The sequence below is a fragment of the Lactuca virosa genome, chromosome 9, assembly GCF_052849685.1.
Source record: "Lactuca virosa cultivar CGN04683 chromosome 9, Lactuca_virosa_CGN04683_v6, whole genome shotgun sequence".
NCBI lineage: Eukaryota > Viridiplantae > Streptophyta > Magnoliopsida > Asterales > Asteraceae > Lactuca > Lactuca virosa.
Window position 1 is genome coordinate 13545817 of NC_136434.1, and position 72089 is coordinate 13617905.

The 72089-nt window shown below is 39.5% G+C and overlaps 1 protein-coding gene across 1 annotated transcript in view; it reads left to right on the forward strand.

The window, feature by feature from the left end:
• The first annotated feature begins 71205 nt into the window (after window positions 1-71205).
• Window positions 71206-72089, forward strand: part of LOC145136958 (auxin-responsive protein IAA16-like) — a 1656-nt gene continuing 772 nt past the window's right edge. Inside the window, exons 1-3 of the mRNA XM_079071091.1 lie at window positions 71206-71534; window positions 71602-71837; window positions 71962-72089. The exon at window positions 71962-72089 is cut by the window's right edge and continues 8 nt beyond it. Coding sequence (XP_078927217.1) covers window positions 71281-71534; window positions 71602-71837; window positions 71962-72089 — 618 coding nt within the window. The 5' untranslated portion in view covers window positions 71206-71280. The remainder of the gene's footprint in view (window positions 71535-71601; window positions 71838-71961) is intronic.

Sequence of the window (72089 nt, forward strand, 5' to 3'; positions counted from 1 at the left end):
TCGGATTAACCTTTTGGTAGATTTCAGGCTTTCACGCCCTGTCTAACCCTTTTTGCCAATACCATAGAATAGAAATCATTCTCTTACGGAGACATGTTCTACATGGCCAGAGGCTACATACCAGTACCAATATGAATCTAAGTCCTTTCACTGATCACATGGTCAAAGGTATTACTTTGCTATTAAACGTAGCGAATAAAAATTAACACGGGAAAATACTCAGGAATATCATTCTACCGAAGCCAAAGTGATGCCTATGTCATACACTTCATGGTCAACGGTTCATACCAATACCCAAGTGATGCCTATGTCATACACTTCAAGTCAGAGGTACAACCTTGCTATAAAAATAGCGGAAACAACAACTCGAGATGATAACATGGAAAAGCACATAGCACATATAACACATAACATACAATTGTTCCTATATATTAAACTCACCGTGAAATAACCGGGGGGTCAAAATAGTAATTCGGGCAGCACTTCGGCTCTAAATATGACTTTCTTCGTTGAAAACCGGAAGTTTTCTTGAAAACCGGGCTCTGCGAAGGTAGAGCTTCAAAACCGAAAAGATAAATTTTTCGGGCTTCTCGGGAATCTCGGGGCGTGTTTCGGGCTTTGGAATAAGTACCGGGGCTTCGGGGGATGTCGGGATAGTAAAAATATTGAAAAAGGGTGAAAAAGTGCCAAAATTCTAAAAATACCCGGGAGGGTTCACATGGTTGCTATTTATAGGGGAGAAGGACCGAAGGCTCGGATCCGAGGCTGGGAAGCGAGAGGCTCGTATGCGAGGCTCGGACCAGCTGTCAGCAGGGCGAGGCTCGGTTCGGACAGATGCTTGCTTCGGATTGGGCCTCCTCCTCGGTCGAATCAGGAGGCTACACGCGGGTCAGATCACGTGGGTGCATGCGAGGATCACGTGGCTTCTTCGGACACCTGTGCGACACACGTCGCTTCTCGGACATGCCACGCAGCAGCTTCGGACACGTGGCCAGCTCCGAGCGAGGGTGACGTGGCAATCACTATTCATGCGATTTTTCTCGAAAATTGTGCCAAATCTTGTAAAATCCATAACTTTCTCATACGGGCTCCGTTTTTTACGTTCGTTATATGCACGCGTAGAGAAAATTATGCTCTACAACTTTCGTTTAGACTTCATCGGAAAATTTTGACTTTATTTTTATATTATTATTTTTAACATACCGGGACTGGTAAATCCGTTAAAAATTCATAACTTCTTCATCCGACGTCCGTTTTCGTCGGACTTTTTACCGTTGTACTACTAATGACAAGACCTTCGATTCTCGTTTAGGTTGTGTCGGCTAAAAATCACTCGATCTAAAATTCGAGTTTTTAGCTGTCTACTGTTAAGCTGAAACTTGTAAAAATCATAACTTCCTCATACGAAGTCAAATTTTGGCGTTCTTTTTATCGAAATTATCGGTTAAAAGAATAGTACGACTTTCATTTAGATCACTAAGCCTAAAAAGTAGTTTATCAAAAACTCACTTTTTACGTCATTCGGCATCGTGCCGGTTTTATCGCGGATCTTCGATTGGTCATAACTTCTTCGTTATAACTCGGATTTCGATGAGGTTTTCGCCTACATGTTTCTAACGAGATTATCTACAACTTTCAATAATAAAATTTTACTTATTCCAAATTTTATATTTTCGCTAAATTTCATTATTTAGCTTTTAATTGGAATCTCATAAGTCTTCCAATATTTTATGAGTGATTCTAAACATAGTTTTACTTTATTTCTAGTAAAAACTATCTGTTAGAACCCAACACTCAATTTCACATATTTTTCAAATTACATAACACGATTTCAAAACGTGTATGTTACAAATACCTCCTCCTTTTGAGGATTTCGTCCCCGAAATCACAACGATTTAGACAAATGAGGATATTTCGCTCTTATCTCATTCTTATTTTCCCTAAGTATAATTTGAATCTTATCAGTGGTGTCTTGAATCATTTCAGGACCACCAAGGATTTTCTGTCCTACATTATGCCAACATAATGGTGTTCACATTTACTACCGAACTCTAAGACACATGTACGAAGCATATCTTCTACTGCTTGGATTGTTCTCTCCGTCTAACCATCTGTCTGGGGATGGTAAGCTGCGTTGGGAGCAACTCAAGATCCCAATTCACTTTTCATACTCGCCCAAAAGTGAGAAGTGAAGCGAGTATCACGATTGGAAATAATCTTTAGTGGCACACCATGTCTCGTCACAATTTCGTCTATGTAAACTTATGCGTATTTCTCCATTAGAATCGTTGTACATATGGCGAGAAAATATGCACTCTTATTCAGCCGGTCGATAATTATCCAAAGGCTATCATTCACAGTTTTCTTCTCCTCTTTCAAGGTATTAACTGTATAAGCCGGATAAGTAGAATATCCCTTCGATATAATTACGAGTTTTTAAGAAAGAAATTTATTATTTTTATGGTAGATACAAATAGAATCCTTCCTTTCGATAGGGATGCATATCATCTCTTCGTAGCACAAGAGTTCTGCGTAGTTCTTTGACAATCGATTCATGTCGAGAATAATATCAAAGATAGGAATTAGGTTAGCAGGAAGATTATAACTTTCAATTCTTATAGCACTATCTCTATAGACTTTATCAGCAAGTAATGATATATTTCATATGTTATCTATATGAAATGATTGGACAATTGCATAATATGCAATTTGAAAAGAATGAGCGAATTTATAAGGCACGAAAGAATCTGAGGCATCACAATCAAATAAGGTGTGCGCAGATCTAAAGTTTACGAGAAAATTACTAGTCACCACATTCGAGTCCTAACTTACTTCCTCTGTGGTAATCTAAAATGTACGATATTTAACTTTTGGTTTGCCAAGCGATTGTCAAACTCTTCAAACTTCTTAATTACTAGTGGTGCTCAAACCTGCACCCGCTCATCATTCTCTATTGGGCTTTCGATCCTAATCTTTGAGTTAAAACTCAATTCTCATTGCAGTCTCCTGAACCTTCTTGGTTTATAGAATAAACCCAAGATAAGGTCTTTACTTTTGCTATAACAGCAACTCGAATGGTTTTATTCTAATGACATTTGTATTTATAACACACAAGATACATAACGAACCAAACTCTTGTATTAGAATCAGATCGAATAAATCAAGCTGATGGAATAAAGAAAACAAAAAGAGTTTGATCAACACGTGGATGCTTCGGAATAGAAAGAATAGCACCACGTATCTCTAATTCGTGCTTTCGGGCATATACATCTTTTAGCTTTTGACACCTCTTCCTTTTTAGTTGGAGTAATCTTTGATTGTTGAACGGATACTTGACTCCCCGCCATTTGACTAGTAAGAGTAGGGCGGAAACATTTCTTGTGGCCAATAACACCACATAGCAAGTCACATCTCTGGCTAATGATTGCTCAATCCTTTAATGAAGATCGTTATATTTCTATCGACTACCTCGACCATTTACTTCTTCAGTATTCCTACTGAAGTTTCGTCACTATACAAGACATGGTTCTCTGAACCAATCAACTCCTTTTGCGGATTTATACTAATCAGACTCCACTCTTTATGACAGTAAGATTCGAATGATAATTATCTTCTTAGCCATTACCGAAATGAAGGTAACGACACACATGAATAAAACGGAATCATTTACTAGCTTCTTGGTAACCTTGTGACTTTACCTGATCCAAGTGTGAGTCCTGTGCTTCCAGTAGTATAGACCTCTACTACTATTCACACCTACTCATACTCGTCCCAAGTATTGTCTCGCAGTTCCCAAGTCACCATTCAAAAGTTGTCACAAAGCAACTTTTCACACCTGAGTGTGTTCAAACAAATACATACAACAATTTCTCCTAGACTCAACTAGGGTTTTCGCGTTTCTATCAAACATAACTTGGATTACTTAAATTCACCTTATTAAATTCTTCTCATGCATATGCTTGATTTAATATATCCTAATACCTTTCCATAGGTCGATAGAAATTTTACTTCCATGTCTTCATATAAATTCTTTCTCGGGTAGTGTCTACTCTGCAAGACATACTACACCCAAAATTTCCTCTAGAAGTGTAAAGACAAATAGTTTCCAACTACTTACATCATCTTCTAACTCATGCAAACCATCATGCATATTTGTTGGTTTCATTATCCTTTCATGACATCGTCATTCCTGTATCTGAGTAAGTCTTCTTCTCATGGTTGTATCTTTTAAGTCTACTTCATAGGAGTCTATCCTAAGAAGTCTGCATTATAGCTGCATCTCAGCAAGCTCTACTAGCTTCAACTTGGTTCTCTATCATTCCTAACTACAACATTTCTTCTCATACAATAATATGAGTGTATATCTTCTTCAACTAAGTATTCTACCTTACTCTAACAAGTAAGCCACTCAGCCTTTTCACAACCAAATAACCTATTTCACTATCCCAATCTTGTATGTTAAAGTCGGCTTAACACACAATGGAACTTCCATAAGGATGTGATAGAAGTCAATCATCACTTAGTATTATTAAATACTAAGTCTAAGTATCCTGTATAGGGTTACTACTCGAACTACATACTTCATCACAAAGTCTTGGCCTAATAAGTCTAAAAACTTCATTAGCCTTTCCTTTGATCTTCATTTAATTCTTCTAAATCTTGTACTACATTAATTTCAATACTGTTGAAGTATTTATCACCATCCTCGGTTCTTCCGACTCTATAAACTATCACTGCTTTAATCTGGACAGCGGTGGAACAACTTCATTGGTTATGTCAAAACATTTATCTCATCTAAATGTATTTCAAAAGCACATCTTTCTTCCAAAGATGTTATTATATTATCTTACATATTTTAAATGTATAATACCACACTGTTGGTATTAATACACTATTTACGATAACACTTCGATCGTTTACCAATAAACTTATCAATGTCAACTATCATAAGTATGTTTATCACTTCGAAAAGTTTAATGTAAATTATATTACGAAAATTCTTAGAATTTTGAACATAAAATTTTCTAAACCAAGGTCGGCAACAGACCTTAAACTTTCTCAAATAATAGTAATATAGGTATGAAACCTAAAGCATGCTATATTTAGTTATCATTTAGCACTTAATAGAATATAAGGCATATCACCTCTTAATATTCTAGTGCTTACCCCATTAGGTATTCAACCTAAAGTATACTAGATACATATTGTATCATCACGTAACAATTCATGTCTAAATCTAGAAATTCTCAAAATTCCAGTTTACATAAACTAATTCTCTAAAATTCTTGGAGTAACTTAATATCTTAGAATACTAGGGTTTATCACTACCCAATACCCCACTTAAGTGTTTCCTATGGTTTGTATCCATATATTTACAATGATTCAGTTCATATATTTAACTTCCAATAGTTTAAGTCTAAATACCAATCCATGGAATTTAGTTCACTTAAACCACTGCTCTGATACCATGATTGAAAGGACCCCTTTCTATACTTTCATATTTCTGAAAGACCCAAACTTTCATACTTGACAATATAGTTATTCCAAAACATGCTACATGCATATTTATAAAATAATATTTTTACATTGATAAAGTCATTACAAAAGATTGGATACAAACCGACTATGTTTTAAGATTCTACATAACTACCCAGGATATTGTAAATCTATACAAACCTAAACCAAAACACAAAAATAATATTACAACTATTCTAAGTCTTCCAACTATACTGGGTGCTTATTGCCTGCATTATGTTAAAACATTGGGAGGGGTAAGCGATAACGCTTAGTGAGTTCAATAATAGATACAATATAACGTTATGCCATATATATATATATATATATATATATATATATATATATATATATATATATATACCAATATGGCAGAAGCAAATAGGAGCAAGGAACAACAAAGGCATAATGTGATAAGCTTTCCCTAACAATCATTGATTTGATTCAAAGATATACAATCATTGAGACATAACAATTTCCATACTTGATATACATCAATAACGCTTTGGCCCAAATGGCACAGAAGACATACAACTTCGGATTAACCTTTTGGTAGATTTCAGGCTTTCACGCCCTGTCTAACCCTTTTTGCCAATACCATAGAATAGAAATCATTCTCTTACGGAGACATGTTCTACATGGCCAGAGGCTACATACCAGTACCAATATGAATCTAAGTCCTTTCACTGATCACATGGTCAAAGGTATTACTTTGCTATTAAACGTAGCGAATAAAAATTAACACGGGAAAATACTCAGGAATATCATTCTACCGAAGCCAAAGTGATGCCTATGTCATACACTTCATGGTCAACGGTTCATACCAATACCCAAGTGATGCCTATGTCATACACTTCAAGTCAGAGGTACAGCCTTGCTATAAAAATAGCGGAAACAACAACTCGAGATGATAACATGGAAAAGCACATAGCACATATAACACATAACATACAATTGTGCCTATATATTAAACTCACCGTGAAATAACCGGGGGTCAAAATAGTAATTCGGGCAGCACTTCGGCTCTAAATATGACTTTCTTCGTTGAAAACCGGGAGTTTTCTTGAAAGCCGGGCTCTGCGAAGGTAGAGCTTCAAAACCGAAAAGATAAATTTTTCGGGCTTCTAGGGAATCTCGGGGCGTGTTTCGGGCTTTGGAATAAGTACCGGGGCTTCGGGGGATGTCGGGATAGTAAAAATACTGAAAAAGGGTGAAAAAGTGCCAAAATTCTAAAAATACCCGGGAGGGTTCGCATGGTTGCTATTTATAGGGGAGGAGGACCGAAGGTGTCACACCCCGAAACCGATGGCGGAAGCGTTCCGGGGCGAAGGACGTCATGTATAGCATCACAACCAATGAATAACAGCAATCATAGCAACACAACCATTACAGTGAATACTTAAGTAAAAATGTTTACATCAGTTTAAAACGTTGTTTGAATTACATTCAATAGCTTTGTATAGTATAAACTTAAAACTCTTATTACTCCCGTTCCTCAAAAATCCAGCAAGTACCTGTCTACTGATTTCCTGAGAATACAAGCAGTTTGAAAATATCAGCATAAAGCTGGTGAGTTCATAAGCGGTAATATGTAATGAAAACTTGTTGATGAGTTAGTCAAAAAGTTGAAAAGTTTCAAGAAAATCCGATATTTTCTTTAGTGAAAACGTAGTGTTATAAGTCTTGTAATGAACCATGAATGTCTTGTATGTTTCCAAGAAAATCCGATATTTTCTTTAGTGAGTAAGTAGCGTTATCGATTCTGTATAAAACCATGAATATTCGTCACTGAAAACAGTAGTGATATGCGAAAATACTACCTCATGCGACTAGCTAGAGCTAATCATGAAGTATAGGTATTTGTGTGTGAAACCAATGCATAATCGGTTCTGTTTGAAAACCCTGACTTCAGCCAGTATACGTAGTGTGTTAGTTCTATTTAATATAAATAAAACCGTTGAAGAGTGTCAGGTTTGTAAACTAAAGGTGATTTATACATAATGTGAGTCGTATAACCATGCTTGATATGACTAGAGACCTTTCCAACGTTCTTCAGGCGTCGAGTTAAATGACATATGTACATCTCAAGCGTGCCCGCCTAACTGTAGCTAGCAATCCAGATGTGGGATTGTCAGTCCCGAATAGATCTATTCACAAATCTCACGCTCTCCCTCCAGGAGACTCTGGTTATACAGTGGTAGGCTTTATCCCTGTACACCTAAGGGTACAGTAGTGAAGTAGTGTCTCACAGTATCGTACAATCTAGTTTACATGTAGTGTAGTAGCGTTCTACCGTAGTGAAAATCCGTATGTATACCGTATATAGTGATAATTACAGTTATGAAAAACCATGATAAAGTGGTGATGTAACTGTAAACTATTTCTGTCTTAGTGCATATGTTTAGTAGTGAAAGTTTCTGTACTCGTTATGTTTAGAAAATCCCAAACTATACCGATTATAGTTTGCATGAATAGTGAATAGCGAATCCGGAAAACTATGCAATTTTAGTGAAAACGTCCCTTATGCTCAACACAGTACAAAAGGGTTAAAGTATGAGAATTGCATGAGTTTTGAAAACATTTATGTTTAGCTTGTATTCCCCCCCCCCCCCTGAAAACATTAAAAATACGGAAAATGTAGGGGTATGAACTCACAGTTCTTGTTGTGAAATCGTTGACTGAAATGAAGATCCTTGAGTTGTTGCACGTGACACTTAACGAAATCATATTATCAAATAAATACATATATGTATCTACATTAGCGATTTCGATAGATAAAGTGTCATAAGAACACTTGTATTCGGTTGAGGAATGTTACCGGGACTTGATCGAATCGAAGAAAATGAGTTTTCAGCCAAAAGCACCACCAAAAAGGTGTTTACGGTCGAAGAGGGGTTTACGGTTCCTGAAGGCTCGGTGAGTTTACGGCCGTAAACTCAAGATCAGAGTTTACGGTTCTTGAAGGCTTGGACCGTAAACTCAAGAACAGAGTTTAAGGTTCCTGAAGGCTTGGACCATAACTCAAGAACAGAGTTTACGGTTCTTGAAGGCTTGGACCGTAAACTCAAGAACAGAGTTTACGGTTCTTGAAGGCTTGGACCGTAAACTCAAGAATAGAGTTTACGGTTCTTGAAGGCTTGGACCGTAAACTCAAGAACAGAGTTTACGGTTTCTGAAGGTGGATCGTAAACTCAAAAACACTGGTGTTGGTTACTGATTTCGAAGAGATGAGCGTTTCCAGACGTTCCAAAGTGACTCCAAACATGGTTTCTCGATGATTTCCGAAATTTGAAGGCGTTTTGAGTGTTTACGGTTAAGGTTCTTAGAGAGAGAAGGAGAGAGTTTTTGGCCATAAATGTTAAAATGAAGGGGGATGTCTCATATTTATAGGGGTGAGGTGGGGGGTCCACTCGTTACTGACCGTAAACAGGTTTACGGTCGTAAGCGAGTTTACGGTCGTAAACGAGTTTACGGCCGTAAACACGTTTACGGTCATAATCTCATTTAGACCGCAATGCTTGATTTTTCGAAATAATCGGGTTTCCGTGCGATTTTTGGTTCCGACTCGTAAATAATTTAATTAAATATAACTAGATTATTTTCTAAACCAAAAAGTTTGACGGAAAAGTTAATGAATTCGAAATTTTATTAACGGAAATCACGAAACGGAAACGGGAAAAGTTTCGGGTTGTCACATCATCCCCCGGTTAGAGGGAATTTCGTCCCGAAATTCGAACCTAGAAATACAAATCATGGATTAGGAAAGAGATGCGGATAATTCTGTTTCATCTGATCTTCGCGCTCCCAAGTGAATTCAGGTCCCCGCTTGGCATTCCAACGAACCTTCACTATCGGGATGCGACTTTGTTTCGTTCGTTTGATCTCTCTGTCCATGATTTCGACCGGTTCTTCCACGAAGTTAAGGTTCTCGTTGATTTCAATATCGTCGAGAGGAATCACAAGTGTCTCATCGGACAGCCACTTCTTTAGGTTCGATACGTGGAAAACAGGATGGATGTTGCTGAGCTCTCGGGGTAACTGAAGTTTGTATGCCACGGGACCGATCCTAGCAAGGATTTCGAACGGTCCAATGTACCTTGGGTTTAGCTTTCCACGCTTCCCAAAACGTATCATGCCTTTCCAGGGTGAGACCTTCAGAAGGACGCGGTCACCAACCTGGAACTCCAAGGGTTTTCGTCTCTTATCGGCGTAGCTCTTTTGTCTATCTCGTGAGGCTTTCAGTCGTTCTCGGATTTGCATAACCTTTTTAGTTGTCTCTCGGATAATTTCAGGACCAGTGAGAGTACTGTCGGGGACTTGACCCTTGGCTAGCTGCGTGTCACCCACCTCAGCCCAGCACAGAGGGGATCTGCACTTACGGCCATAGAGGGCTTCAAACGACGCAGCCTTGATGCTGGTATGGTAGCTGTTGTTGTAGGAAAATTCAACCAAAGGAAGATGAGTGTCCCATGACGCGCCGAAATCGATGACGCAGGCTCTCAACATGTCTTCCAATGTCTGAATTGTTCTCTCACTTTGTCCATCAGTCTGCGGATGATAAGCCGTGCTCATATCCAACTTAGTTCCAAGAGCTTTCTGTAGTGACTGCCAGAACCTCGATGTAAACCTGCTATCTCGATCGGAGATAATGGATGCAGGTACACCATGAAGGCGAACTATCTCTTGAAGGTAGATCCGTGTGAGTCTCTCCATCGTGAACCTTTCTTTGATTGGTAGGAAGTGGGCGGACTTCGTTAACCGATCGACAATTACCCATATGACATCGTGCCCACTTGGAGATCTGGGTAACTTGGTGATAAAATCCATGGTTATCCTTTCCCACTTCCACTCAGGTATTTCCGGCTGTTGAAGTAGACCTGAGGGCTTCTGATATTCGACCTTCACCTTGGTGCAAGTCAGGCACTTGCCCACGAAGGTAGCAATCTCTGCTTTCATGTTTGGCCACCAATAGAGCTGTTTGAGATCCAAATACATCTTATCCGAACCTGGGTGAACGGAGTATTTCGTCTTGTGAGCCTCATTCATGACAACCTCTCTGTACCCGCCGAACTTTGGGGTCCAGATCCGGTTCATGAAATTGTACACTCCGTCTCCCTTAACCTCTAAGTTTTTGTCCATTCCTCGCAATGCTTCATCCGCCACTTTCTCTGGTTTCAAGGCTTCCAGCTGAGCCTCCTTGATTTGTGCGGATATGTGGGAATGGATAGTCATGGTCAGTGCCTTCACTCTACGACCTGAGTACTCTTTTCGGCTGAGGACATCTGCCACCACATTGGCCTTGCCGGGATGGTAGCGGATTTCGCACTCGTAATCACTGAGTAGCTCAACCCATCGCCGTTGCCTCATGTTTAGCTCCTTCTGGTCGAAGATATGCTGCAAGCTTTTATGGTTAGTGAAGATAGTGCACTTGGTTCCATAGAGATAATGTCTCCAGATCTTTAACGCAAAGACCATTGCTCCCAACTCTAAATCGTGAGTTGTGTAATTGACCTCGTGCGTTTTCAACTGTCTCGAGGCATAGGCGATGACATTTCTTCTCTGCATGAGCACACACCCTAGGCCCTGATTGGACGCATCACAATAGACCACGAAGTCTTCCGTCCCTTCGGGTAGAGACAAGATAGGTGCGCTGCACAGGGCCTGCTTCAATGTTTGAAATGAAGTGTCTTGCTGGACTCCCTAGCTAAAGGTTACACCTTTCTGTGTTAGGGTAGTTAGAGGCTTAGCAATTCTGGAGAAGTTTTGGATGAACCTGCGATAATAGCCCGCGAGACCCAAGAATTGTCGGATTTCTGTGGGTGTCTTTGGTGCAGACCAATTCTCTATCGCTTTGATCTTGGAAGGGTCCACGTGTATGCCTTCTTTGCTAATCACGTGACCAAGGAAATTCACCTTCCTGATCCAGAACTCACACTTTGAAAATTTTGCATATAGCTTCTCCGCCCGTAATGTTTCCAGCACCTGCCTCAAGTGCTGTTTATGATCGTTCTCACTCCGTGAATAGACAAGTATATCGTCGATGAACATGATCACGAACTTGTCCAGGAAAGGGCGGCACACTCGATTCATCAGGTCCATGAATACTGCCGGTGCGTTGGTCAGACCAAAGGGCATTACTACAAATTCGTAGTGTCCATAGCGAGTTCGGAATGCTGTCTTGGGCACATCATTCTCGTGGACTTGCAACTGATGGTACCCTAATCTTAGATCGATATTTGAGAAATAACTGGCTCCCTGAAGTTGGTCGAAGAGATCGTCGATTCTAGGTAAGGGATATCGGTTCTTGATGGTCAGCTTGTTCAGTTCTCGGTAGTCAATGCACATCCGAAAGGATCCATCTTTCTTTTTCACGAATAAGATCGGAGCTCCCCAAGGTGAGGAACTCGGCCTTATAAACCCCTTGTTGATCAGCTCATTGAGCTGGCTGGATAATTCTTGCATCTCCGCTGGCGCTAAACGGTAGGGAGACTTAGCTACAGGAGTAGCTCCGGGGATTAAGTCGATACGAAACTCGACTTGACGTTCGGGAGGAATTCCTGGGAGATCTTCAGGGAAGACATCAGGAAAGTTGCAGACTTCGGGGATGCTCTCGAGGTCTTTAACTTTTTGTGTCTCATTAACGATGTGAGCTAGAAACGCATGGCATTCCTTCCGCAGGTAATTCTGAGCTTTGATTCACGAGATGATACGAAGGTTCGAGCTAAGCTTATCTCCGTAAATCATGAGGGTTTCACCAGAGGGAAGATTGAGACGGATAGCTTTCTCGAAACAAAGAATATCAGCACGATTGGAGCTCAACCAGTCCATGCCGATGATGACATCAAAGCTCTTGATGGGTACCGGCATAAGATCGATGGGAAAGGAGTGATTGTCTAGGGTAAGAGTACAGCCTAAGAATATGTCGTTCGTGCTCTCTTTCTCTCCATTGGCCATCTCGACGGTGAACGTTTCGGTTAAAGGTTGGGATTGACATTTGATTAGATGTTTGAATGCATGACTAACAAAACTCCTCTCCGCACCAGAATCGAAAAGAATACATGCATAAGAGTTGTCAAGGAGGAACGTACCCGTAACAACGGTAGGATCAGCGACCGCTTCATTCTGGCCCATCGCCAAAACTCTCCCTGTATTGCCACCAGTCGTTTCCTTGGGGCAGTTTCTCCTGAAATGCCCAACCTCTCCACATCCATAACAAGCTTGACCATCACCTGCTCCCGTAGTCTGGTTGGTTGGTTGGGCTGGCACCTTGCAGTATCGAGCTGTGTGACCCTTCTTCCCACATCTGTTGCAACTCAACTCACGACAGGGTCCGTGATGATGGAAGTTACACTTGTTGCACAGGGGTAGTCTTCCAGCATAACCACCGGTAGGAGATTGGGTGGTTGGAACAGCAGTGGGAGCAGCAGCAGGAGCAGTAACAACATGAACTGCCACTGTTTGTTGTTTCTTGGAGGGTTCCTGCGAAGACTGACCCTTTCTTTTGTTACCAAACTTCTTCTTCTTCCCACCACTTTCCTTTTGTGGCTCGGAAACAACTGCCACCTCATCAAGATCGATTCCATGATCGATAAGAGTCTGTGTCAGATCCTTGGCGCTTTCAAAAGTAATCGGTCTAGCAGCCAAGACATTCCCTTTGGTTGGTTGTGTCAGTCCCCAGATGTACCTTTCGATTTTCTTGCTTTCCGGGGTGACCATTCCCCGACAGAGGAGAGCCAGATTACAGAATCTAGCGGTGTAGGCAGCGATGTCAGAACCCTTCATCTTCAAGTTCCAGAGTTCGTGCTCCAACTTTTGCACTTCGCCCCTCGGGCAGTACTCCGCGAGCATGAGCTCCTTCAGTCTTTCCCAACCCATGGCATTAGCCACTGGTAGGGTTAGGGTTTTGACTCGACCATTCCACCAGCTAAAGGCTCTGTCGGTGAAGGTGCAGGCGGCGAACTTCACCTTGTTTGCTTCAGAACAAACGCAAATTTCGAAAATGGATTCGATCTTCTCGAACCATCGAGTTAGGGCGATTACACCTCCATTTCCGTCGAAGGACTTGGGTTTTGCAGTCATGAAGTCCTTGTAGGAACACTCTTTTTGATGTCCCTGACTTCCATCTTGTCTCTGGGGGTCGGTTCCACCTCCAGTCCCACCAGCGTTCACTTGTGCCATTGCTGCAGTCACGGCGGCTGTAACGGCTGCCTAGAACATGACAGGGTCGAACTGAGGAGGTGGTAGTGGTGGCGGAGTGTCGTCGTTCCTTCTGATGGGTCTTGGTCGAGGAGGCATCTTGTTCTAGAAACAATCAGGAAGAAGAGGATGGTAAGTCCTCGAGATATAAAAACAAAATATATCTCATCCTGATAATGAAAGTATTCTACCGAGCGATAAACACAGAAAGGTTACTAATACAAGTAAGTTATCGCTTAAGGAAGAAGAGGTAGCAACACGTAGAGTGAATCTGTATACTGAGTTTGGCTCTAGCGAAAATACTCCTATAGTATTTTATGTGAGATGATTTTGGTAAGTTTTAGACCTGCTGTAGCACCACAGTCACTCCCAAACACATGTTGGTCATGTCTCGACTGAATATAGTTGATCAGGCTATATTCACCCTAGACATGATTACATAACTGCCCAGGTTTAACCGCAGCGTTCCAGCATCCAAATACTTTTGTTTTCTTCTACTAGCGACACGAATTTTGTTATGTATGCATGCTCGTATACTTTTATAAAAATACTTTATATTTTGAAAGTATACTTTTAGTGTAGAGCACTTAGGCCCCTTAGTGTTTATAGTTGTATACCACGTAAGGTTCGGTATACTAGTTCGCTATAAACAAGGGCTCTGATACCAATCTGTCACACCCCGAAACCGATGGCGGAAGCGTTCCGGGGCGGAGGACGTCATGTATAGCATCACAACCAATGAATAACAGCAATCATAGCAACACAACCATTACAGTGAATACTTAAGTAAAAATGTTTACATCAGTTTAAAACGTTGTTTGAATTACATTCAATAGCTTTGTATAGTATAAACTTAAAACTCTTATTACTCCCGTTCCTCAAAAATCCAGCAAGTACCTGTCTACTGATTTCCTGAGAATACAAGCAGTTTGAAAATATCAGCATAAAGCTGGTGAGTTCATAAGCGGTAATATGTAATGAAAACTTGTTGATGAGTTAGTCAAAAAGTTGAAAAGTTTCAAGAAAATCCGATATTTTCTTTAGTGAAAACGTAGTGTTATAAGTCTTGTAATGAACCATGAATGTCTTGTATGTTTCCAAGAAAATCCGATATTTTCTTTAGTGAGTAAGTAGCGTTATCGATTCTGTATAAAACCATGAATGTTCGTCACTGAAAACAGTAGTGATATGCGAAAATACTACCTCATGCGACTAGCTAGAGCTAATCATGAAGTATAGGTATTTGTGTGTGAAACCAATGCATAATCGGTTCTGTTTGAAAACCCTGACTTCAGCCAGTATACGTAGTGTGTTAGTTCTATTTAATATAAATAAAACCGTTGAAGAGTGTCAGGTTTGTAAACTAAAGGTGATTTATACATAATGTGAGTCGTATAACCATGCTTGATATGACTAGAGACCTCTCCAACGTTCTTCAGGCGTCGAGTTAAATGACATATGTACATCTCAAGCGTGCCCGCCTAACTGTAGCTAGCAATCCAGATGTGGGATTGTCAGTCCCAAATAGATGTATTCACAAATCTCACGCTCTCCCTCCAGGAGACTCTGGTTATACAGTGGTAGGATTTATCCCTGTACACCTAAGGGTACAGTAGTGAAGTAGTGCCTCACAGTATCGTACAATCTAGTTTACATGTAGTGTAGTAGCGTTCTACCGTAGTGAAAATCCGTATGTATACCGTATATAGTGATAATTACAGTTATGAAAAACCATGATAAAGTGGTGATGTAACTGTAAACTATTTCTGTCTTAGTGCATATGTTTAGTAGTGAAAGTTTCTGTACTCGTTATGTTTAGAAAATCCCAAACTATACCGATTATAGTTTGCATGAATAGTGAATAGCGAATCCGGAAAACTATGCAATTTTAGTGAAAACGTCCCTTATGCTCAACACAGTACAAAAGGGTTAAAGTATGAGAATTGCATGAGTTTTGAAAACATTTATGTTTAGCTTGTATTCCCCCCCCTGAAAACATTAAAAATACAGAAAATGTAGGGGTATGAACTCACAGTTCTTGTTGTGAAATCGTTGACTGAAATGAAGATCCTTGAGTTGTTGCACGTGACACTTAACGAAATCATATTATCAAATAAATACATATATGTATCTACATTAGCGATTTCGATAGATAAAGTGTCATAAGAACACTTGTATTCGGTTGAGGAATGTTACCGGTACTTGATCGAATCGAAGAAAATGAGTTTTCAGCCAAAAGCACCACCAAAAAGGTGTTTACGGTCGAAGAGGGGTTTACGGTTCCTGAAGGCTCGGTGAGTTTACGGCCGTAAACTCAAGATTAGAGTTTACGGTTCTTGAAGGCTTGGACCGTAAACTCAAGAACAGAGTTTACGGTTCTTGAAGGCTTGGACCATAACTCAAGAACAGAGTTTACGGTTCTTGAAGGCTTGGACCGTAAACTCAAGAACAGAGTTTACGGTTCTTGAAGGCTTGGACCGTAAACTCAAGAACAGAGTTTACGGTTCTTGAAGGCTTGGACCGTAAACTCAAGAACAGAGTTTACGGTTTCTGAAGGCGGACCGTAAACTCAAAAACACTGGTGCTGGTTACTGATTTCGAAGAGATGAGCGTTTCCAGACGTTCCAAAGTGACTCCAAACGTGATTTCTCGATGATTTCCGAAATTTGAAGGCGTTTTGAGTGTTTACGGTTAAGGTTCTTAGAGAGAGAAGGAGAGAGTTTTTGGCCAGAAATGTTCAAATGAAGGGGGAGGTCTCATATTTATAGGGGTGAGGTGGGGGGGTCCACTAGTTACTGACCGTAAACGAGTTTACGGCCGTAAACACGTTTACGGTCGTAATCTCATTTAGACCGCAATGCTTGATTTTTCGAAATAATCGGGTTTCCGTGCGATTTTTGGTTCCGACTCGTAAATAATTTAATTAAATATAATTAGATTATTTTCTAAACCAAAAAGTTTGACGGCAAAGTTAATGAATTCGAAATTTTATTAACGGAAATCACGAAACGGAAACGAGAAAAGTTTCGGGTTGTCACAGAAGGCTCGGATCCGAGGCTGGGAAGCGAGAGGCTCGTATGCGAGGCTCGGACCAGCTGTCAGCAGGGCGAGGCTCGGTTCGGACAGATGCTCGCTTCGGATTGGGCCTCCTCCTCGGTCGAATCAGGAGGCTACACGCGGGTCGGATCACGTGGGTGCATGCGAGGATCACGTGGCTTCTTCGGACACCAGTGCGACACGCGTCGCTTCTCGGACATGCCACGCAGCAGCTTCGGACACGTGGCCAGCTCCGAGCGAGGGTGACGTGGCAATCACTATTCATGCGATTTTTCTCGAAAATTGTGCCAAATCTTGTAAAATCCATAACTTTCTCATACGGGCTCCGTTTTTGACGTTCTTTATATGCACGCGTAGAGAAAATTATGCTCTACAACTTTCGTTTAGACTTCGTTAGAAAATTTTGACTTTATTTTTATATTATTATTTTTAACAGACCGGGACTGGTAAATCCGTTAAAAATTCATAACTTCTTCATCCGACGTCCGTTTTCGTTGGACTTTTTACCGTTGTACTACTAATGACGAGACCTTCGATTCTTGTTTAGGTTGTGTCGGCTAAAAATCACTCGATCTAAAATTCGAATTTTTAGCTGTCTACTGGTAAGCTGAAACTTGTAAAAATCATAACTTCCTCATACGAAGTCAGATTTTGGCGTTTTTTTTATCGAAATTCTCGGTTAAACGAATACTACGACTTTCATTTAGATCACTAAGGCTAAAAAGTAGTTTATCAAAAACTCACTTTTTACGTCATTCGGCACCGTGCCGGTTTTATCGCGCATCTTCGATTGGTCATAACTTCTTCGTTATAACTCGGATTTCGATGAGGTTTTCGCCTACATGTTTCTAACGAGATTATCTACAACTTTCAATAATAAAATTTTACTTATTTCAAATTTTATATTTTCGCTAAATTTCATTATTTAGTTTTTAATTGGAATCTCATAAGTCTTCCAATATTTTGTGAGTGATTCTAAACATAGTTTTACTTTATTTCTAGTAAAAACTATCTCATAAATCTTCCAATACGAAGGATTGAATGCAAGTTATTTGAATTTGAAATTTGAAATAAATTAAAATTAAAAGAAAAAAATAAAAAACAAACATACGAAAAAATAAATAAATTAAAATTATGTGTTTAATTGTTAGATTCATATACTAAACGAGTTAATTATAACAAAATGTTAAATACAAAAGTTTAAACCTTAAATTTATTTGAAATTGAATTGAAATTTCGAATTTGAAATTAATATAATTATTATGGTACATTTAATTTATGGAAGTTAAATTAATGATATATTGAAAAATGAAAAATGAAGTAATTGACAAATGGAAAATAAATATCATAAAATTATGACAAAATGACATGTGACCAATTGAATGAAAGAGTGACAAATGAATTTTTATTTATTAGTATAGAATTAAATGAGGACGGATATTTTAGCAATTAAAAAAAAATGTCTTGGTGATACTATGTTCACGTTGTTGTATTTTTAACCTTGTTATTTTTTGCATTCAAATATAATAAAAATAAAAATATACATTTTGTTGGATTTAATTTTTTTTTAAACAAATTAAAAAAATCAAATATCTAGTTTCAAAAATTCGGTTCTAAATTCTAATCCGTACATACCGGGTCCACTTTTCTTGGGTCAAACCCGGATAAATCTGGGCCGCATTATCTATCTAAAAACCAGAAAACCCGGGATCGGGTTTTTAATATCATATCGGACATGATCCGATATTTGTGCACGTCTACGGCTCTACTAGATACCTATACTTGACTACTTCTAGTCTTCTATATTGAGGATTGGAGAGAATGGTCATAGTGTGGGCCATAGTGGGCCAATTGTTTTGCAAACGCATATGAGTCTTTCAACTTAAAAGCCCATCTCATTTAATTTCGCATGGACCACAAAAGACTACAAGTCTACAACCCCCTGCACAAATTTTGAAAATTTAGGGATAAACTTGTCTTTTACATACCACATGTCCAATAATGTTGTTGTACCTCTTGGAACATTACATGTACGTTTTGGTCCCTACCCCATTTCCTATGATAAATCAATCCTAGAACTATCAAACTATTTAATTTTTTTTACATGTTTTCTATGGTCTGTAAAATTCTTCTAAACATCAACTAAATAAACAATATTGAAATTATTTGTTAGAAGTGGCCAAATGAATGCATGAAGTGTATTGTGTAATAGATCAAAAATGTCATTTTTGGAATTTAACTCATGATATTTTAATCGGTTTTCTTCAATCCATTTTGACTAATTGCAGACAAAACAAATCGGATTGGCTTATTCATAAGTAAAGGAGACGAAGTGATTGGACATCTTATTTCCTATAATTAACTGCATTAGCAAACATACAAGATATTTAAAGAAATTACATATATTCAGAATTTCCATTTTGAATTTTCACAAAAAAAAGTCTAGTGTCAAAATTCCTCAATTCAGATTTTAATTAATATTCATATGAAAACGGCCGACCAAAATAGTTACATGCCAACATTAAGGTGTTGTTTGTTTTGGAAGTGGTTAAATGTCTTTTGTCTTTTTTCAAGTTTGCGTAAGAAGACGTGCACTTGCGAAACGTCTACCAGCCAGAAGGGAAAAGTGCTCAAAAAATATTTTTGTAGAAAAACAAACGAGGCCTAAGAATAGTCACTTTGAATTTTCGTGAAACCTTTTTTCGATAATCATAAAAGTGTTAAAACGAAAGACATTTTTCTTTATTATTTTGGATAACGCAAAACTTTTTCTAGGCTGAGTGGTTTTGTAGAACTTGTTTATTTTGTGTTGCCAAAAAATGTTAGATGTTAAGTAAGAGCGGTAGAAGATAGAAAAATAATAATAATAAGGAAAATGAATTAGGTTTTATTAAAATTTAAAAAATAAAAAAAAATACAGCTATATCACAAAAACTAAAATAATAAATAACTTAGTAAACCCATGCCGACAAAATATGGCAACTCAATATTTATAACCGATCAACATTCTTATTAGTCAATTTTTGATATAAATGAAATTAATATATAAAGAACAAATTCGATCAACCTTCTTATTAGTCATTTTTTGATATAAATGAAATTAATAGATAAAGAACAAATTGACTAGCTTATTGGCTAACAAGGTGTTTAACATGGTGTTTGTAAGGAGATCCCAAATTCTATCTTAGACATATACTAACTCGTTTTAGAAAAGAAAAAGATAAATTTCAATAATATAACATTAGAAAATGTATACATTTTAAAGAAAATATTTTTTATAGCTTGCAAAACTAATTATTGTAAATAAAAAAATTCATGATTTTTGTAATGAAAGAAGAAATTACTTATATGTAACTGCTTATATAAAATATATTCATAAAATAGATTCATAATATTATCTGTTTGTAAAGAAAAAAGAACTTACTTCTATTTAACTGTTTATATAAAATAGATTCATAATATGTTATTGTTTTTTGGAATACTTAAGAGATTCATCCCTTGACGGTCTTTAGAGTCATATTATGTTCACTTAATTGTACTTGTAATTGATATTTAACATCACCTAAAAAAGATTATGTAACCAATCTGTAAAAAGCAAGACATTGTTTTATAACGAATATTTAAAATAGATATAAAATTAAGTTTTGTCGGGTCTATTTTAAACGGATAAAAAGACTTAAATAATAATGTTGGTGCATTTAAAAGAAGGTAGATGGGTACACACGTGCAAGTCATTGAATGATGAAGGTGAAATGTGGGCCAATAACCACACGTGGACTGGGTCATGTACTTGGCCTTTTTTTGGGTTATGTGAACTGGGCCATATCTACATTCGCTTATGTCTCATTTTTAGGTAACAGGTCAGATCCATGCCATCGCTCATGCACCTTCTATTTCAATTAATACACACACAAAAAACGTACAAGTATCGATGCACACAGTACACTCTGCTACGGTCAAACATGGTCCCCTCGGTCTATCTATATTCATGGCTTGTACCCTGTTCACATGTAGTGTACAGTTCTTTCTTTGATGAAATATTTAATATTGAAAAATTTTGGTTCCTAAAATCCAATAAAAAGGGATAAACACAAAATGAACATTTTGTATCACATTTAATGTTTTAAACTTTTTATCAAAGTTGAATGTTCATGATTTGTATCATAAATATTATTTAAATGTAATGAGATGAACTTGTCGACTAATATAATCTTAATAAATATTAAATAAGTAAGGGTGGTACGAAGTACACACTTGTTTGACTTTATTTTGATTTGAAAATACATTGGTATTTAGGGGCAAAGACCCTGAACCACGGGGTCCAGGGCAGCTCCCCTGATAGCGGGGTCCAAGGGACATCACTCTTGAAAAATACATTAAAATCCAAAATTGTGGTTTTAAACTCGATTTTTTGAACCTAATTATAGACCCGGTTTTATAACAATTGAATATGGTTTTGTAATTGCATAAGACAGTTTTTGACAGTTTCAAACCTTAGGTTATCTTCCCGTTTTGGTAATTCTCGTGGTAATTCTCGAATCTGGTACAAGATAACTCTTTATACTCTTTATTCAATAACACTGAGTTTTATCCGATTGAGATTTCAAAATGTATCATCGAAATATTTTAATCTCAAAGTGTATTACGATTCTCAGTGAATCCAAGCAATCAAAACACCAATATTTTTAACATTTTAGAAAAAAGTCGAAATTACAGTCTTTTATCAAACCATGTCATCCTAAACTGACAAAGATAAATAAGTTACAAGCTCCTTAAGACCATCTCCAACCCATCTCCATTTTTCCCCCATAAATGGAGTAAATAGTGTTTCATCTCCAACCCTACTCCATTTTCTACCCTATTTTTTACCCAAAAAGTATATTCCTAGAATATTCTATTTTTATAACTTATATATATTGTCAAATACACCCCTCTACTAATTAAACTCTATATTTATGATTAATTAATATAAATTAGTATATAAGACCATCTCCAACCCTACTCCATTTTTTACCCCATTTTTTACCCCAAAAAGTATATTCCTAGAATATTCTATTTTTATAACTTATATATATTGTCAGATACACCCCTCTACTAATTAAACTCTATATTTATGATTAATTAATATAAATTAGTATATAACATGATATTATAAATATTAAATATTGCATTTAAATTATAATTAGTAGATAAAATAAATTAGAAATGTATAAAATAAAAATAAGAGGGACTAAAATTGACAACCAAACTTCACCTCCATTTTTGGAGATATGAATAGTATTCCCCCATATATGGGGGAATACTATTCATATCTCCAAAAATTGAGGTGAAAATAGGGTAGGGTTGGAGAAGAATGAGGGAAGAAATGGAGTTTGGGGGTGGGTTGGAGATGCCCTAACATGATATTATAAATATTAAATATTGCATTTAAATTATAATTAGTAGATAAAATAAATTAGAAATGTATAAAATAAAAATAAGAGGAACTAAAATTGACAACCAAACTTCAACTCCATTTTTGAAGATATGAATAGTATTCCCCCATATATGGGGGAATACTATTCATATCTCCAAAAATGGAGGTGAAAATGGGGTAGGGTTGGAGAAGAATGAGGGAAGAAATGGAGTTTGGGGTGGGTTGGAGATGCCCTAAGTACTAACAAATTCTATTATTTTTCCGAAGACAATGAATGTGTTTGATCTCCAACCCACTCCCCAATCCCCGATGTTGGCCTAAATCATATAAACATTTATAGTCGTCGAGAATTTCTATCCATGATATCCATCCACATGATAGACTCACTCCTATGCAAACTTGTAAAAGAAGTCAACAATAGGACATCAAAAATAGAAAGTTATTGTATGCTGGGAAAATATTATAAAAAAGAAAAGAAAATGAATTCCAATTTTATTCAAAAGAAGGATTAAAGTTGCAAAAGAATAGATATCCAATATGGACACTTCTTCTCTTCTTTAAAAGTTCTATCAACTTGAAAAGAAAATTCAAAATACACAAGGATTTATTGATGGTAAAATCCGCTTTATCTTTATCACAACAATAACAATACTAACATTAGTATGACCTAAAATCTCGTAGCAACTGGTTAATGGAGGTAAATGTAATTGACATTGCCTCCGTCATGTAGATAAAGTAGCCGTTTTCACACGTGACATTTGATATATGGACTACAAGTACCTATAATTTGGAGAAATTATGAAAATAGTAAGTCTATGAAACCACTAAACAAATTAATGTAAAAAGTAGGTATATACAATGCATCATAAGATCAATATGGAAAAAGAAGCACAAACTGGATACCAAATAAATATGGAAAATTGTAGGTAAATATGAAATGCTAAACGAAGACAAAACATATACGGAATATAACAATGAACAAGTACCTACATTACCCAAGTCTCCTAATTTCTAACTTCTAAATTTCCACTAAGGATGACAATTCTCGACATGATATGAAACACAACAAGGAATATACAAGCAATTAAACAAATTTGGGCTGACCTTAAACGAGCTTAGGTCATTAACGGGTTGACCATAGTAACCCATATAATAAATGATATGTGTTCGAGTTGCTAGGCTAGTTTTTTGGGTCAACTCGTAAACAATTTAATTATATAAGTCAAAAAAACTAAAAATACTTATTTTTTTAATTGGTGATGTGCCGATGCCCTAACTCAGTAAACAAAAAAGTTCAGTTGTAACATCCCAAAAATACAACCCAAAAATTTTTGTTTGAAAACTTTACTAAACCATAATATCAATATTAAAAGATAAAACCATGAATCATGTATCTCAAAATGTCATAATAAATTTATCAAATCAAAACTAGTGTCAAGATCATATCAAAATATCAGAGTCTAACTCCTAGGCTAAAACTGTGGTGTGTGCCATGCCATCATCCCGAGCCCTTCCCTTTGCTAGCTGAAGTACCTGAAACCAAAACTGAAACTGTAAGCACGAAGCTTACTGAGCTCCCCCAAACTACCACATACCATCCAATAACATATAAAGCACATACTGGGCCTCGCCCACTGCATCGGACCGAAGTCCGGAACTGACTAGGGCCTTGCCCACTGCATCGGACCAAAGTCCGGAACTGACTAGGGCCTTGCCCACTGCATCGGACCGAAGTCCGGAACTACTAGGGCCTTGCCCACTGCATCGGACCGAAGTCCAGAACTGCATCGGACCGAAGTCCGGAACTGACTGAACATAACATAACATAATCATAACATATAATATGAACACATATACTGCGTACTGCATCAGATCATAGTCCGGAACACATAACACATACCATGCCTGTATCACAAAGACACCAAGCATACGGAACTACTGCATCGGACTGTAGTCCGGAACTACTGCTAACTAAACGGGCCGGCATTGTGGCCGTAGACCCGTTCCTACTGGAAGGAAACTCACCTCCTAAGGCTGGCTGCTGAAATGCTGCTCGGGAACTGTCTGACTGCTGCTCCGGTAACTCCCCGGCTACAATTCCCAAAAGACACTTAATCAGACACTGATAACTAATCTTAGGGTAAAATGACTATTTTACCCCTGGTCAAAGTCAACAATCCGTTGACCTGACTCGCCGAGTTGGGCCGCCAAATCGTCGAGTTCATATCTTTCCTTCTACTCCCCTTCCCGACTCTACTCGTCAAGTTTAGCGAAGACTCGATGAGTTCTGCTTCTATAATAACATCAAGTCAACCTTTATCTGACTCGCCGAGTTGTATGAACAACTCGTCGAGTCCTCCTTCATCATATGAACACGTCCAGTCTGCGACTCGCCGAGTTGTATGAACAACTCGTCGAGTCTGTTCTTACGGGTAAGGAGATTGCCTTGGACTCGCCGAGTCAGGGCGTAGACTCGCCGAGTCCCTCTACACTCAGATCCATGTCTTAACTCACTAAGTCTTTACTCCGCTCACTAACGGACTCGCTATTACTGAATCAGGGAATCTAAGACTCACGGCCGGACTCGCCGAGTCCTTTGCATGCAGTTTCTATTCAGTCGGTTCTAATCAGTTTCAGTGCATCCAATTCATAGATCTGGGATTCTGGGACAATCTGAACACGTAAAGTTGCGAACTTTACGTGTATCTATGATGCAATGAAGCAATAACACTCAAGCTTGGCTATAATGGGGGTTACTTGTCTAGAACATGGCCATGGCTGCCAAAAGGTGGCCTTCTTGAGCTCCTGGAACTCAAGAGAGGCTAGATCCGAGATATGGCTTGATTACAAGGCTCCCTCATCTCTTCCTCGGGCTCCCATGTCCACTCTGAACCCTTGCGATGATGCCACTGCACCTTCACCAAATATACTCTCTTGTTCCTCAGCTCTTTCACCTTGCGATCTAGATTCACCACTGGTCTCTCGATATAGTTCAGGCTATCATCAACCTGAATGTCCTCTAGGGGTACCACTGCTGAATCATCCACTAAGCACTTCCGTAACTGAGAAACATGGAACGTGATGTGGATCTGGCTGAGCTCTGCTGGAAGGTCTAACCGATAAGCAACCCGACCCACCCGGGCCAAAACCCTAAACGGACCAATGAATCTGGGGCCCAGCTTGCCCCTCTTCCGAAATCGGATAACACCCTTCCAGGGTGACACCTTCAGGAGGACCATATCGCCCACGTGAAACTCCAAGTCCGAACACCGCTTGTCGGCGTAACTCTTATGTCGGCTCTGAGCAGTTTGGAGTCTGCTCCGGACTTGCTGAATCTGCTCCGTAGTCTTGAGTACCACCTATATACTCCCCATGACTCGCTGACCAACCTCACCCCAACAGATTAGGGTCCTACATTTCCTCCCGTAGAGTATCTCGAAGGGAGGCCGGTCTATACTGGAGTGATAGCTGTTGTTATACGAAAATTCCGCTAACGGAAGATACGTATCCCAACTGCCACCAAAATCTAACACACATGCCCGAAGCATGTCCTCGAGAGTCTGGATCGTCCTCTCACTCTGTCCGTCCGTCTGAGGGTGGAAAGCGGTGCTGAAAAGGAGACGAGTACCCATCTCGTCGTGAAACCGCTTCCAAAACCTGGAAGTAAAACGGACGTCTCTGTCTGATACCACTGAGACAGGCACTCCATGACGTGGCACCACCTCTCACACATAAATCTCAGCCAGTTTTTCGGCTGAGATGCTCTCCTGGATCGGTACGAAATGCGCACTCTTGGTCAACCGATCCACGATGACCCAAATCGAATCTAGCCCACGTGCGGTCCTGGGAAGCTTAGTAATGAAATCCATGGTGATATCCTCCCATTTCCACACGGGAATGTCCAGCGGATGCATCTTTCCATGGGGCCTCTGGTGCTCTGTCTTGACCTTCCTGCAGGTTAGGCATCTCTCCACATACCAAGCTACGTCCCGCTTCATGCAGGGCCACCAATAATCGGGTCAAAGATCTCTGTACATCTTCGTCGCCCCTGGGTGGATGGAGAACCGAGACTTGTGGGCCTCGTCCATCAACACCTGCCGTACTCCTCCCCAGTATGGCACCCAAACTCTCCCATGAAGGGTCAACAATCCTCGACTGTCATAATCGAAAGAAGCTACTAGGCCCACGATCCTCTCGCACTTCTGTCTTTCCTCTTTTAGGCCCTCAACCTGTGCCTCTCTAATCTGCTCCAATAATGGAGTAATCACTGTCATCCTCAGACATATATCTCTGATCGGGACCGTCATCGCCTTACGGCTCAAGGCGTCGGCCATTACGTTGGCCTTACCCAGATGATAAAGGATCTCACAATCATAGTCCTTCACCACATCTAACCACCGACGCTGCCTCATGTTTAGATTCGGCTGATCCATAAGGTACCTCAGACTCTTGTGATCCGTGTAAATGGTACAACGGACCCCATAGAGGTAATGTCTCCAAATCTTGAGGGCGAACACCACTGGCCCCAGCTCTAAATCGTGTGTCGGATAGTTAGCCTCTTGAGGCTTCAACTGTCTAGAGGCATACACTATCACATTCCCTCGCTGCATCAACACTGCTCCCATACCTGTGATCGAAGCGTCACACTAGACTAAGAAGTCATCCACTCCCTCTGGCAAGGTAAGAATCGGTGCCTCGCACAATCTCTGCCTGAGGGTCTCAAATGCTGCCTGCTGCTCAGGCCCCCAGCGAAATGCCACCGACTTCCTGGTCAGTCGAGTGAGCGGAACTGCTATCTTGGAGAAATCCTGGATGAATCTCCTGTAGTACCCTGCCAAACCTAGGAAGCTTCGAATCTCAGATGGAGACCTCGGGACCTCCCACTGCATCACAACCTCTATCTTGGCCGGATCTACTAGTATACCCTTCTGGTTGACGAGATGTCCAAGGAACTGCACTTCGCGCAACCAGAACTCACACTTGGAGAACTTTGCGAAAAGTTTCTCCCTCCTCAGTGTCTCTAGCACCTCCCTCAGGTGCTCCTCGTGCTGCTCCCGAGTCTTGGAATAGACCAAGATATCGTCAATGAACACTATCACAGACCGATCTAACATCGGTCTGCATACGCGGTTCATGAGATCCATGAACGCGGCTGGTGCGTTGGTGAGCCCAAATGGCATCACCACGAACTCATAATGACCATAGCGGGTCCTAAAAGCGGTCTTCTGCACGTCCTCACCTCTGACCCGCATCTGATGATAGCCGGAGCGCAAATCAATCTTGGAGAACCAAGATGCTCCCTGGAGCTGATCAAACAAGTCATCTATCCTCGGGAGTGGGTAACGGTTCTTCACCGTTACCTTATTCAGCTCCCAGTAATCAATACACATACGGTGCGACCCGTCCTTCTTCTTCACAAACAGGATCGGGGCTCCCCATGGCGAACTGCTCGGTCTGATAAAACCCTTGTCTAGTAGCTCCTGCAGCTGCGTAGACAACTCCTGCATCTCGGGAGGAGCCAATCGGTATGGTGCCTTGGCTATTGGAGCCACACCATGAACCAGGTTAACCCTGAACTCAACCTGTCTCTCAGGAGGTATCCCAGGCAAATCCTCTGGGAATACATTCGGGTACTCGCGTACTACCGGTACAGCGTCAACTGTCGCCTTGCCCTTCTCCCGGGCATCTAAAACATAGGCGACGTACCCCACGCAACCCTGCTGAAAGTAGTGCCTCGCTCTCGCTGCTGAACACAAAATCAGTCCGCGCTGTGGCCTCTCACCCTGAATCACTAACTCTCCCCCACTAGGAGTACGGACCCTCACTAACTGTAGTTCACAATTAATCACTGCCCCATTGGGGCTCAACCAATCCATACCCACTATGACCTTATTCCCTCGCAGGGGAATAGGAACCAGATCTACTGAAAACTGATCATCAAATAACCGCAGCGAACACCCCCTATGTACCCTCGCGACCCTGACGGTCCTGTCATCAGCTATCTCAACCTCAAGTGGACGGTCCAGCTCCCCCGGAGCTCTGCTAAACCGCTTGCTAAGTGCAAGCGAGACAAACGATCGGGTGGCCCCCGAATCAAACAATACTGTAGCTGAAATGTCATTCACTAAGAACGACCTTGAATACAAACACATAATCATGAGAAATAATCAATATTAAATACAGAGATAAGAGGAAAATACATACCCGTCACCAAATCAGGAGTCGCTCGCGCCTCCTCTGCTGTCATCTGGAAAGCTCTACTCTTCGCCACTGACGCCTCAGTCCGACCCTGACGGCCGTCTGTAATCCTCAAAGTAGCAGGGGCAGGTGCTGCCACCTTCCCTGCTGCTGATAAACTCGGGCACTGGGACTTTTTATGTCCCCTCTGATTGCAATGGAAGCAAATCAGACCAGCTGCTGTGGTAGTGGTAGTGGCTGTACAATCTCTACTCATATGCCCGGTCCGACCGCACTTGTAGCAGCCGGAGATCCCTGCCTTGCACGCCCCATCGTGCAATCTCCCACACTTGTCACACCTGCTGTGGCTCTGCTGTCCTCTGGATCTGTGATCCTTGGGCTTTTTACCCAAACTCCCTGTGCCAGATGCCGCCTCTGGCTTCCTCTTCTTCTCCATCTCCAAATCTATCTCTCTCTCACGAGCCCTCGCAATCATGTCATCCAACGTTTTACAGCTGGATCGGCTCACAAACTGTCTGATATCACTCCTCAACATCTCATGATAACAAGCCTTCTTCATCTCCTCATCAGCCGTATACTGAGGAACGAGAAGAGCCCTCTCCCTGAACTTGGCGGTAATCTCCGCCACAGTCTCAGTAGTCTGAGTAAGATCCTGAAACTCCCTCGCTAACTGCTGCACCTCGATAACCGGTGCAAACTCGGCTCTGAACCTGGTAGTGAAATCGGTCCAGGTCATCGCTTCGAGAGCTGCGTTATCTCCCATGACATGTCCGATCTCCTCCCACCAATCTCGTGCCCTGTCCTTCAGGAGACAGGATGCTAGTCTGACCTTGTCCCCCTCGGGACATCTGGTGGTGTGGAATGCATTAGCGACATCCGCCAACCACTTGGTACTCGCAATGGGATCCCGCGCCCCATGGTAGTCAGGAGCTCCACATGCTCTGAACTCCCTGAAAGTGAGGGTGCGCGACCCCATCATGGCCGCCACCTCAGCACAGAATGTACTCAACTTCTCGTCCATCAGCTCCAAAATACCCTCCTTGATCGAACCGAAGATCATAGGAGTCTGCTCGAGTATGATGCGAGTAACCTCTGAGGAGAGAAACTCCCTAGTCTGCTCATCCACATGCTCGGCCCCCGAGCCTGATCCCGATCCCTCGCCGGCACCTGAACTGTCGACTGCTGGTCTAGGGCGTAAAACCACCATTCTGAAAACATATAATGACAATGTCAGGAATACATATATATCTCGAGGGATCGCTACTACAACAAGTTTCCTGGTCTCATCTCAGCCTTCCTTGATTCGAGTACGGATCCTCTGCTTTCAGTAGTACGGGCCCATACTACCTTCCACATCTATCCGTACTTTCCTCAAGAACTGCCTTGACTCCACCAAGTCCCTTTTTCTACCACTGTTCTCTGCTACACTCATCCTAGGCTTACCCTAGGGTAATCACCAACCCACTCTCCACTATCAGCTGCACAAGAAATCCCGGCTACCTCCCCTTAACTAGCTCGTGAATACTATTACATATCACTAAGACTAGATAATTCTTTGAATGAGAGATCCTACCCTACAACGGTTGGACTCAGACAAGAGCTGTGCCATAGAGCTAGACCTAACCTTCTGAAATTATTTATTCCTCACAATATGTAACGTAACATATTCATTTACTAATTAGTGAAAGATAACTAAGACTCCTAAAAGCACAAAGCAAACAACATTCGAGCATCGAGTACACATAATCAAGCATATTCTACTCTGACTATCATACTGACAGTTCTGTACTAGCATGCAGTTTTAATAGAGCTGAAACACATATAACAGGCACATAAGGCATCCTTCCTAGATCCTTAGTCCTAATCTAGCATGCTGTTCTAATAAAGCTGATAATCATAACATAGCATAAACTCGTATGGATAATTTGGGAGTACTTACTTGAGCTCGGCTGATTGCATGCACCACACCCTTTTTCTTTTTGAAGTTCTTTTCTTTCTAAAAACTCCTTTTGCTTTTCTAAAACTCTTTTCTTTTGAAAACTTTATACCACTTCCTTAGTTTGAGTTCAGACACACCCGAAAGTGTGCCCGAGTCCCTCAAACCAAAGCTCTGATACCAACTTGTAACATCCCAAAAATACAACCCAAAAATTTTTGTTTGAAAACTTTACTAAACCATAATATCAATATTAAAAGATAAAACCATGAATCATGTATCTCAAAATTTCATAATAAATTCATCAAATCAAAACTAGTGTCAAGATCATATCAAAATATCAGAGTCTAACTCCCAGGCTAAAACTGTGGTGTGTGCCATGCCATCATCCCGAGCCCTTCCCTTTGCTAGCTGAAGTACCTGAAACCAAAACTGAAACTGTAAGCACGAAGCTTAGTGAGCTCCCCCAAACTACCACATACCATCCAATAACATATAAAGCACATACTGGGCCTCGCCCACTGCATCGGACCGAAGTCCGGAACTGACTAGGGCCTTGCCCACTGCATCGGACCGAAGTCCGGAACTGACTAGGGTCTTGCCCACTGCATCGGACCGAAGTCCGGAACTACTAGGGCCTTGCCCACTGCATCAGACCGAAGTCCATAACTACTAGGGCCTTGCCCACTGCATCGGACCGAAGTCCAGAACTGCATCGGACCGAAGTCCGGAACTAACTGAACATAGCATAACATAATCATAGCATATAATATGAACACATATACTGCGTACTGCATCGGATCATAGTCCGGAACACATAACACATACCATGCCTGTATCACAAAGCCACCAAGCATACTGAACTACTGCATCAGACTGTAGTCCGGAACTACTGCTAACTAAACGGGCCGACATTGTGGCCGTAGACCCGTTCCTACTGGAAGGAAACTCACCTCCTAAGGCTGGCTGCTGAAATGCTGCTCGGGAACTGTCTGACTGTTGCTCCGGTAACTCCCCGGCTATAATTCCCAAAAGACACTTAATCAGACACTGATAACTAATCTTAGGGTAAAATGACTATTTTACCCCCTGGTCAAAGTCAACAATCCGTTAACCTGACTCGCCGAGTTGGGCCGCCAACTCGTCAAGTCCCTATCTTTCCTTCTACTCCCCTTCCCGAATCTACTCGTCGAGTTTAGAGAAGACTCGACGAGTTCTCCTTCTATAATAATATCAAGTCAACCTTTATCTGACTCGCCGAGTTGTATGAACAACTCGTCGAGTCCTCCTTCATCATATGAACACGTCCAGTCTGTGACTCGCCGAGTTGTATGAACAACTCGTCGCGTCTGTTCTTATGGGTAAGGAGATTGCCTTGGACTCACCGAGTCAGGGCGTAGACTCGTCGAGTCCCTCTACACTCAGATCAATGTCTTAACTCACTGAGTCTTTACTCCACTTACTAACGGACTCGCTACTACTGAATCAGGGAATCTAAGACTCACGACCGGACTCGCCGAGTCCGAAGAACGACTCGCCGAGTCCTTTGCATGCAGTTTCTATTTAGTCGGTTCTAATCAGTTTCAGTGCATCCAATTCATAGATCTGGGCTTCTGGGACAATCTGAACACGTAAAGTTGGTAACTTTACGTGTATCTATCATGCAATGAAGCAATAACACTCAAACTTGGCTATAATGGGGGTTACTTGTCTAGAACAAGGCCATGGCTGCCAAAAGGTGGCCTTCTTGAGCTCCTGGAACTCAAGAGAGGCTAGATCCGAGATATGGCTTGATTACAAGGCTTCATCACTAGGGATTTGGGGTTTTTGAGCTCAAAAACATCAATTTGGGGACAAACTAGATCTAGCAATACAATAACCAATATGAAATCTTTATTACCAGAAAGGATGGCCAAAGAGGAGTATAATCTGGATCTACTTCTTCTTCCTTAAGTTCTTTTACCTTCTCCTTCTTCTTCTTGCTCAATAATGCACCAAGATTCCTTCACAAGGGCAAAAATCACTCACACACACTTCTAGGAGGCTAGGGTTTCGGGAATAAGTCTCTGAGAGGTGAAGGAGGCTGGTTTGGGGCTATGAGGACGTTTAAATAGGGTACAAACCCTAAGAATTAGGGTTTCATCCAGACTGGCAGACTCGCCGAGTCGGGAATGGACTCGTCGAGTCGCCCCACTAAGTCCACGTGCATTCCCGCTTCTACTCGACGAGTCGGGGCTACTGACTTGCCGAGTAACCCTAAGAAAGGAAATTCAATATTTAAATTACATACTAGGAATGGGGCGTTACATCAGTGCAGAATCAAAACTGATTCCCTAACGCCTTGTTCCCGAGTTCTACTTAAGGAGAGAAATGGAAGGATACGGAGGGAAAGTGAGGGGTGTCGAAGGAAAACCGTGTTCCCGAGTTTCATTAATGGACGGAAAGTGAGGGGAGGGGAAGGATTTTGGTGCCATATTTTCCTTCCAAATTTTCCTCCTAAATTGGGCGGATTTGGGAAGAAAGTGCGGGGAAGGAAAATTTTAAGTTTTATTTTCTTTTTCCTCCTAACTCGGCAACACAAAACTTAAAATTTTCCTTTTATTTCCTTCGAACTCGGGAACACGAAATAATGAATATTTTCCTTCACCTCCCTTTCTTTCTGTCAAAATTTTCCTTCCCTTTCCTTTAATGCATTTGCAAAAAACTTTGGGAACAAGGCGTAAGTCTCGTCCCGTCTAACGTCAACTACTAACTCATCTATATGTCAATATCAGGTCCTCATGGCCTCGATTATCGTCCTTCATTTATGCAAACATGTTCACTACTTTGCTCAATGTTGATAACTTGATTTTTTTCTTCCAGTCGAGACTTTAAACTTGGTGCATTGGTCATTTGGTAATTAGTCATACAGTTGGATATGTGTTGGTGTTAACTCATAAGTCTCGTTCTCTCTAACGCTGACCCACAACATATTCAATTATGTATTTCATTCCATGCAACCACAATAGATTCTCATTTATTTATGATTTTATTCACCTTAAGATCTGTTTTGATTCCTTTCACCCTAAACATGTATTCAATTGTTTTTTAGAATGACAAACACATATACCCACTAATCCTACTCCTAAACCACTTGGAGAGGAAAACCTTTTCAACACACATTGATACCGCTAGGTCAAAGACATTTTGGTTATCATTTATTTCTGATTCCATTCACAGTAAAATTTGTTTATGACTTCCTTCAACATGGGGAAACCTAATTGGTTGCAAGAGATAATTCGTTCTACCCCACAAAATTTTCAACAATATGTAATTGTTTTGAGAATTTTTTCAGCGCAGTAAATTTTTTCCGATGCATTACCCCCAAAATTTTGTGTGCTACTTCTAAAATTTTGTTATGTATATACTACTACCCTTCACGCATAACTGTGTTGATCCGTGAACTCGAATATGACCTGTGAACTAGAATAAGAGACGAGAACATGATCTGCGAACCCGTGAAATCGTATAATTAAACGGGTTATACGAACCGTATTTGTGTTTGGCGTATATGAGTTAGTGTTAAAACCATATATATGACAAGTTTAATAATATGGGTCGTGTCTGTGATATGTGTTCTGACCCGCTAACCTGCAACCCACAAATCCGGACACGAGACAATTTCTAAGGGTGAAAATTATCGACACGACGCGAACCCGATACACAAATAAACGAGTTTGTGGTGGATATTCCAACCTGTTTAATTAAACAGGTTGACACGACACGACACAAAAAATTATATGTGTAAGGTTATGGTCTAAACTTTCAACATGAAAATGATTCATTTGTTTATATGCAATTTCTTTTAATCTTCTAGGTAAATTAGGCATGCGCCAAACTAAAAAGAAATGTAAAAAAACTTTTGGTTGAGTCCTATTGTAATGTGGAAGCCACTAATTAGCCACCACAATCGATACTTACTTTTACCTTTTTACTTTTTCATTATATTCCACACTCCACAATCTCACTCACCTACTTCCCCTTTCGTTGTGAATTCCCTCATCTAAACTTATTTTGAATTTCACCCCTCACACTCCCACCTACTACTTAACCTTGTTTTTAACAATTTGACACAACACGACACAATAATTAAACGTGTCGGGTTAAAGTCAAATTATCTCAACCTTTTAAGTTTCAAAACATGACACGAACACAATAGATTTGCCAACCTTAGACTAACTTTAATCATGAGTTTTTCATGTCTAAATTTACACTATCATCTTATTTCATTTTAGTGTTCTATCTCATCTCGATTTATCAACCACGTATAACTTTATTAGAAATTTATAAACTATTATAGTGACAATTATCATATCAATATTTTACTTCCATTTGTTTCATTTTTCATTTTTTTATATGTGTATGTAACATCCCAAAATTCAAGGTAAAATTTTCATTTTAGAACCCGACCAATACGAAAATTATTTACAACACATTGTTCTCAAAAGCAATAATCACAAATCAGAGTATCTCCAAAATTCAATAAAATAAACCGGGATGATGTGCACGATCATGCCTTTCCTTTCTTGCGATTATCTGAAGTACCTGAAAAATAAAACTTAAACCGTAAGCCAACGCTTAGTGAGTTCCCCCAAAGTACCACACACAACCAATATAAATAACAACATGCATATATGAGCCTTCAGCTTAACTGGACCGCCTCGTAGGGCCTACAACCTATTTGGACCGCTCTCTGGGCCTTCGGCCTGACTGGACCACCTCGCAGGACCTACAGCCTATCCCGACCGCCTCGGGTATCTTGGCCTTCAACACAAAGCAGGACCACCTCAACCCAACCATAATATGTTGACATATACAACAGATAAACATAAACACATATCTAGAAAGTACAGGTAATCATACAGATCTACCAATCTATCATATAACCATCATAACATCATCCTATATATCAGGTGGTGGTTGTCGAGGCCAACAAAAATAAATAACCCTAAATCTTTTACACTAAAATAGTGTATAGTGGACAAGGGGTAGATCCACGGAGATTGGTTCAATTTATAACTCTATGGAAAATCTCTTTGCAAAAGTACTTGTAAAATGACAATAAAATAAAAATGGGGGTTTTTGATCTTTTTGAAATACTTAAATTAAAACTATAATCAAACTAGAATCAAACTAGAACTTAAATGAACAATTTTGCAAAAATAAGAATTTGATGTGAAATCAATAAGAGAAAGATGGTTGACTTAAGGTTTCCTCACTTTAACTTTTGATGAAAATATCATTAGAATCCAATGGTGCAATACTTGTTTTAAATCCTTAATTTGGCTATAGTAATCCAAGGAGCTTGAGATTACCTAGACTTTTTTTAATTGTTAAAATGGTTAGAGAAGCTCATAACAATTTCCTTAGTCAAAGTCACAATTTCCATTAAGCATGTAATTAGTGAAAGTCAACTAGCATTAAGAACCAAAAAGTCACCAAATCCAAGAGGAGTCAAAAACTTCCACTACCATGTTGGAGAAAATGTTTTTATGATTGTGAGAAGTAAAACCAACACAAAAAATCACTTGTTGCTTGCTAATTTGGAGATCATTTACTTAATCAAGAAATTAGCCAACTAATCACCACAAACACATTTAAACCCATGAATAAAAACATATAAGTAGTGACAAGATGTTAAAACTCAAAACATTCTCATAAAGATTCAAACACAAGTTCATGGAATCTTCAACATTCAACAAAAGTTCAAAGGATTCAACAAAAGTCAACCAAGTTTTGTTTAGCCAAGCATGGCTAAACTCAAATAAACAATGTTAGATAAGATTGTACCAAACATTTGACAAGAATCAAGAGATGAAAAGATGAAGTTCTTCAAGGTTTTTGGCCTTCAAGGTGCTCCAAAACTCTAGATAGAATGCCTCCAAATCGGATGTCCAAGATAAGGCTAAAGAGGCACACCAACCTTCCCAATATAGAGCTCCAAATAAAATCCCGAATTTCCCCCTGCAGGAATCCATGCGGGCCGCGTATAAACCTTACGTGGGCTGCATGACTTTGACGGAGTTTTGGGCTTCTTCGAGTCTTGGGCCCCCACAACTATTCCATTGGCCCAGTTCGAGTCTAATCAACTTCTAGCCCCTTTTTCTTTAATATTTCATCAATTTGAGCCCAAATTGCCTCTCCAAATCACTCAAAGCTTCCGCAAACTCTCGATCATCGATCTCCGTACACTTGAAAATTCTCCCGCATCTTGCAAATTTAAAGTTTAATTCTTCCAAGCCTTCAAGTAATTGACAAGCCCACTCCATGCATCATCTCTATAGTTATCAAGCCATAAATTCTTGACGACTTCTAAGCCCAATCGCTTCCCAAATATCTCGCTCCGCTAGTCTCCAAAAATCTATAATAATGCTCAAGAAACTAGAAAGTACTTGAAATGGTCATAAAATAACAAAAAAGAAAATATGCATGGAAATTAACTAAAATGCGAATGAAATGAGATAAAATAAACTATAAAAAGAAGTAAATAAAATGAAGCTATCATCAGGATACATAACCTAGTGGGCCGGCATTGGTGCTTTCAACCCACAAGTACAGTGAGGAAAACTCACCTCACAATTTGAAAAGATAACTGAAAAGGTCACAACTCCTACTGCTGACTCAACATGTCACCTATATATATATATATATATATATATATATATATATATATATATATATATATATATATATATCAAACAGTGACCAAATCTCAACTACAGCTCATAATACCCAAAATACCTCTAGGTCAAACTTGTCAAAATCCTAGTCAAGGTCAAAGGTCAAAAAGTCAACTGAGTTGATTCAGGCTGAGTACACCCAACGTACTTAGCGTGTCCTCTTGGCTCACACACAAACCAGATATTGGGGTCTTAAGAGTGTACGTGCAGTATACGCAAAAGTACACCCAACATACTTCGCTGCCAGCCTTTCCTTCTATTAAGAGCTTAATCTAATAAGTCATTTCGTCCAAATCCCATATCTAGTCCCCAAATAGTGTTCTAAACCATTAAGTTTCCAACTTTGTGGGTTTGCATGGCTAATAAGTGCCCGAACCTTAAAATCCTAACTTCTTAACCCGATAAGACATCATAACCTCTGCATGGAAGGACTAGAAGGGTCAAGATCACATTTTTATCGCTCTAGACACTCTAAAACGTCCAAAAGGACAACTCATTTGGTCTAGAGTAGCTCATACTCAAATGGACCAAGATTATGGGGCTAAAAAGTACAAAACTCCATAACTAGCAAGATCTAATGAAATAACCAACAAGTTTAGAGCTTTATACCTCTAAATGAAGATTAAGGGCAAGACGCTTTTGGATCCAAAGAGGTCTTGAGCTTCTAAGGTGAATCCAATTCCTTCTTCCTCCTTCAAGAACACCAACAACACATATTAAGGCTCAAAATTCTCACAAGGTGGATTAGGATTTGCAAGATACGAAATGGGGTTGGAGGTTGATGAGGGAAGGAGTCTTGGGGAGTTAATGATGCTTAAATAGGGTCTAAACCCTAAAAATTAGGGTTTGGCCCTCGGCCACGTACAGTCAACGTACTAGGCAAAGACACGATTGTCACAACTAACATTTTTGGCTAGGAAATTTCGTTCTCATGTAAACAACGACTATTGTAAGACTTGTGTTGAAATGTTAAAGTTTACATTATGGTTCCTAATGGACCATGTACTGTTATAATGCAAAGCATTTATGTATCTCAAATCTCTCCGAGTATCTCAAATCTCTCCCAAATCTCTCTGCGTATCTCAAATCTCTCCCAAATCTCTCTGAGTATCTCAAATCTCTCTCAAATCTCCCTATGTAGTTTTCCTTAGTCAAAATCAACTCAAAATAAAAGGAGAAAACTTGAAAGACCAAGCCCATTTTGGAATACACTTTTTACTTTCGGAGTCCCCTTTCTCGGTCCGAAACCCTCTTAGATTCGGAAACATTTCTCATTTCGGACCTCCTCAAGAGCCGAACAATCTCGCTCCGGAACTATTGTACTTCGGAATTCAGCATGCCCCAGGCAATCTCGCTCCGGACGACCTACTGATCCGGAACTGCTGGCTTCGGAAGGTCTCGCATCATTCCGGAAGATCTCGCACTACGGACCGGAAGCTCTCGCAGCCTCGGATGGAAATGACTCCGGATGAACTGACTTCGCAAACTCGAGTTCGGAACTCATGCCTTGACTCCGGAACTTGAGGATTAACCCTGGAACTCCACTCCAGAACTTGAGAAGAGCTTCAGAACAGGTGGTTTGACTCCAAAATTCACTATTTGACTCCGGAATTCACCATTTGGCTCCGGATTTTGGACCACTTCGGACCATTTCATCATTTTGAGGTATTTTGGCGTCGAGAATCCCACCAAACTCGTATTTTTCATAACTTAAACCCATTAAACCCCCATTTTAAACCAAATTTGATCATTTAAAATAATAATTAAGAGTTATAAAGATATTATTATTTTAAGCCATGATGAGAATAAGATAAGGATAAGAGGGTTTGACTTTGTGATTTGATGTAATTCCTATTCCCCATACAAATCACAGTAACCCATGCATTACCCGCCAAATAACAATGTTTGAGCCATCAGACTTCCATGCACATATTTCCCCTTTTTATCCCCTTAAAGCAACGACATAAGAGAGAATTTTAAACTTCACCATTTCTCTCATATTCTCTTTAACACTCCTCTCAAGAGCAAGAACAAGGATCTTGCTAAAGGCTAACATTTTCAAGTTCTCCTTAGAGTTTTAAGTAAGTTCTTCCACTCATCTATTATTTTATATAATTTTCAAGATAAATTCACATTATTTTTACCCATAATGATATGTGAGAAAGACTCTTAGGACAACGTTCCTTCCAAGGAAGTTCCTCAACTCATCCAAGTGTTTAAGTTAGAGATTTTCACCCCATCATTCCAACCAACTCAAGGTAAGCTTCATACCCCTATCTTTTGTGTTTTCATTGTTTTTGGGGGAGGATACAAGTCAAGGGTCTTGTGAAATCATTTGCCTGTCTATAATTGCATGTTGTGATATATGTGTTTAAGATCATGAAACTCCTTATAAAAGTCCAAATTCTAGATTTTGGTTAAGTCCCAAGAACTTGAACTATATTTCACTAACTATTGTTGATTTGAAGTAAAAACTAGTATTTATATGAATTAGCATTCATAAAACCTTATGTCAAAAGTCACAAGGACTGCTTAAGGAAATTGTTTAAACAAAAGGTTGGGTTGGAACTAATATTTTGAAGATATTAAACTATGAAAGTATTGATATCTTGGGCTATTTTCGTGCATATATATATATATATATATATATATATATATATATATATATATATATATATATCATTTTTGGAAAACGACATAGATTTGAGGAATCATTGAACATCAAAATTTCTAAAGGACCAAAAATGGAATTTTTGGATAAACAAGGGCCTTTTCGAATATTTCATAAATATAAGTCTAAAGTAAACATTTTAGAAGAAATTGACCATTCTCAACAATGCACCTAGTTTTGAATTACTCATGACACATTTGACTAATATTGGGTCATTTTTGATAATTGTGATTAAGTGGATTAATTTCAATAAACGAAAACGATAGATCTAGTCAACGAGTACAACTATAATTATTTATTTAATAAACAATGGATTTCAACGATTTGCTCAAAAACCTGTTAGTATTCTAGTCAGACGAATCTTCACAGTACCTATATATATAAATAATAGTGTACGCTTAAAGTCCTGTAAGAGTTATAACCATAGTCTCCTGGAGGGGGATTGGGAATTTTTGTATAGATCTATACGGGGTTGACACCCTACATCTTCGTTGTTCGCTACAGCTAGACCGGCCAGTCTAGGGTGACAAATGTCTTAATCAAATATGGCGCCTGAAAAAGCCTGGACAGGCACTCCGTCATATTAGTATGGTTATAACGGCTCACTTAGAATATAACCGTATGATTTTAGAAATTTACTCAAGTTACACCTCTCAATTTTAAACAACTTTTGTTTTGGATACTATAAACAAAGTTTTCACCACACCAGTCTTAGGGTTTTAAGACCACCATTTATGTATCAGAAAATATAGGATTTTCTGGAGTAAAAGATTTGATACGATTTCGAAAACGATAAACTAAAATACTCACTCAACTATACCTAGTAAGGAAACGAAGTTACAACTATATTCTTTAAGAAAACATGGGATTTTCTGGATACTACTTATTGTTACGACTCAAAGGAACTATTCTCAAATACAACTTGCCTTTATAAATGTTAGGATTTTCTAAAATCACTCTTTTTAAAGACGAATAAAAAGTAATGACGTGCATGCATATATTCACGATTTTCCGAACAAGATTCCAAACGATTTCATAGAAAATATCGGATTTTCTGAAGGTACAACAAGAACAATTCTAAACAAGTGTAAAACTATTTTTTTTACAAAACTGCTTATGAACTCACCAACTTTTTAGTTGACGCTTTTCAAAACGACTTGTATTCTCAGGGATCTAGTAAGCAGGTAATCACCACGATCGAGGACTGGCGTTGCTACATTATGCTATTTCTACTTGTGTTGTTTCATGTTTAAGTTTTGAACAGAACAAGTATTGTAAACAATGTAAGTTTAATATCAATGTATGATGTTTGGAGTTGCTATGTTTCATTTATATTCAATGGTTATGATACTGCACAATGAAGTCATCCGCCTCTGGACGTTTCCGCCGTCTGGTCTGGGGGTGTGACAACGATTCTCACTTAAGGCTCATTGGGACCATTTTTGCAAACAATACCATATCAAGGGTCAAAATTACAAATTACCTGAATCGAGATGTTACAATTCTCCCCCACTTGAATCAGACTTTGTCTTCGAAGTCCGATGCCGCGAATAACTCAGGGTAGTGCTCTCGCATCTCTGCCTTGGGTTCCTAAGTCCATTTGGAACCCTTCTGATGCTTCCATTGGACCTTGACCAAAGATACCACCTTGTTGCGCAAGACCTTCGTCTTCATATCCAATATCGCCACTGGTCTCTCAACATAGTTTAGGCGATCATAAACCTGAATATCATCCAAAGGAACCACTACTGAATCATCGGTTACACACTTCCGAAGCTGAGAAACATGGAAGGTGTTGTGAATCTGGCTAATCTCCTCATGTAAATCCAATCGATAGGCTACCCTACCAACTATGGCATCACTTGAAATGGCCCAATAAACTGGGGCCCCAACTTGCCCCTTTTCCTGAAGCGTATTACATCCTCCCAGAGTGATACCTTCAGTAAAACCATGTCGCCGACCTGGATTTCCAACTCGGATCGACGCTTGTTAGCATAACTCTTCTGCTAAATATGTACTGTCTGTAGTCCCTGTCTGATATGCTGAATAAACTCTGTTGTCTGAAGAGCTACCTCGGTCCTTCCCATGACCCTATGACCTACCTCCCCCCAACATATTGGGGTACGACACTTCCTCCCATAGAGAAGTTCAAACAGTGGTGCCCCGATGCAGGAGTGATAACTATTGTTGTAAGAAAAATCAGCTAGGGGAAGGTAGGAGTCCCAACTCCAACGAAATCTATGAAACATGCCCTAAACATATCCTCAAGTGTTTGAATTATCCACTCATTCTGGCTGTTAGTATGTGGACGATAAGCAGTACTAAAATGCAACTTCGTACCCAGTTCCTCGTGGAACCTCTGCCAAAATCGAGAAGTGAACTGAACATCCCGATCTGATACAATAGAAAGCGGAACACCATGCTAGGCGACAATCTCGCACACATATACATCAGCCAATTTCTCGACCGAGGCGCTCTCTCGAATAGTTAGAAAGTAGGCACTATTGGTGAGATGATCCATTATGAACCAAATCGCATCAAACCCCTTGGCCGTCCGAGGTAACTTGGTGATGAAATCCATGGTGATTTGTTCCTATTTCCATATGGGAACCTCCAAAGGATGAAGCTTGCCATGTGGCCTCTAGTTTTCGGCCTTTACCATCCGACAGGTCAAGCACCTTTCGACATACCATGTTATCTCCCTCTTCATACACGACCACCAATAACTAAGTCGCAAATCCCGATATATCTTGGTGGCTCATGGTGTATCGAAAATATGGACTTGTGTGCCTCCTCCAGCACAGTCTGTCTGATCCCACCAATATCCGGTACCCAAACCCGACCACACTGCGTCAACAATCCATGACTGTGGGTAGAAAACATGTCGATCTCCCCCCTAATTCACTCCTGCTTCCAGTTTTCCTTCTTGACTCCCTCGGTCCGAGCCTCCCTAATCAAATCCAGAAGTGGTGAACCGATTGAAATCCTCATACATAATCTCCCAATCAAAGAACTAGCCGACTTGCGGCCCAAAGCATCAGCGACCACATTTGCTTTTCCCAAGTAATAAAGAATCTCGCAGACATAATCCTTTACCATGTAAAGCCATCTACGCTATCTCATATTCAGATTTGGATGATCCATGAGATACCTCAAACTCTTGTGGTCCATGAAAATGGTACATCTGACTCCATATAGATAATGCTGCCAAATATTGAGGGCAAACACCACCGCCCCCAACTCCAGATCATGCATAGTGTATCACACCTCGTGCAACTTTTGTTGCCAATAAGCATAAGCAATAACCATCCCTCGCTGCATAATAACTGCTCCCAGACCGGTGATGGATGCATCAAAATACATAACAAAATAATCGCCAAACTCAGGGAGAGTCAACACTGGGGCCTCACATAACTTTTGTCAACACTGGGGCCTCACATAACTTTTGTCTCAGTGTCTCGTCAGACGAGTGAGGGGTACTGCAACCTTGGAGAAATCCTGAATAAATCTCCAACAATATCCTGCTAAACCTAGAAAACTCCTGATCTCCGAGGGAGACTTTGGAACCTCCCACTGCATAACATCCTCAATCATTTAGGTCAACCAGAATCCCATTCTGGTTAATGAGGTGCCCCAAGAATTAGACCTTCTATAACCAAAACTCACACTTCGAGAACTTGGCATACAACCGTTCCCGCCTCAAAACTCCCAGAAGCTCTCGAAGGTGCTCCTCATGCTGCTCCCTGGTCTTGGAATAGACCAGGATATCATCAATAAAAACAATGACCGATCGATCGAGCATCAGCCTGCATACCCGATTCATCAAATCCATGAATGCTGCAGGCGCATTGGTGAGCCAAACGGCATCGCCACGAACTCGTAATAACCATAAAGGGTCCGAAACATTGTCTTCTCCATGTCCTCCTCTCTAACCATCATCTGATGATACCCTGTCTCAAATCGATCTTGGAGAACCAAGATGCACCCTGCAACTTATCAAAGAGATCATCAATCTGTAGAAGTGGGTAACAGTTCTTCACCGTCAACCTGTTAAAATCCCGATAGTCACTACACATGCGATGAGATCCATCCTTCTTCATAAACAAGATCGATGTTCTCCATGACGAGCTGCTCGGTCTGATAAACTGCTTGCCTAACAGCTCCTGAAGTTGAGATGACAACTCCTACATCTCCGGTGATGCCAATCAGTACGAAGCCTTAGCAATCGGGGCCGTACCGTGAACCAAATCAATCCTGAACTCAACCTGCCTCTCGGGGGGCATACTGGGAAATTCCTTCAGAAACACATCTGAGAATTCCCTAACCACATGTACATCTGAAACAAAAACCTCATTCCTAATCTGGGTGTCTACCACATACACGAGATGTATCACTCCAAATCAGGTATTACTCTTTAGACCCTTGAAATGGAAAAGATGGCATAAAAGGTCCCTTAGTACGCGAGGCGTACTCCAGGAGTACGCTTAGCGTACTAAGGATGCATGAACATGGAGGGTAGCCGCATAAACGGGGCGTACGCGATAAAGGGCCAAAACCCTAATTCTTGGACTTGACACCTATTTAAACACCCTCAAGCCTCTTGGACCAAACCCTAATCAACCTCCATAGCCTCATTTTGCCATTGTACACCAGAGATCCCTTGTGAGAGTGTTTTTGAGCTTAATGAGTGTATTTGTGACCATTTTAGAGTTCATTCAAGAAGAAGGAATTGCTAAGCAAGCTTGGAGTGTCATTGGGCTTCAAGAATCTGCATCTAGTTCACCTTGAAGAGCTTCTGGAGGTATATAATCTTGATCTTACTATCTTATTCATTAGATCTAGATAGGGTTTATATATTGTCCTTTTTTGTGTTCATGGATCATCTTTAGAGAGTTGGAGCAACTCCAGAGCTTAGGAAGAGTATATCTAAGGTCCTTTGGTTCATTCATGCCATAAAAATGCAGTCTTGATGGGTGTTTTGACCTCATGCATCGATTAAGACTCTTGGAAAGGTCTTAATGGGTTGTTGGGAACATACAGAACATGCAAAGGCATAAAGTTGCCAACTTTATGCCTTAGGTTGTCTTAATGAACTCAGATCTAAAGATTAGACGTTAGAACATCGAGTATTAAGCACTTAACGGAAGATGTGCTTAATCTGTTTGTATGTTGGGCGTAGATTAGCATACACAGCGCGTATAGCTTAGGGACCCAGTACGATGAGCGTACAGGAGTGGTACGCAGGGCGTATGCACTCAGATGGGCTTGGACTTGTTTTGGGTTTGTAAGCCCTTTGGGCCTGGTCATGTTTTGAGTTACTGGGCCAATTTATCTGTTTTGGGCCATGGTTACTATGGTTGGGCTTTATTGGGCCATGAGGCCCATTAGTGATTTTGGACATGGACTATGGGCCTATTAGCAATGGGAGACTTTTCGGCCCTTATGAAAGGACTTGGGGCTTGGGTTCTTTAATTGGAATATATTTAACCCTAACTTTGGGTTAATGATATTATTGTTCAGCACGGATGGTTACAGACTGTTAGGAGAGCAGCTTTCGGATTCAGCAGACAGAGGTCAGTTTTCTCACCATACCAGTGGGTCTAAGGCACCAAGGCTGGCCCATTTTATGATATGTGGATTGTTGATTGATTATGCATTATGCTAGTATGACATTTGCATGGAAGACCCCGGGGATTCCCGTTGCAGCAGATTGAGACCATGTGGGGGTTCCTATGGCATTTGTGTTGGGTTTTGAGCATTCTAACACTCCTATGGTGTACATGCAACCCTGTAAACCTTGGATCTATGTTTTCTCTATTATACATGCAAATATTAACTATTCCAAGGTTTCATCCTAACTAGCATATTATGAAGCACCTATACTACAAAGTTCTAGTTAGATGACATACCTTTTGATGTAGCTTGATGTCTTCAAGCTTTAAGAGCTTAGCCCCAATAGTGTGGAAGCCTCAAATGGAATCACAAATCACCAAAACACCTTGGAAGAACTTGAGAGAATATGTATGCACACTAAAATCGGCCCACTCTTATTTTCACACACTTGTGCCAATTTTGTGAGCCAAGGACCCCTTTATATATTATGGAGGATTAGGGTTACATCCATGTAAACCCTAATACCCATGACCTTTCATTTGCATAGGATCCATGGGTTAAAAGCTCCATGGACCATCCATGAAAGCTTAGCCCAACCTAAATGAACTTGGCCCATTCCATATATATATAAGAGTCCATATTTAATTAGTTCTTTTTGATCACTTAATTAATTCTAAATTAATTCTTGATCAATACTAATTAAATAATATGATTCCATATTAATATATTAGAACTTATAATATATTAATATAAATCATAAATATACTATTCTCAAAAGACTATCCATATAAATTGTGCCGGTGAAGTGCAACCCAAATGGACCATGCCGGGTCGGGTCAAGTACATACCAAATATAGTTATGGACTTAGACATTAATCCAACAATTTGGTGTAACACCTTGGAGGGTTTCCATGGCATCCTAGTATATTTGCATGTTTAGCTTGTATGATATGTTTTTGGTAGTGAAGACCATGTGGGGGTTCCCATGGAAAATAGTGAAGACCATGTGGGGGTTCCCATGACAGGTAGTTAAGACACCGTGGGGGTTGCAGTGGCACTAGGGATAAGACCATGGAGGGTTTCCATGGCATCCTTATATGTTGTATGCATGGATTATGTGGTTTATGTAGCTTTTATAGCTAATATGGATTATGTGATTATGTGGATTGTGTGGGGTATGCTCTGGGGAACACACTAAGCATTAGCTTACAGTTTGTTGATTTGTTTCAGGTACTTCTGAACGTAAGGGCAAGGGCAAGGCTTGATGGCGCGACATGCACTCTCCGACATTTGATTTGATGGGACACTCTGATATTTGAAATAAAATGTTGATGTTATGGATTTTGAAAACAATTGTCATTGATATTTCATATTTTATGGGAATGTTTTGATTAATTAAAAATGAAAAAAAAATATTTGGAAATTTGGGTCGTTAAAAGTTGGTATCAGAGCCTTTGTTTGAGGGATTCGGGCACACTCTCGGGTGTGTCGGGACTCAAACTAAGGAATGGTAAAATTGTTTTCAAAAATCAAAAGTTAAAACTTCTTAAATTGGAAAAAGGGAGAGTGAAATCTGCGTGATCGGCCGAGCTCAATTAAGTAGTTCCCCAATATGTTAGTCATGTTATACTGATATTTGGATTATGATAATCGTATGAATCTTGCTATGTGTATGCTTTCAAAATTGTATACGGTTAGGGTCTTATAGCCTCAGAATAATAGATTTGGCATTATTTCTTGTTCCTTGTCTGGTTGTGGTCTTAGGGTAGAGTCTGTTATTCGAAAGTCTATTTGATCCTGTTCTGTGTATAATTTGCATGCATAAAGGCAACCTGTTATAATTGAGTTATGGTTTGATGTGGATGGAGCAAATCTTAGGATAGCCTAGGATTTGAGCTAGGCGGTAGCCTGTGAGATATGTTCTATTCTGGAACGAATTAGATTTATCAGGTAAAGCCTTGGGGAAGGTACAGGTAGGTGTGGAAGGTAGTATTGGGCCCGTACTACTGAAAGCACAGGACCTGTACCCGAACCAATGTTAGATCTGGAAGCTCTAAGGAGAACCGGTGTGGAAGGACCCCCTTTTTGGACATCCTGATCATTATGTTTTATGGTATTGCAGTACAATATGGTGGTGAGACGACATGGAGCTGGGGTATCAGGATCAGGATCTGGAGCTGGGTCGGGCGATGGTACCGAGCCCACTGACGAAAGGTTGCGCGAGCTTATCGTGGCCGAGGTTACGAGGGGCATCCTTGACGCTACCCTAGTGATTTTTGGGATGTTCAAGGAAGGAATGATGGAGATTATGGAGGATAGGCTCAGGTCATTCAGAGCCGAGATTGCTGCGGGCCAGGTCGGGGACCGAACTCCCTCGTTCTAGGAGTTCAAGGCATGCGGGTCGCCGGAGTTCTTTGGGGTCAGGGACCCTATAGTTAGCCGACGCTGGGTGGCAGACATGGAGAACGCCCAACGCACGAGCTTTTGCCCGGATACGGCAAAGGTGGGGTTTGCTTCATGCATGTTGAGAGACCGAGCCAGGGACTGGTGGGAGGAGGTGACTAGCCAGGTGGGAGCAGCCGGTGTGGCTGAGATGACATGGGCATATTTTGTCAGACGTTTTGATCTAGAGTTTGCACCACCTATTGAGGTACAACGGCTAGTGAGGGAGTTCCAGGAACCAGCAGACCACCGAGAATGTGGCAGAGATCACCGCCAAGTTTCGGGAATGAGCGTTGTTGATCCCACAGTATGCTACAGATGAGGACATGAGGAGGACGAGGTATCATTCCATGCTGCGGGATGATATACGTGAGTTTGTGAGCTTTACATGGTGCAAGACCCTGAATGAGATGGTGGAGAAGGCCCGTGAGCGGGAGATGGAGTTAGAGTTCCACACGAAGCGGAAACCAGAGTAGGGACAGACAACAGTAGGTCAGTCTAAAAAGCCTAAGACCTCAGATTCTTCTGGTAGAGGTCAGCAGGGCCGTGGCCGGTATGCCAAATGTGGGAGATCGCATGGTGGAGTTTGTCGGGCGTCAGGCCCGATGTGTTATACGTGTGGTCAGCTGGGCCACGTGAGCTGGGATTGCCCCATGAAGGGCTTGATTTGTTTCCACTGCAACCAAACTGGCCATAAAAAGGCCGATTGTCTGAGGTTGCAGGGAGGAGGAGGAGCGGTGGCAGCGCCTGTGTCCACCACAAAGAGGATCACTGATGGTCGCCCTGCTAAGGAGGATGCTCCAGTGGTGAAGATTCGCGCATTTCAGTTGACTACCGAGGAGGATCGGGCAATGCCAGATGTCGTGGCTGGTACGTGTTTTATCTTTCCTGCTTGATGTTAGTTTGTATGCATGGAAATTGCACCCGACCCGGTGGGGAAACCGGTTGACCCGCCCCAATTGGGGACGGGTATTCCCTACAAAAACGGGTACCGAGTATGGGGCTGGGGATCCCCATTATGCTAAAACTGGGGATGGGGTCGGGCCGGGTATTCCAATCCCCAACCCGCCCCGCCCCCGCATTGATGACATTATATATATATATATATATATATATATAATATTATTATATTGATAATTTATTGATTATGAAATAAGTCCATTGAAATTAATTGATTTGTATTGGACCGAAAGTCCGTATACCAAATTATGTTCCTAATTCCAAGAGTTCTTAAATCATCACTTTGTTCGACGTTCCGTATACCAAATCGTCACTTCTTCTTTTGATGCTTGTTAGACTTTATGATTTATGTAACATAATCTGATTATGGCCTCTGTTTTTTTATCACTTTAATAAACTTGATTTTTTTACGTAAATTTAGTTTATTTTTTTGATAGATCGGGGATGGGTCGGGGATGGACCGCAGAAAAGCCCAAAATTTAAAGGGGAGGGGATGCGATTCCCAGCATCCGTCGGGGATGGGGATGGGGACGAGGTTAGGTACTCGGGGATGGGGACAGGGATGGTTAACCCCACCCCATACCCGCCCCATTTCCATCCCTATTGGTTTGTATAGCTTTTGTGTATATATATGCTCATGTATAGGGACCTTTTTGGTCAATGGTATGCCGGCTCACATTCTATTCAACTCGGGTGATACCCGATCGTTTGTATCTCTTGCGCTTAGCAAGAAGTTCCGGGATGCGCCGGGGAGTTTGGATTCCCCGCTTGAGGTGGAGATTGCAGATGACCACACTATGAGTGTTGCGAGGGTGTATCGGGACTGTGTCCTGAATGTGCTTGGGGAGAGGTTTCGTGTTGATCTAGTCTCGATACCGTTGTGAGGGCTGAAGGTGATCGTCGGGATGGACTGGTTGGGGGCCAATGGGGCCATGATCGATTGCGAGCGCCAGCTGGTGATGGTTCGAACCCCAAGTGGAGGAGAACTGGATATTCATCGAGAGAGGGCCTCGCAGGGGCCAACCCTCTGTTCAGTTGTGAGGGCTAGGAGACTTCTTCAGTAGGGTTGTTTGGGATTTTTGGCATATATCTCAGATACGAGTGTTGAGACCTCGACGGATTTGGGCAGTTTACCGGCTGTATAGGAGCTTCGAGATGTCTTTCCCGAGGAGTTACCTGGAGTGCCTCCAGAGAGGAAAGTGGAGTTTCGAATTGATTTGGTGTCGGGTGCCGCTCCGATAGCTAAGGCACCATACCGGCTAGCTCCGCCCGAGATGCAGGAGCTATCTACACAGCTTCAGGAGCTGCTAGACCGAGGGTTTATCCGTCCGAGCAGTTCCCCGTGGGGAGAACCGCTCCTGTTTGTGAAAAAGAAGGACGGGTCACACAGGATGTGTATTGATTATCGATAACTGAACAAGCTAATGGTGAAAAACCGTTATCCGCTACCGAGGATCGATGATTTGTTCGATCAGCTGCAGGGTGTGTCTTGGTTTTCCAAGATTGATCTTCGGTCGGGGTACCATCAGATGAGGATTCAGGATAAGGATATACCGAAGATAGCTTTCAGGACTCGGGTATGGGCACTATGAGTTTGTGGTGATGCCATTCGGGCTCACCAACGCCCCAACATCGTTCATGGATCTCATAAACAAGGTGTGTAGGCCGATGTTGGATCGGTCGGTGATCGTGTTTATCGATGATAGTTTGGTCTATTCTAAGACCAAGGAGCAGCATGAGCAGCATCTGAGGGAGGTATTGGAGACACTGAGGATGGAAAGGCTTGATGACAAGTTCTCAAAGTGTGATTTCTGGTTTAGAGAGGTGCAGTTTTTGGGGCACATCATCAACCAAGAGGGTATTTTGGTTGATCCAGCCAAGATTGAGGTAGTGATGCGGTGGGAAGTACCAAAGAATGCATAAGATATACGTAGCTTCTTAGGTCTAGTAGGGTACTATCGGAGATTCATCCAAGATTTCTCCAAGATTGCGGTGCCTTTGACCTGCTTGACCAAGAAGAATGTGACATTTCGATGGGGCCTGGATCAGTAGTTGGCTTTCGAGACCTTGAGACAGAGGTTATGTGAGGCTCCGATTTTAGCACTGCCCGATGGGTTGGATGATTTGGTGGTATACTGTGATGCGTCTATCACGGGGTTAGGCATTGTACTGATGCAACGAGGGTATGTGATCGCATACGCCTCGAGGCAATTGAAGCCTCACGAGGCGAATTACCCTACTCACGACCTGGAATTGGGGGCAGTGGTGTGTTCCCTCAAGATTTGGAGGCACTATTTGTATGGAGTTCGGTGCACCATCTTCACTGATCACAAAAGTTTGAAGTATTTTATGGATCAGAAGAACCTGAACATGCGTCAGAGGAGGTGGTTGGATGTATTGAAAGATTATGATTGCGAGATCTTGTACCACCCAGGAACGGCCAATGTGGTGGCCGATCCTTTGAGCCACAAGGCGGCAAGTACTCCGATTAGGGATGCTGTTTGAGGATGATGGTGGTCTCTCCACTGTTAGATATGATTAAGAAGGCTCAAGTGGAGGGTCTGAAGAAATAAAACTAGAAGATAAAGCAGATTCGGGGCCAGTTTCCCTTGTTTGTACGGGATGGTCGGGGACTCTTGACACAGTGTGGCCGGGTGTGGGTGTCAGTGACTGGGGGAGTGAGACATAAGATATTGGAGGAGGCACATAAGTCCAAGTTTTCTGTACATCCAGGAGCCATAATAATGTACAGAGATCTGAGGCTGAGCTACTGGTGGCCCGGCATGAAGAGGGAGATCGCCTGGTTTGTGGAGCGGTGCTTGACCTGCATGAAGGTCAAGGGTGAACATCAGCGGCCTCATGGCAAGGTTCAGCCACTACCCATTCCTATGTGGAAGTGGGAAGAGATCACCATGGACTTCATCACGAAGTTACCGAGGACAGCGAGGGGTGTGGATGCCATATGGGTTATTGTGGACAGATTGACGAAGAGTGCCCTCCGAGAGCATCTCTGCTGAGAAATTAGCAGATATTTATGTACGAGAAATGGTGGTTAGGTACGGAGTGCCGGTGTCAGTGATCTCTGACTGGGATGTTCGGTTTACATCCAGATTTTGGAGGAATTTCCATGAGGAACTGGGCATGCAGTTACACTTCAGCACTGTATATCACCCCCAGACAGACAGCCAGAGTGAGTGGACAATCCAGACGCTCAAGGACATGCTGCGGGCATGCGTTCTGGATTTTGAAGGGAGTTGGGATACATACCTCCCAATAGCAGAGTTTTCATATAACAATAGTTACCATGCTAGTATCGACCGATTCCCGTTTGAGATGTTGTATGGTCAGAGGTGTAGGACCCCCGTTTGTTGGGGTGAGGTAGGGCACCGAGTCATGGGGAGCACCGAAGTGGTGCTCAAGACTACTGAGTTGATTCAACAGGTGCGCGACTGGCTACGAGTCGCACAGAGCCGCCAGAAAAGCTATGCAGACCAGCGCCGATCGGATCTCGAGTTTCAGGTGGGGAATTTTGTTTTGCTGAAAGTGTCACCATGGAAGGTTGTCATTAGGTTTCGAAAGAGGGGCAAGCTAGGGCCCCGATATATTGGACCACTCAGGATTTCGCCCTGGGTGGGAAAGGTAGCTTACCGTTTGGATCTACCGGACGAGCTCAACCAGATACATAACACCTTCCATGTGTCTCAGCTTCGGAAGTGTGTCACAGACGAGGCCGCAATTATTTCCTTGGACGACATTCAGGTGGATGAGAGCCTGAACTACATTGAGAAGCCCATTATGATTCTAGATAGGAAGACTAAGGTTCTTCGGAACAAGGAGGTGAAGCTCGTGAAGGTGCAATGGCCGCACCAAATAGGCTCCGAATGGACATAGGAGTCGGAGGATGATATGCGGGAGCATTACCTGAATATGTTTGCATCGGCGGACTTCGAGAACGAAGTCCAGTCCAAGTAGGGGAGAGTTGTAACACTCCAAATTAGGTATTACTCTTTAGACCCTTGAAATGGAAAAGATGGCATAAAAGGTCCCTTAGTACTTGGGGCGTACTCCAGGAGTACGCTTAGCGTACTAAGGATGCATGAACGCGGAGGTTGGCCGCATACGTGGGGCGTACATATAGGTACACGGAGCGTACGCGACAGAGGGCCAAAACCCTAATTCTCGGACTTGACACCTATTTAAACACCCTTAAGCCTCTTGGACCAAACCCTAATCAGCCTCCATACCCTCATTTCACCCTTTTACACCAGAGATCCCTTGTGGGAGTGTTTTTGAGCTTAAGGAGTGTATTTGTGGCCATTTTAGAGTTCATTCAAGAAGAAGGAATTGCTAAGCAAGCTTGGAGTAGCATTGGGCTTCAAGAATATGCATCTAGTTCACCTTGAAGAGCTTCTGGAGGTATAAAGTCTTGATCTTGCTATCTTATTCATTAGATCTAGTTAGGGTTTCTATATTGTCCCTTTTTGTGTTCATGGATCATCTCTAGTGAGTTGGAGCAACTCCAGAGCTTATGAAGAGTAAATCTAAGGTCCTTTAACTCATTCATGCCATAAAAATGGTGTCTTGATGGGTGTTTTGACCTCATGCATGGATTAAGACTCTTGGAAAGGTCTTAATGGGTTGTTGGGAACATATGGAACATGCAAAGACATAAAGTTGCCAACTTTATGCCTTAGGGCGTCTTAATGGACTCAGATCTAAAGATTGGAAGTTAGAATATCGAGTATTAAGCACTTAACGGAAGATGTGCTTAATATGTTTGTACGCTAGGCGTAGATTAGCGTACGATGTGCGTACAGTTTAGGGACCCAGTACGCTGAGCTTACAGGAGTGGTACGCAGGGCGTACACACTCAGATGGGCTTGGACTTGTTTTGGGCTTGTAAGCCCTTTGGGCCTTAATTAGTCATTAAGCCTGGTCATTTTTTGAGTTAATGGTCCAATTTATCTAGTTTGGGCCATGGTTGCTATGGTTGGGCTTTATTGGGACATGAGGCCCATTAGTGATTTTGGACATGGACTTTGGGCCCATTAACAATGGGAGACTTTTGGGCCATTATGAAAGGACTTGGGGCTTGGGTTCTTTAGTTGGAATATATTTAGCCCTAACTTTGGGTTAATGATATTATTGTTCAGCACGGGTGGTTACGGACTGTTAGGAGAGTAGCTTTCGGATTCAACAGACAGAGGTGAGTTTTCTCACCATACCAATGGGTCTAAGGCACTAAGGCTGGCCAATTTTATGATATATGGATTGTTGATTGATTATGTGTTATGTTAGTATGCCATTTGCATGTAAGACACCGGGGGGTTCCCTTGGCAGTAGATTGAGACTATGTGGGGGTTCCCATGGCATTTGGTGCAAGAGCTTGGAGGGTTTCCATGGCATCCTAGTATATTTGCATGTTTAGCTTGTATGATATGTTTTTGACAGTGAAGACCATGTGGGGGTTCCCATGGCAGATAGTGAAGACCATGTGGGAGTTCCCATGGCAGGAAGACCATGTGGGGGTTCCCATGGCAGGTAGTTAAGACCACTTGGGGGTTCCAGTGGCACTAGGTATAAGACCTTGGAGGGTTTCCATGGCATCCTTAGATGTTGTATGCATGGCTTATGTGGTTTATGTAGCTTTTATAGCTAATATGGATTATGTGATTATGTGGATTGTGTGGGGCATGCTCCGGGGAACTCACTAAGCATTAGTTTACTGTTTGTTGATTTGTTTCAGGTACTTCTGAGCCTAAGGGAAATGGCAAGGCTTGATGGCGCGGCATGCACTCTCCGACATTTGATTTGATGGGACACTATGATATTTGAAATAAAATTTTGATGTTATGGATTTTGAAAACATTTGTCATTGATATTTCATATTTTATGGGAATGTTTTGATTAATTAAAAATGAAAAAAAATTATTTGGAAATTTGGGTCGTTATACGAGATAACCCATACACCCATGTTATAAATACTGTCGAGCCCTGGAAACAAAACAAATGCTAATCCAACTCTGGTACCCTCTCCATAAATAATCAGTTCTCCCCCACTTAGGGTTCGAACTACTACCTGCTGACCCTCATAATCAATCATTGAACCAAACCTGCTCAATAGTCTATCCCCACTATCATGCATACATCCCCCATGGGAATAGGGATCAAGTCAATCAGATAAGACACCCTAAAAATCTCCAAAACACAACCCCGATAAATGCTCGATGCCTAAACCTCGTATTCGTTGGTGATAGGAGCTCGCAACACACTCCAATTGTCCAAGTGTCACATCAAAACTCCTTCTAAAAGTTTGAGACACAAAAGACCGACTCACACCCGAGTCGAAAAGCACAAGAAAAGGCATAGAGTTTACTAAGAAGGTACCTAGCAGAATCATAACATAAGCATACCATAAAAATATTGACAGAATAATAAATGACGACATACCAGTAACGACGTCTGGCACCGCCCTGGCCTCCTCCGCTATGAGCTGGAAAGCACGTCCTCGAGCCCTCGGGGGCTCCGATCTACCCTGGCATCCATCCATGATCCTCAAAGTAGTTGGGGTTGGAGCCTGCACCCACATGACAGCAAGCAAGGGACACTGGGTCTTCATATGGCCTACCTGATCATAATGGTAACAAATCCTGGTACTCGGTATTAGGATCTACTGGTGATCCTTCTAGCTTCCTGTAGAAAAAGATTGACAAACACCCTCATAAACCTTGCCACACTTGCCACAAGTGTGACCCTTCTAGCTTCCTGATCGTGAATCAACGGACTTGAACCACTTCGCTGCAAGCTGTGACTTAATCGGAGCCCAACATTCGTCCCTCTTCCAGGTCTCTATCTCAATCTCTCTCCTCCTCGCAACACCCTGGAGCTCAACGAGGGTACTGTATCGCTGGGTAGACACAAACTGTCGAATATCCATCTTAAGCATGCTCAAGTACCAAGTCATCTGAGCCTGCTCCGTAGCAGCAAACTCAGGGCAGAAAAGAGCCCTCTCCGTGAACATCTTAGTGATCTCTGTCACTGTCTCAGTCGTCTGCCTCAAGTCCAAGTACTCCTGAGCCAACCTATCCCTCTCCACCAGGGGAACATACATGTTAGGCGTGTCAAACCCAACAAATAAATGGGTACAATATACTCCAAAAGAATCCCACTATATTGCACTAAAAGGTAGTACAAGGCAAGTAGGGTCGATCCACAGAGACACGGGATAATCAGTCTATACCTCTTTGCACAAGGTACTATGGTCACCAACAATAAAATAGGGGGTTTAGAATGCAATTATTAAAACAAACAATTAAAAACACAAGTAATCAGCTAAATGAGTGAATTAAATTCAGAATTTGTAAGGACTCCAACTCTATGTATGACAACTTAGCAATGCGATTCCAAGATAACATGATATTTGCTCAATTCTATCTAAGTTGGTACTTGGAAGTGTTAACAAGCTCTAACACTTCCCATTCACCACATTAGTTAACCAAAACAAGCTCTTTGATTACCCTAACCTTACTAACCTAATCTAAACAAACTCTTAGAATTATATTAAAAGATTGCATTAAGCTTTATGTGAATGTTCCCAACAACACCCAATTCACAAAAGTGTGTGAAATGATTTACACTAAATTCATTCAATGGGAATCAATTTAATGTTTGTTACTTAGTCCAATTCACAAAACAATTACGGATTTTGCAAAATGAATAACTTGAATGACCTAACCCTAATTCAAAATGGCCAATAAGAATCACAATTAGAATCAAACATTCAATTGAAGCAAAATCAATTTCACTAGATAGAAATTAAAAGCAAACATCAACTCATATGATTGAAATCACAACCAATAAGTCAAAACATGAAGTTGGAGAAACTAGGGTTCTAGCCACACATGGCTAGAATAAAATCACAAGTTGTAAAGATGGAAATGATGTGCAATTACAACTTACAATTAAGGGAAATAATGTTTCCGAATGATAACCGATTAAATCCTTGCAAAAACCTTCGAAATTCCTTCACTCAATGTGCTCTGGTATCATGTGTGTCTCTAAAAATGACCCAATTCCCGTGATATGAAAAATAGGAAAAAGTGCCAAAAGGCAGTTTTTGGGTCGAACACGGCCCGTGTCAAAATAGATTAAATCAACATGGGTCGTGTTGAGTGAAAAATGGTCTTCAATCCTCAATTCCAACTCCAAAGTTCGATGCTCAAAACTGCTCAGCTGGGCCAACACGGCCCGTGTCAAAATAGGCTAAAATGACACGGGTCGTGTTCAGTAAAGTTAAACTCTTCTTTTATGGTCAAACATGACCCGTGCCCATTCTACAGTGTAAAACCAACATGCCCCGTGTACCCCTCTGACTCCAATTCCAAACTTCATTTTTTCAACTTTTCCGCTTTGCGTCTGATCAACCCAAAATCTTCACTAATGCTTCCCGGCACCTCCAAAATCACAATCCAACCTCCGGTTTACCTGAAAAAGACATGAATTTGTGCAAATAAGGTTTTTCTAGATACTAAAACGAATATGACAAAATGCAAGAAGAATAAAGTATAACTAAGCTAAATAAATGCATAAAAAGGGACTAAAAGGTGTGCAAAAAGGTGCACAAAATGCACCTAACAAAACCTCATGCGAAAAATCTCTGAGAACTACTCCCAGGTCACATCAGTCCTCTTCTCAGGAGTGTAGGAACCGGTTACCGAGTTCCACAAATCCTTCGCGCTCAATCAAAGGAGGTTCAGAGGGCACTTGACCTTCTAGTCATCCATGCACGAACATGTGAAGAAATAACCCTCCACATCAGACAACCTCCTCATCGCCACAATCGGATCGTTGACCTCGTCAAAATCTGGGGGCTTCATGTTGCTGAAGTCTCGATGATGGAATGATCTGTAACGCCCGTAGATCCGGGCTAGTCAATTTAGAAACGATAAGCATCAAAAATGACTTTTTGATGGAAGATTATTTAGAAGGATTAATCTCAACTAAGTTGTAGTATATGTTACAAGGATTCCGTACATATAAGGAACGCCGAAATCCGAGTAATAATGAAGAAGTTATGACCTGTCGAAGTTTCGCGACAGAACCGACACGACACTATATGACGTAAAATACGAATTTAAGATAGAGCGATATCTAGCCTTAGTGATCTAAACGAAAGTCGTGGAATATGTTAAACCGAGAGCGTGCATAAAAAGAACGTCCAAATTCGACTTCGTATGAGGAAGTTATGATTTTTCTAAGTTTCGACTTAGCGGTATACAGCCCAAATCTCGAAATTGAGATCGAGTGATATTTGGCCAAAATAATCTAAACGAGAATCGAAGATCTTGTTGATAATAGTCCAACGGTAAAAATACAGACAAAAACGGACGTCAGATGAAGAAGTTATGATTTTATAACGGAGTTTTCCTGTCCCGGCCTACTAAAAATAATATAATAAAAATAAATTCAAAATTAGCCGACGAAGTCTAAATGAAAGTTATAGAGCATAGTCTCACCTACGCGTGGATATAAAGAACGTCGAAAACGGATCTCGTATGCGAAAGTTATGAATTTTTGAAGTTCGAGGCACGCATACCAAAGCTTATCCGAAGAGTACGCCCAGTGTAACCGAAGTACGCCCAACGTACTGCTTGTAGAGGGAGTACGCCCAGCGTACTCTGAAGTTACACCCAGCGTAATCGCATGGATCAGCCACTATAAATAGAAGACGAGGGATGCCGATCTTTTTGCTCAAAATTCTTCTCTCTCTCCCGTATTTCCTCGTTTTGCGTGCAAGAAATACCCCTGAAGCCCCGGTATCATCCCGAAACCCGAAGCAAGTCCCGAAGCCCTGTGGATCCCGAGAAGTAAAGTTTCCAAGCCGAAACTCTGCCCGCGTAAAGCCCGGTTTTGGAGAAAACATCCCGGTTTCATCGAAGATTATTGTTTTAATAGACGAGGTGATGTCCGATCATCGTCTTATCAAGTGAGTGTATAGTTACTTTCTTCTAACACATAGATATGAAGTATTTTCTATGAAATACGTGTTATGTGTTTGTATATTGTTTGTTTATTTGAGATGGATGTTGGATGAATGTTTTATACATGTTTGTATATGATTTAAACTATATATGTAATTTATATCTACAAATATGTTGGGTAGAACACGGGTAGATGAAACAGTTGGTGAGTGATGAAAGATTTGTTTGAGGATGAGACGAAAGATGATATAGATCATGAGATGAGGGTGACAGGTGAAAAAAGAGTGAAACCTTTACCCAAACGATGGCCCCCGTCATTCAGCAGAGTAGGGATGACAACCACGGACTATTCCAGACAGTCCAGTGGAACACTAGCAAGCTCGCAACTTGTAGGTGTTGTGAACAATGTGTTCACCGGTGTACTCTAAAAACCCTGGCAGCTATGGACTTAGTGCCTTATATAAATACAATGGTAGCTATGGATTTAGTATTGTGTAGATAAACCTTGGTAGCTATGGATTTAGTACTGTATAGATGAACCTTGGTAGCTATGGATTTAGTACTGCGTAGATGAACCTCGGGCAGCAATGGACTTTGTGTCAATTCCGTAGGTCAATCCTTAGGAATGAATGAAGGAATGATAGTTAATTCTTAGGGTAAAACCTTAAGAAATAGAGAAGATAATGGGGATGGGTAATTGAGTTGATTGTTTGATGATTAAAATTAATATAATTATTTATTGTGGGTTGAAAACCCTATATGCTCACCAGGCTCCCAAGCCTGACCCACTCAGTTTATTTGTATCACAGGTATCGATACGAAGCTGCTTTGCACTGAGAGATTAAAAGAGATGTAAATCACTAGTGTAAATGAATGTATGTTCTGTTTATGCTTTTGGTCTGTATCGATGTGGACATCCCGAGTTTTGTAATAAAATGGAAATACATTTCTTTAAGAAATGCTTTGATATATATATATATATATATATATATATATATATATATATATATATATATATATATATATATATATATATTCATTATATTTTGTTTTGGGGACAAATTTCGCAACACCTTTTGAAAGATTACTCTGATTTTATTTTAAAAAGCATAAACGAAACCGGTCTTTTCTGGCCGTGAAAATGGGGATGTCACTGTTGGTATCAGAGCATTAGTTTAAGCGAACTAGGAATTTGTAGGATTTCTAGACTTAAACTTAGAATGCTAAGTGATGATTGTGAGATGAGTGTCTACCATATTTTAGACACGAGCACTAGTATATTTTAGGAAAGATGCCTAAAATGCTTTTATGTGCTAAATGTTATATGTTTGCCATATATGAAGTTGTTTGTTCGGATCTATGGTCTGTTGCCGACCGGATCTGGAAACCTTATGTGTTTAGCATTCTAAGCGTACGACTACGATATTAGAACTAGCATGAAAACGTTTCGGAGTGATAATGATGATTTGAATATCTATCGTGAATGAGGATCTAAAATCACCTTATTCGGTGTATAGATAAAAAATGGCAAGAACAAGAAGCGAAGTTGGAAACGCAAACGAAAACAGGAATCAACCACCAGTAGTTGAGCAAGTAGCCGTGGTAGCAGCAGTACCTGAGCCAATGACAATGGCTGGGGTACAAGCGATGATTCAAATGATGTTGGATCGTCAGATGGAGGAAACTAAACGTCTGTTTCAGCAGAATTATGAAGAAGTTTCAATGCCGGTTGAACCGCCCAAAATTGAATGAAGGGAATTCGAAAGGAGGAACTTCAGTGGGATTGTTGGTCAAGCCAACCCACTGATAGATAGACGAAACAATCAGGATGGAGGACGCGGGTGCAAGTACAAGGATTTCATGGCATCCAAACCGTCGTGTCTATCTGGAAGCCCGACACTAGTGGAAGTTATGGACTGGATCTCCGAGATGGAGACAATGTTTGAGAGTTGCGAGTGTAGCAACAGACAGAAAACCGCTCTCGCGATTCCTCTGTTAAAGTCTGGAGTGCTGAACTGGTGGAAGCTACTAGCTGGTTCGATGCCCAAGGGAGAAGCTAGCAAGATATCTTGGGAAGATTTTGTGGTGCAAATAAAATTGCAATACTGCTCTGAGCAGGATCTTCTGGAAATCAACAATGAGTTCCAGAATCTGAAGAAGGGAAGATTCAGCGTCACCGAGTACGCTACTAGTTTTACGGAGAAGATGAAGCTTGTTCCCTACCTACTTCCAATGGAACATTCCAAGGTCAACAAGTTTGCCAATGGATTACCAGCGGACTTTGGTCCAATGGTCAAGCAAGCAACCACTTTGAAAGCCGCCATCTGGGCAGCTAAGAATGTTGAGACCCAAATAAGGGAAAAGGGTATGGAGAAAGCTGAAGTTGGAGAGAAGAGGAAGCTTGAAGGATCCTCAAGACCTGATAGTAAGGGAAAGTTTGCAAAGTCTAACCTGGATGACCAGAGGTATGGATCCAAGTGGTGTGAAAAGTGAAGGAAGAAGCACTTTGGAGCATGCAACGAAGAAGTAACCTGTTACAAATATGGAAGGATCGGCCACTATTCCTCGAATTGTACACATAATGATAAGGTATGCTATGGATGCGGAGGAAAGGGGCACATGTCTAGAGACTGCCCAAAGAAAAATAGGGCAGCAAGGATAGAGGCACCACCAAAGCCAAGGGAATTCCACATGATCCTCAACGAAGCAGACAATAACGCGAGGAATCAGGAATAAGGATTTCATATCCAAAGATCAAATTATGAAGTAACAATGTGAATAGTAACTTATGATGTAGCCTATTAGAGGCATAGTATAGGGTGAACTTGAACTTTTGTGTAATAGTTTCAAGAATTAATATAAACCCTGGTTTTGTTATCTGATGTGTTGAATGATTGTGTGATTTTTGTATGGGGACTTGGAGAACTGCGAGACAATACTTGGGACGAGTATGAGTAGGTGTGAATGGTAGTAGAGGCCTATACTACCGGAAGCATAGGACTCGCACTTGGATCAGGGAAAGTCACAAGGTTACCAAGAAACTAGTAACTGATTCCGTTTTGTTCATGTATATCATTACCATTGTTTCGGTAATGACTAGTAAGATGGTTGTTATTCCGACCCTAGTGGTCATATCAAATTGATTCCGACTACGATGAGTTTGTTACGTGGTTCGGAGAACCAAGTTCGATGTAGCATCTGACTGAGGTCAGAAGATTGAAATCAATGCGATCATTGGTAATGCGCTCATTATTAATGAAGTTTGTAGCTGGAAATGCTACATGGTAAAATGTGGTTATATCGCATTAGAATATGAAGGAAGGTATATTCCATTATGGAATTTAACTCTAAAAAAAAGACATGAGTCTAAGCGTTGCATCATGCGATGAGAGGTCATTAGAGCATGGCCCATCGGTCTGTTACAATAGATAAAGGAAAGTATTTATCCTAAGAAGAAGAAGGAGTCCACAATAAGGACTTATTTTGTAACTCGAAGGTTACGATTGAAAGTCCAACATAATACGAAAAGCAGATGCAAGATTAGGCATCGTCTGCAGTCAGGAAGCCCTAGAGTTAGATACTCTTTCGAGGAAACATAGAAGTTACGGTTATTACCTAGGATGAAGAGATAACGTATGGAATCATTATGCAAGCCCTATTTCGTTGATGATTCCGGGACGTAATCATCCTAAGGGGGAGATAATTATAACGCCCGTAGATCCGGGCTAGTCAATTTAGAGACGATAAGCATCAAAAATGACTTTTTGATGGAAGATTATTTAGAAGGATTAATCTCAACTAAGTTGTAGTATATGTTACAAGGATTCCGTACATATAAGGAACGCCGAAATCTTGGCAGCTATGGACTTAGTGCCTTATATAAATACAATGGTAGCTATGGATTTAGTACTGTGTAGATAAACCTTGGTCGCTATGGATTTAGTACTGTATAGATGAACCTTGGTAGCTATGGATTTAGTACTGCGTAGATGAACCTCGGGCAGCAATGGACTTTGTGCCAATTTCTTAGGTCAATCCTTAGGAATGAATGAAGGAAGGATAGTTATTCTTAGGGTAAAACCTTAAGAAATAGAGAAGATAATGGGGATGGGTAATTGAGTTGATTGTTTGATGATTGAAATTAATATAATTATTTATTGTGGGTTGAAAACCCTATATGCTCACCAGGCTCCCAAGCCTGACCCACTCAGTTTATTTGTATCACAGGTATCGATACGAAGCTGCTTTGCACTGAGAGATTAAAGGAGATGTAAATCACTAGTGTAAATGAATGTATGTTTTGTTTATGCTTTTGGTCTGTATCGATGTGGACATCCCGAGTATTGTAATAAAATGGAAATACATTTCTTTAAGAAATGCTTTGATATATATTCATTATATTTTGTTTTGGGGACAAATTCCGCAACACCTTTTGAAAGATTACTCTGATTTTATTTTAAAAAGCATAAACGAAACCGGTCTTTTTTGGCCGTGAAAATGGGGATGTCGCACGATCTCCCTTCCTGAATCCCTGCAACAACAACAACCGTGGTAGCTATAACACCAAAAACCTCAGTCACAACAACGTACCTCTCATCAAACAAATCGATCATAACAGTCTTGATAGACCTAAAAACCTCAGGGGTGGAACCCCAAATAGCAGCAACTACCTCAGTAGTGATCAACTCGTGGATGCCATCATCTGTCAGTCCTGACCTATCCTGGCCACCAGATCCTCTCTTGAACACCATACTGAAAATAAATCAAAATATATCAGAAAATGCCACAATTCCTTCTATAAAATCATCACAGAGAGGCTAGACCCTCGAGGTTTGTGACTTCCTTGTTACGCGTATAGGTCTTATGCTTTCAGTAGTACGGACCCATACTACCTTCCACACCTACCCGTATTTGTCTCAATGGATTGTCACAAACTACCCGGAAACAAATCCACAACTAGGATACACATACATCCTATACTCACTCTCCATCGAGAGTGGCTAAGCATTCCTCATCTGACCGGATGCTTACATACTCACTCATGAAACTTCCACCAACCATATAACTTCTCGTGCATTCTTATCATACATAACACTGGATCCCATACACAATCGAATACCTGATTCTACTATAAGGCCACAACCAAACAAGGAAAAGGAAATGAGGCTAAACCAACCATTCTCAGGCTATAGAATAACTATGATGCATACACTAAGAAACTACAGTAATGATGTCAATTTCGTATAGCATATCTAAAGTCCTCCTTGGCTATCATACATCATACATTAGGCAATTCTATCATGAAATTCCTAAAGTTCCCTAGCCTATCGCTAGCATGCAGTTCTATCACAAGCATTATAACATATAACAGTGTGGGTATTTTGGGGGTATACTTTTCTTGCTCTCGCTGATCGTACACATATTGTCCTTCCTTGGTTACTTTTGAAAACAATTTTGAAAACTTTTATAGATCCTTAGTTTGAGTATGGATTCACACGAATGCTCATCCAATTCTCTCAAACCAGGGCTCTGATACAATCTTGTAACATCCAAAAAATCAAGGTAAAATTTTCATTTATAAAACCCAACCAAAACCACAATTGTTTGCAAAACATTGTTCTCATAGAAATAATCATAAATTAGAGTATCTCCAAAAGTCTATAACATAAAACCAGGAGGATGTGCACGTTCACGCCTTTGCTTTCCCGCGATCATCTGAATTACCTGAAACATAAAACTTAAACCGTAATCCAACATTTAGTGAGTTCCCCCCAATGTACCATACACAACCAATACAAATAACAGTATGCATATATGAGCCTTCTGTCTGACTGGACCGCCTCGCAGGGCCTATAGCCAATTTGGACCGCTCTTCTGGCCTTCGGTCTGATTGGACTGCCTCGAAGGGCCTACAACCTATCTGGAGCGCCCCGGGTATCTTGGCCTTCAGCACAAAGCAGGATCGTCTCAACCCAACCATAATATGTCGACATATACAACAGATAAACATAAACACATATCCAACAAGTACATGTAATAATACAGATCGACCAATATATCATATAACCAACATAACATCATCCTATATATCAGGATACATAACCTAGTGGGCCGACATTGGTACCTTCGACTCATAATTACATTAAGGAAAAATCACCTCACGGACTTAAAAGATAATTGAACAGGTCACAGCTCATATTGTTGACTCAACAGGTCACCTATATATATATATATATATATATATATATATATATATATATATATATATATATATATATATATATATATATATATATCAAACAACGACCAAATCTCAACTACAACTCAAAATACCCAAAATACCTCTAGGTCAAACTTGTCAAAATCCTGGTCAAGGTGAAAGGTCAAAAAGTCAACCGAATTGACTCAGGTTGAGTACGTCCAACGTACTCAGCATGTACGCTTGGCATACACACAAACCAGATACAAGGTATAAAGGGAGTACACGTAGCGTACTCATAAGTACGCCCAACGTACTCCGCTGCCAACTTTTCCTTTTATCAAGAGCTTAATCTAATAATTCATTTCGTCCAAATCCCAGATCTAGTCCCCAAATAGTGTTCTAAACCATAAAGTTTCCAACTTTATGGGTTTACATGGCTATTAAGTGCCCAAACCTTAAAACCCTAACTTCTTAACCCGATAAGACATCATAACCTCTGCATGGAAGGACTAGAAGGGTCAAGATCACATTTTTATCACTCTAGACACTCTAAAATGTCCAAAAGGACAACTCATTTGGTCTAGAGTAGCTCATACTCAAATGGACCAAGATTATGGGGCTAAAAAGCACAAAACTTCACAATTAGTAAGATCTAATGAAATAACCAACAAGTTCAGAGATTTATACCTCTAAATGAAGCTTGAGGGAAAGACGCTTCTAGATCCAAAGAGGTCTTGAGCTTCTAAGGTGAATTCACTTCCTTCTTCCTCCTTTAAGAGCACCACCAACACACTCTAAAGCTCAAAATGCCCACAAGGTGGATTAGGGTTTGTAAGATACGAAATAGAGATGGAGGCTGATGAGGGAAGGAGTCTTGGGGAGTTAATGATGCTTAAATAGGGTCTCAACCTAAAAATTTGGGTTTGGCCTTTGACTACGTATGCCCGACGAATAAAGAGTATGCCCAATGTACTTGGCAAATGCGCGATTCTCACTTAAGGCTCCTTCGGACCAATTTTGCAACCAATACCATATTAAAGGTCAAAATTATAAATTACCTGAATCGAGATGTTACAGTGTAAAAAGATGAAGTCTAACAATGCTAAGAATTTATTATTATTATTTTTATTTTATTTTTATATTATAATCGTGTATATTTATTGTTTGTTAATAATAGTAGTTAAATGCCAATATCTTATTATATGTATTTATATTTTTTATATCTAATTATTATTACAATTTTATAGATATAACATAATAATAGTTAAGTATCTTGAATAACTTATAAAATTTATGAATAAAATAGTGGTTGCATAAATAAACTAAAAAGATATTTAAATATTATTTGATTATTTCTGTTTGTGCGAGTTGATTTACATTTTGTATCAACTGTTGAATATTATATATATGAGAGGTTAAATATCTTTCTACTAAATATTAATGAGGAAATAGAATTAGTGTTTTACACATGTGCTATGTTGATCATTGCATTGGTATTAGGAGGAAATAGGAGGATTCATTTTATATGCAAGATTTTGTTGGTCATGGGATGCACAACCTTCTGATCAGCAGCTACTCCTAATATCTCAAGTTATTGGATCGAAGAGTCTCAATCAACAAAATGATGGATGAACTTGTAGTTTAGCTTCAGATGAGAGATATAGTGTGGAGATCCTAAGAAGAAGAATAAGGAAGATATAGACCAACTCTCCAAGTATTATGATTTCATGAATTAAAGAAGTGCCAAGCAAGGTGTTAAGTTTTGTATAGCGGGCTATAATGAATAAAATCTCATCTGCAACGGGGCTAAGGAAAATAGGCGTGAATACTAAAACGAATAGTTGTATTTTGTGCAACACAAATGAGGATACAACAGATCATGTGTTGTGTTATTGCAATTTTGCGAAACTGTTTGGGAGTTGTTTTTTAGATGGTGTGGTGTTCAACCATTACACAGTCCTAATTCGACTCGAGAGGTTATAGACTTCGCGTCTCAGTGGGGAAACTGTCTTAAAAGAAAATGAACACTCTAATTGGGATCTTTTATGGTATGATGTGGGGAATTTAGAAGGCGTGTAATGATCGTGTGTTCAATAGGAGAAAAATCCCTCCATCCGTGACTATGAATCTTGTTGAATCAATGATATTTTTATGGTTTAAACACATACGTAAATTGGTTAAAATTAGGTGGTTGGATCGGTACATATATATACATTCCTTTGTTTGTAACTATTCCTATGTATTTCTCCATGTACTTTCTTTACCTCCGGTCTAATCTCTTGCTAGCAGAAGCTTTTTGTTATATATTATCGGCCGGTTGCAAAAACAAAAGTAAGAAACAATTTAATTTATATATATATATATATATATATATATATATATATATATATATATATATAAATAAAGTTAGGTTTAAATGTGGTTGGATGTCTATTGTGCGGACGTATAGACAATGCTATTCTAGTGCTATTGTGTGAGAATGACTAAAAAAATATGTTGTTTGTTAATGCATACGTTCAACCTCACAAACGACTGTCATTATCATGCATTCTCAATAATTAAATCGTCTATGAGGGTATTATAGATTTTTTTTATGATTCTTATTCTGTCAGAATGTTGTCAAAATGTGTTCTTGATAATCGTATTCCGTAAAAATGAAAATGAGTAAAAAATGATGCGTGAAAACAAAATTGAATAAAAATTAATGAAAATGCATGATAATGACGATAATTGTGTGAGGTTGAACGTATTCACATTACCAAACAACCTATTTTTTTTCTCTTTTATATTATACAACTAGTCGAAACCTCGCGCGTTGCGCGTGGATATAATTATTTTATTAAAATAATAACATTTAACAATTTGTGATTTGATATTTATACATGTAGAACCAATGTCAATAGCAAAACAAACTCTATCGTTAACATATTAGTTTTATTAATTTTAATAAATTTATATAATTAGTTATTTCCACTATTAATTCATGATTTTATACACCGTTTTATGTTGTATAAATTATATATCAAACATATATATTGATTTCTATGTATAAAAAACAAGGTAGTATGAAAAAATAAATACTACAACTTTTGATGATTTTTATAGAACGTTTTAAGTTGTGGAAATTATATATAAAATGTATGCCAATTAGTATATAAAATAAATAACAAATAATATGAAAACACTATAGATTTTAATAAAATAAAAACACTACAACATTATAACATTTACATCAAACAAAACTTATTAAACACTTATAAATCATTCAAAATGAATATTTAGAAATCAACATACATTCGATGTAAGAAACATTGCTATAAAAAAATTTGAGTTGAAATAACCATTATGCGACAAATTTTTTTTTTCGACTCTTTCATTTTGAATCACAAATCTTTTCAAACATATGATTTTTTAATCAGACTTACTTATATATACTACTAATATAGCTACAATGTATATAATAAATAAGTGGAAAATAAAAAAAAAATTGAACATTAATAACCATAAGTTTAAAAAACTTTTGAATGTAGTAGAAAATATAAAGGCAAATTACATTAAATTTAAATAAAAAAAACTATTAAGTTGTAGTGGGAGTTTTAAACTCTTGATTTGTGCCAAATATAATATAAATATTAACAATTATATGTTATAAAAACAATATTATAAGTATTTATTACTGAAATAATAATTTTTATACTAACTTGTAACTAATATTATAATAATTTTAAGTATACGATAAGAAAAATATAAAAAACTTGTGTTTTAATCAAATTGAATTAAGTTTTTGATTTAAAAATATTTTAAACTATAGGTATTTTTAACTACTTTATAAATAATTTATTTGAATATTTTTATTTCCTACATTATTATTATTATTATTTCAAATAACAATAATTTTTTAATATAATATAATATATTCTTTAGTTTTATGTTATTTAAAACAATTATTACTTTTTACTAATTAAAAATTACTTATTTGAAATTTTTCATTATTTTATTTTTAAAAGACTATCATACTTTTTTATTGTACTTTCATTTTTTTTTTTTAAAGTTATGAAATATTAGAAGAGAATGAACGGTCCAGATAAAATGGTGATTTGAATTTCAAAACTATAGTAATTGATATGTACTGCAACCAATCTTAAAAAAAATATGTTAAGAGTGATTTAGTGGAGAAGGAGTGTTACACTTTAGATATATTTTTATCACTTATGTTTTCTTATGAAAATATTAATATTTTATTTATTTTACTTTTCATTTACGGTAAAGAACGAATAAGGAAAAAGGAAATTAATAAATGTAATAAGATAATTTATTTTTATTACTATAAAACATTTAAAATTGGGTGTGTCCATATAAGTTTTTGTAGAACGTAAAGAATTCATTTTTATAACACACATAATTATTGGGTTTCAAAAATAAATTCATATCATATTAAAAATCATTTGTTCTAATTCGTCATTATCACCAACAATTTGGAATAATAATTATAAACTCCTTTCATCCAAATCAATTATAAAAAACTTCATCGATGTTATTTATAACAAAATAAGCGATAGAAAGTAACATAGTATATACATAATATAAAATACATGTTGAATAATGTTCTCTTGTACATGAAATATATATTTTTAACATAAAAAAGAGAGAGAGAACATAAAGATACATAAATGTTAACAAAGTTAATTGCTCTAACTGATAAATAGTTTGATGGTTGATTTACCAAAAGCTCATGAGAGGTAATTATCAATCTCACTTCATCATCTTGTGATTATAGAAAGATGCATAACACATAAACTTAAAAAATGATCTCAAGTATACATTTACAAACATACCTAAATTTGAACCTTGGTTAATATCTAAAACTTTGCATGCACCCCATTTGAGTTTACATGAATTTATATTTGAAAAAGTTGCAATTGCTTTCTTACATCCATAGAACCACTCACCTAACTCTTCAAACCCTACAAATGTAATCTATTATTTTGTGTTGACATACATGCAATATGTAATCTAAAAATTTCTTATATAGGCTAAATATTTCATTTAACTCATCAATTAAATAGCATGATTTGAAGAGTTTTAAAAGTTACAAATCATAATATTTCAATTAATCATAAATTAATTTGCATATGTTGAATAGTCTTGGGAGTTTCAAATGCATGAGGTTCAAGAAAAAATAGTATTGGGAGTTTCAAATGCATGAGGTTCAAGGAAAAATGCTAGCTTTATAATATATATATATATATATATATATATATATATATATATATCCCTATTCTAATCCATATTCTAATAAATGAATAGGTTTATTCTCCTATTGACAAGTGTCATTCTATTAAAACTCCTCATTAGTATTATATGTCACATATAATGCCACTTGTCAACATATTAATTATCAATTTCAAATTTCAAATTTCCAACTCTAATTATATTAAATTAATAATTAATTCTCCATTTTAAATTTCAAAATTTAAAATATTTCATTCTAATCATATTAAATTAATAACATTAGATTAAAAAATAAAATAAAATTAATACAGATTATAAGTTAATATAACTTCACGTATTTATTTAAATCAACGATTACAAATTTATATAACTAAAAAATATCTCTTAAGTAATTAATTATTTAAAATAATTGGTTAATACTTTTGATTTTTTAATATGAAAGTTTAATAAATTTTATAACCGTGGTTCTCACGGGTTATAAACTAGTAAAAAAATAAATTTATTCTCTTTTTGTCATGTGTCACCCTATTAGACATCCTAATTAATGTTATGCCGTTTGTTAACCTATTTATTCTTCATTTCAAATTTCAAATTTTAAATTTTCCACTCTAATTATATTAAATTAATAACATTAGAATAAAAATTAAAATAAAATTAATACAGATTATAAGGTTACGTATTTAATTAAATCAACGATTATAATTTTATATAATTAAAAAATCTCTTAATTAACAGTGTATTTAAAATAATTGATTAATAATTTTGAGTTTTTTTACTATAAAATTTAATTAATTTTGTAACCGTGGTTCTCACGAGTTATAAATAAGATGATAATATTTGATTACAATATATTAATAATATAATAAAAACTAAAATGGTATAGTTTTTTTTATTAAGAAACCTTACATGTACAAAAAGATATTAATAATCAAAATATATAGAACTAAAAAAAAAGATATTAATTTTAACATTTTTTTCTCTCTTTAAAATACATATTTAATTATTACATGACTTTTTATTTTTGAACGGCATCATAGGACTTAGTAATAGTAATAGTACATATAGTATTATTAGGAAGAATGATTTGCCCATTTATTCACCAACAGCCCAAACAAAAACCACGAGAGAGCGAGATAGAGGAGAGATGACGTCGTTCGAGGAGACGGAGTTACGGCTAGGGTTGCCCGGCGGCGGCGGCGGCGTTGGAGGGAATAAGACCAGTGAAGTTGGAGATACAGCGGTGCATTGCAACGGAAAGAGAAGTTACGACGAGACAATCATGGATTTGAAGCTGAAACTGTCATCAGATGATCAGGAAACCAAGAATGATCAAGAGAAGAATCTTTTCGAAGCCACAGGCGGAGGCGATGGTAATTGCTCAGTTAACCCACCAGCGAAGTAAGTTTTCTACTTCAGTTTATTGTTGAAAACATAAACAAAAACTTATAACTTCAATTATTTGTAGGGCACAAGTGGTGGGTTGGCCACCGGTGAGATCTTACCGGAAAAACATGCTATCAATCCAAAAAAACATAAGCCTCCGCGGCCATGAAGAGTTTACCGGCGGTTGTGGTGGGGTAGCGTTTGTGAAGGTGAGTATGGATGGAGCTCCTTACCTTCGTAAAGTCGATCTGAAAATGTACAAAAGCTATCAAGATCTCTCCGATGCTTTGGGCAACATGTTCAGTTCCTTCACTATTGGTAATTAATCAATCAAATTTACTATATTAATTTCTTAACTGATAAGTGATGTTTATTTAAAAATTAATCACTAACTAATTAATGAATTTCCATTCATTTAAAAAAACAAAATTAAATCATTTAGGTAACTGTGGATCGCATGGGTTGAAGGATTTCATGAACGAGAGCAAATTAATGGATCTTTTGAACAGCTCTGACTACGTTCCAACTTATGAGGACAAAGACGGGGATTGGATGCTCGTTGGTGATGTT